The sequence below is a fragment of the Tenrec ecaudatus genome, chromosome 16 (genome assembly GCF_050624435.1).
Source record: "Tenrec ecaudatus isolate mTenEca1 chromosome 16, mTenEca1.hap1, whole genome shotgun sequence".
Taxonomy (NCBI): Eukaryota; Metazoa; Chordata; class Mammalia; order Afrosoricida; family Tenrecidae; genus Tenrec; species Tenrec ecaudatus.
The window spans coordinates 88,510,800-88,571,747 of NC_134545.1; the positions used below are offsets into that span (position 1 = coordinate 88,510,800).

Genomic DNA, 60,948 nt, shown 5'->3' on the forward strand with positions numbered 1-60,948 from the left:
AAATGAATGGTGGGTTTCCTCTGTGAGTTACGTGACATACGAGCCAGGAGATTATGACAGACTGAGACCTGTCAAATAGGCAACATCTCCCAGCTGTGCTAATGATTTCCTGAAAAAAGCCACCAGTTGTGATTTGTAATTGTGGTAACAGGTTTGTGGAAAAGTGATGCACATTAACACTAAGATCGCATTAAAAAAAAAAACCTGCAAGAGGTGTCAGTTTCTGAAAGATTCAGAGGGGGAGATGCAAGCGCACTAGATGGGAGTAAAGACCTAGAAAGTTCCCTTTTTACAGAGGAAACCTGAACTTTTCTTTTGGGAGAAACCTTCCCTGTCTACTCCTACCTATGGGTGTATCCAGGTGGCAGGCGTTTCCTCACCTCTCCTAAGGGTTACTCTAAGAACACTTATCTGAGGAATTAGATTCTCAAAGAATTTTGACAGAAATGCTTCATTTTGACATTTCTACTTACATTTCCTTACTTTTTAGTCTTTCTAGTTCTAGAAATTACCTGATTACTACTAGAAGGTAGCTAGCAGTAAGGGTAGGCTTTTCTGGTGGCACCGAAAGTTAGGTGTTTGACGATTAGTCCAATGGTGGGCACCGGTACTCTGCACACATGAAGTTGTCATGAGTCAGAATCGACGAGAGAGCAACGGGCGCCAACAGCGAAGCTCGGAGTGCGGTGAAAATGGAATTTCACCAGAGGAAGAGCTCTGAGAGGTCTTACAGTCGCTTGGACGAGGAAAACGACTACAAAGAAACCTTGCTTTTTCCTGGGTCACTCAGAATGATCTCTGAGGTCACTTCTGTTAAAGTAAACATTCACACATTAAGTCACAACATCCAGGCAGGTAAGGACATGCCCAAGATCACAGAGGTCGTTAGTGACAGGAGAATTTCTTTTGAAGTCATCCCGTTCTATATACCACTGTGTCTGACTTGGGTCTTAGAAAACAGAAACGGAATCCGTGCAGTGCATCAGGTAGGGATGGAAGGAACACTGCAAAGGCTTCCATCAGCCCCAAAGGATCGACTTCCTGCCGATGGCAGGCTGAGTTACTCCTACTTCTGTAGTCAGTGTCTGAATAAAATATATTCAATAATGACCGTTACAGTACTAAAAGATCAAAAGATACTATGGTGTTTAGATGTTTAAACTGGAATTTTAATACCACTGCAAAAGAAGAATGTCTATATGTTCCCCCCCTTAATTTCTCAAGCTTTGAATATGTTACGCTTTTTCATTATACTTCCAAGTAGATATGATTCATTTTAGCAGAAGTGGCTAGACATGAGGAGAGGCTGGGTGTGTGTGTGTGTGTGGGTGTGTGTATGTGTGTGTGAATAGCAATTCTGGGTGATGCAGAAGGAGAGATGAATTAGAAGAGAAGATATTTTTAGATCCCTCTTTCTGAAAGACAAATAAAGAGGAAGACATTCAAATCAGGCAATTCTTTTATTTTTCTTTGCTTTTGAAAGAGGGGGAAAATGATCACCATTTGATCAGAATTTTCCAAATGACACACGATTCTATTTCGGAGAATGATTGTCGTAATTGTACGTTACTTTCTTAAAATACCTGAGAAATGTTCCTTTAAAGAAAAAAAAGTAACTCCACAAAGATAGAAAATTGTATTTATATCAAGCAGTTCTTGTACATCGACAGAATTTGCTACTTCCATGTAACTTACACAGTTGGCATGAAAAAACTGAGCAGTAGCCTTACTGTCTAAGTTAGAAAGAAGGGAGGTGAAACGGACCAGTGTGTCATTTGCTTTCACCAGATATAAAGTTCATTCACTCATATTTTCATTCACAAAAATTTGTAGTCTAGCAAGACATTAGATATAAGAATGAGCAAGATATAGTCCCTGGCCTCAAAGTTCTCTTAGTCAAGAGCAGTGGTTCTCAACCTTCCTCAGGCCACGACATTTTCTTACAGTTCCTCATGTTGTGGTGACCCCCCCCAACCATACAATTATTTTTGTGGTTACTTCTTAACTGTAATTTTGCTACTGTTATGAATTGGGCGACCCCTGTGAAAGGGTCATTTGACCCCCAAAGGAGTCGAGACCCACAGGTAGAGAACTGCTGGTCCAGAGACATGTTTCCCAAAGAAGGGCACTAGAATGATCCAGGGGCTGCTACAGCAGATACCTATACTTTATCTTCAAACCTAAGACCAGTGGTGAGGATGTCACAGGAGTGGGCAGTGTTTTTTTCTGTCTGTCGTCCATAGGGTCACTGTGCGTGACACCTAACAACAATAACAACAACACTCTGTCCTGGATTGTGAGTCACGGTTCCACAGGTTTTAATTCCCAGGGGAATGCTAAGGAATTATTTTCCTGGAGAGGGGCCGGTAGGTCAATACATTTGGAAACCTATGGGAGAAAGGCCTTCAAACACGGACTCATATACACAACATGCTCACACAAATACAGCAACACACATTCCTTCACACATATCTGCATACAGAAGCACACATGCAGACACACTTGCCCACACTCCACACACACCAGTGCACTCATACGCAATCATATGTGCTCACATCATTTCCACATATAAACACACCTATGCATAGACAACCCAAATACAGATGCATAAACACATACATCCTTCGGGAACCAACCAAGTAGAGGAAATCGAGTACATTTTCAAGTTGAGAAGGGAAGAAGAAAATGACAGCAGGAAGAACCATTCTGTGAGTCAGAGATTACAGATGCTCAGTGAGGCCGAGCAGGCCATGGAGTTGTTAAACGCAGAGAGCTAACATTTATGATCTGGATTCAAGTTCAAATCTGCCATTCCATTGTTGGGGCAATGACTTAATTCTGTCTCAATTTTCCCTTTGAAATGAGGATTATCACAGCCTCTCTCTGAGAGTTGATGCAAGTTAAAAATGAGATAAAATGTGCATAACACGTGACCCGGTGCCTGGGGAAGCACTTTCGACACAGTAAACTTTTAGTTTTTAATGTTATCTGCATTATAAGCGATGAAGGATATATACCAGGTAAACTGGGGAGATAGAAGCTCCTCTACACTCTATCTAGTTTGCTTGTCATAAACCGTTAGGAAAACAGTGTGTTAAATAAGTTTTTTACAGGATCACTGGTTAAACTTTCATCCAGGAAAGCCAAACTGCAATGTACAAACATCTAGATGCCATGGTTACTGAATCGATCTAAACAGCATCCCACCTAGCATTAGGAAATCATTTCTGTTGCCATTAATTTCATGGTGAAACTAGTAAGCCATTATTAACACCGTGATCATTTTACCAAAGTATGCAAGGCTTAATTAGCTCATTTATGGGTATTAATGTCATTTCATGTTATTCATTGCATGATGAGGCAATTCATAAAAAAGAAATAGAATTGGCTTCTGGTGGCTGTGTTGGGGAAGCATTGTATTGCTAACCACAGGGCAGTGGTTCTAACCTACCAGCTGTCCCATGGGAAAAAGATAGGACTATCTGGTCCTGTAGAGATGGACAGACTTAGAAACCCTATCTAGGATTGATGAGAATTGGAACGGTTCCATGGCAGTGGGTGAGAATATACATGTGAAAGTTGTTACCTCATTAACAATCAGCATTGTAAATAATAGGTTTTTTTTACTATCATCGTAGCAAAGATTAAAAAGATGAGTAATACTTTGGTGATATCCATTTTTCAAGTTAATTGTTAAATGTCTTCATTGAAACCATTTGATGTCTTTACTTAAATCATCAAAATCAAAGACAGTTACTAAGATTAATAACAATTTTTTTGTTGTGAATTGGGTGAAGGTTTGCATTGTGGATCAATTTTCCACTCAACAAGTCATACATATTTTGTTTCGTATCATTGGTTGCACTTCCCATAATGAAGCATCACTTATTCCACCTCTTCCCTGTGTTTTCCTGTTTTCATTCCTCCATCTTTTCTAACCCTTCTGAACTTTGTCCTTGGGTAAATGCTGTGCTTTTGATTTTAAATAGTTTTTTATTTGGGGTCTACTCATATTGGAAGCAGCTGGACCCTTTGGAGGGAATTACTTGCTTTTAAGTGCCAAACCAAGAACCCTGGTGGCCTAGTGGATTATGTGGTAGGCTATCAACCCAAGGTCAGTAGTTTGAACCTACCAGCTGCTCTGTGGCAGAAAAAGAAGGCTTCCTATTCCCGTAAAGATTTCGTCTCAGAATCCAACAAGGGTCATTCTACTGTGTCCTACAGGATCTCTATGAGACAGAATTGACTTGATGGCAATGAGTTTGCTTTCTTTTTGTTTGTTTAACTCCCAAACCAAGGATTCCTGGTGGTGTAGTGGGTTATACTTTGGGTTTCCAACTTGCTAATTGCAAGATCAGCAGTTCAAAACTACTTGTAGAGATCTAGTCTCAGAAACCTCAAGAGCAGTTCTAATCTGTCCTTTTTGTTTGTTGTGAATGAGAATTGACTTGATAGCAGGGAGTTTTTGAGTTTTCGAGTAACTGTCAAACCATTGTGAATCTTGGCCCAACCAAGTAGACACAAACCCTTAAATGACATACAGGTGATATTATTTGAATATTTTAAAAGCATGTACAGAAAAAATCTAGTAAGGTATGCAAATAGAGCTATCTTTTTAAAAGGCAGGTTTCTTGAGGTATAATTTACATACTGTAAATTTCACCCTTTGTTAAGTACACAATGCAATGCTTTTCAGTAAAGGTCTAGTTAGATAGCCATCACCATAGTCCAGTCTTAGAACCTTTTCATTGCCTTGCAACGTTCTATCATCCTCATAGGCTTAATTTTTAATAGTGGTTAAGGAAATGCATGGAAATAGGAAAGGGCCAGAAAGGAGAGAATTGTAGGCAGATTTCTAATTTATTATTCCTGCATTGCTTGAATTATTTATAACATGGTCATACTATCGTTTAGCTGAAAAACAGTAAGGATTATTTTCCTATTTTGTAAAGAACAAAAAAGGAAGAAGAAATATACGTTTTGACTCAAGGCTACTTCTGGTAATTTATCCAGGATTTCAAACTGTTAGTATTTGGGTTAGACACTGGCTGCGAATTTGCATTTTTTACCCTAGACACACAGAATCAGAATTTACAATTCAATAATATCCCCAAGTGAGTCTTATATATCCCAGGTGATTGTATACATAAGGAAAATGTAGATTCTGATGCAGTACATCTGGGGTGGAAATACAAATACTCAGCAGGGGTCAAACTGAAACAAACCAGTTCAAGCCTCAACTGTATCCTAAGAAAATGCCTATGTGGGAAAGGATTTGTGTCCACATAAAGAGCAAAAGCATTTATCAGTATCTTATTTAAAACAAAGAAAAAGTGCATATTATATGTCTTATGATGGGAGAGGATTATTCATAAAACTGAAATATAACATTTTTATATGCAGTGTTCATATTTAGTCTCACTTTTATATATCTTATTAATTAAAAATAAGAGATTAATTATGGTGTATACATTAGTCAAAATGTGCAAAATTGTACACTTGAAATGTGTACTGCTATGGCATCGCAATCCCCTCGTCTACATGGGAAAGCCGGGCAATGAATAGGAACACAGCAGAGAATTATGGTGCTGGTGGATAACACTGAAAGACCAGAGACTGCCAGAAGAACAAACAAACCTATCTTATGGGACATCCAGCTAGAATTTTCCTTAGAGCAATCAAGGATGGGGAGACTTTGTCTCACCTACTTTAGGCATATTATCAGGAGTCATCCCTGGAGCAGAACTTATGCTTAGTAGAAGGTTAGTGAAAAAGAGGAAGGGCCTCAATGAGTTGGATTGACACTAGATGGATCAACACTAGATGGATCGACACAGTGGCTGCAACAATGGGCTTAGACATATCAGTTTCTAGGATGTCACAGGCCGGGGCAGTGTTTAGTTCTGTTGCTCAGAGGGTCTCTGTGAGTTGGAACCACCACCACCAATGTTATATTAATCACATCTCAAGAAATCTGTCAAAATTAGAGCTTAGTTATCAAACTCTCTTATTGGAAAAGGGATTCTATTACTTTACCACATTTCAGGGCTGGAGCAGGGCATAAAAGTTCAGAGGAATAGGTGGGCAATATCTAAATAGCAATATTACCCCTGTCTTTGTCATTCACTGCCATCGAGTCAATAGCAGAGATTGACACTACTTACTAGAGCAGAAAGCCCGTTGGTCTCCTGCGGAGCTGCTGACAGTTTTGAACTACGTATCATGAGGATCTCATCCCAACGTGTCCCCACTACACCACCAGGGATCCATTACCTGTGTCCCAGACACCTTCATTGAGGGACTGATTCATAGGACCTGCCTCCCTACTCTATGTCAGAGATGTTGCTAAGTATTTGGATACCATGGTGATTAAGGCACTGCTTTCTAGTGGTATCTGGCGGAGAGGCAGGTAGGTCAACTCCAGACAACACCAAGTGTCCCACGAAGCAGCCCTTGACCCCTTGGCTGCCCAAGCAGGGCAGAGCAGATCAGGAAGCAAGGCCCTTAACTGAGCAGTGCAGGTGGTCAAGATTGGTGGTACCCTGATGACAGTTGTGAAAGTGTCCAGAAGGGAGTATCGCTGTCATCACCAGTTGACTTAAACTAATTCTTAAGCCTCTAGAGTCTAGACCCACCTTACCTCCACACTTTACAACAACGCTGCGAACCAAGGTCGAGCCTTTCCGGACTCAGGGACCCAGCAAATAACTCACATCCATTCCCTTATTTACTCCTGGCCACACTCTGTAGGGAGGGGCTCTTTCTTCACTTCCCAAATGAGGAAGTTGAGACCGAGAGGTTGCCTGCCTATGCTTTGGCTTTAAATTTGTTGCTCCCGGCCAACATGTATATTCTCCCTCCCCCCACTGCCCCCCCCTCCATTCCACTGTCCTCAGGGGCCTTCTGGGAGCAGGAAAAGTTCCCTTTCAGACCCCAACCAGGCCAGCTCAGCTTTCACTCTTTAATCTCAGATTTTTCCAGATGCACCCTCGAGTCAATCATTGCTGGCACAACCAACGGCGTCACGTCCACCGGGCACAGCCACCCACACAGTGACGAGGACTTGAGATTTGCAGGGCCAACGCGCCGCAAGCCCAAGGTAACAGCATTCGCAGAGTCGCTGGCGTGTGGGCTGAGCGCGCGTGCGCGGGGCCAGAGGGGACGCCCCCGCGCGGGTGCGCGCGCCGCGCGCGTCGCCGGCGTCGGTGACGCGCGCTCCAGACCGAGACCGTGTGGGCTGGGAGGGAGCGAGGCGGCGGCGGCGGCTCAGAGCCTCGGCGACGCGCGGGCCTCGCGCTGCGGGAGCAGACGGCCGCGGAGGGGCACCCTGAGCTCGCGGCCCGCGGCGGAGAGCGCGGCCTCCCGGCTGCCCATCGCGAAGGCCGCCGTCCGCTCCCCTCGCCTGGAGCGGCCGCCGCCCCTGGAGACTCGCCGTGACGCGGGCCTAAGCCGCGGCGGCCGCGGGCGACCGGACCGCTCGGACCCCCGTCGGGTCGGGTCGGGCCGGGCCGGGCGGCTCCGCGCGGGGGCCGCCCCCCAGGGCAGGCCGGCCCGGCGCCCCCCCGCGCGCGCGCCCGGACCGGGCGGGCGGGGCGGCGCTCGCTGCGCCCCCTCCCCGCGGGCCCGAGCCCGCTCGCCGCCCCGCCTTCCCCGGGGCCGGCGCGAGGCGAGCGGGGCGGCCGGCGTCCCCGCGGGGCCCGAGGGAGCGGAAACTTCGCCCAGGCTTGCGGTGGGTGCCGGGCCCCGAAGTGCCGGGAACGCGGCGGGGAGCAAAGATGTCCTTCTTCAATTTCCGGAAGATCTTCAAGTTGGGCAGCGAGAAGAAGAAGAAGCAGTACGAGCACGTGAAGAGGGACCTGAACCCCGAGGAGTTTTGGGAAATCATAGGCGAGCTGGGTGACGGCGCCTTTGGGAAGGTGTACAAGGTAGGCGCGAGGGAAGGGGAAGCGGCGCGCCCGCGCCCGCGCCCCGCCGCCTTCCTGCGCCCGCCGCTCCTAAAGCCCTTGGCGGAGGCGCCTGCCGGGAGTCGCCGGGAGAGCCTGCCGCATGCAGTGTCAGGCTGGACAAAATGGGGGTTGCATGCCCGCTCCGGAGGGGCCGCTCGAGGCAGGCGGGGAGCCGGCCCCCGCTGTCAGACTTGCTGGGGAAGGAGGGTGTTCTGGACTCCCAGAGGGACCTGGGGTGGCTCCCAAAGCTGCACCTTCTGAAACGCGGTCACCTTTCTTTCCCAGGGGTTTCGGATGGTCCCGGCCCGTTCGCAGGGGTCTGGCTGCGGGAACGAACTCAGTGCCTCGTCCCTGAAGGGTGTTTTTGGGGGGCAGCTTCTAGCTGGTCCGTCTCTCCAGCCCAGACTGCCCGGCTGGCTCCCTTTTGGGCTGAAAGCTCCAAGTAAATGATCGCTGCTGGCACGCTCGTCTTGAGTCGGTTGCCTGACAACATACTGTAAAACGGAAAGGAATTTCTGATCCGACATTTCCAGCAGAAAACCTTCACCGGGTCCTCGTTCCTAAATATAGTTTTAGTGAGTTTGGTTTGTAAGTCAGCACCGGTGCCTACGAAATGAAACGCACATATTCAGTGATGGTTATTGTAGTAAGAGGTTTGGGGTTTCTACCTTGAAGGGCATTCATGTCAAACTGTTGAATGCCCTCCCCCCCCCAGCATAGGAGCCCCGGTGGTGGTGTAGGAGGAGGAGAGTGTGCGCCCGCATGTGCGTGCACGCTTCAAGTGCTCACCTAAAGGTCAGCAGTTCGAACCCAGTCGCTGCTCCGTGGGAGAAGATGAGGCTTTGCACTAACATAAACATTTACAGTCCACTGGGTGGATCTCTGTCATGTAGTGTCACTGTGAGTCAGAATCAACCCGATGGATGGCAGTGAATTGAGTTGGAGTGTATGAATGATGTCATCGGAATATTTTCTTCCTGAAGGGTGAGATTTTAAAAAATGAGACAGTGTAGGGGGAAGGACCCAGAGGCGTTGCCTAGGAGTGAGAAACATAAATAAATACTTGGTGTTTGTACAGAACTTTGCAGTTTTTCAAGCACTTTGATGTCATGGGGCTGCCCTCAAAATCCTGTGATGTAGGCAGGTCACATTTCACAGATGAGGACATTGCCACCCAGTCAGAGCTGGAACTTGTTACGTGCGCGCGAGTGTGTGTGTGTGTGTGTGTGTGTGTGTGTGTGTGTGTGTGTGTGTGTGTGTAATGTGTCTGGGTAGAAATAATAGCATTTCTCTTACTTCCTAAGCACTATTACGCTTTTGTTTGCCCTTGCCCTGCCTCAAATGCCTCTTCTCACACCCCAGTCCTTCTCCTTCTTCAAAGCTCTGCTTAGCTGTCATTTCTGACTTATCCAAGTGAAACAGTTCACTCTTGGGTACTTTGAAAACACCTTTTTTCATGTGGTTGTGACACTTTCACATATGCTTAATGTGTTTCTGATTTGAGAGTATGATCAGGGGCCAACAGTGACGCATGGTTGGTCACATCACTTGCTGGAGAACATAGTACATTTCTGCGTATTTGTGGAAATGTAGGACTGCGTGGTACCGATACTGTTACATGTAGCCCTTGCGTGCTGTGAAAGTTGGGACCCTGAGCCTTTGTGTGTGTGTGAGAGTGGATAGGAACTCACTTCAAGTGTAAGCGGATGATCACTCCGGGGAACCATGCCCAGCGTGCAAGTCCTGGCTGTCGCAAATCAGAAGCACCTCAGTGGCACAGTGAGTTAAGCATTGGTCAGATGTTTGAACTCACTCGCTGTCCTGCGGGTGACTAATGGGGCTGTCTGTACCGGTAAAGATTCAATCTTGAAAACCCTTTGGCACAATTTGCGCTGTCCTACAAGGTCTCCATGAATTGGAGTCAGTTCCACAGCAGTGGGTTTGCTTTTGGTCACAAACCAGCTTTGTGGACAAAACCCATCACGTCTGTAGACCTCTGTTTTCATAGCTGTAAAATCGTAGATTTCCCTAAATGGTCAGTTAGATTGCTTCACCATTAGTAATCCGAGTGTGCACTTAGCTAAACCCGTGGCTGTTGGGTCTGTTCTGACTCATGAGGACCCTGCAGCACAAGAGTGGGCCCATAGGGTTCAAAGGTTGTATAGTTTTACAGAAGCCGTGCACTACAGCTAGTAAAGACAAAAATAAATCCCAAGGCATCTACAATCTTGTAATTAAAAGGAGATAGGCAATCATGGGTCTTTTCATAGTGTAATTGTGTTTTATGAACTAGAAACAATAACACTGGGTCTGCAGTTTGGATACATTTATTTTAAAATTATCTATTTATTTATTTTGCCTCTCACTAGCAGTACACGTGACCTTGGGCAAAAATACTGGCTCCTCCGTTGTGTGAAGATTTTAAAAAGGGCCTTCAAAACCACTGCCATTGAATTCATTCTGATTCATTTAATAAATCATATAAGGTTATGGGAAAGGGCTCATTAAATGATAAACATGACGGTAATTGTATTTAGCGCTCATGGAAACACGCTGGGGGAAGGGAAGCATCAAAAAAGGGCGACGATGGTAAACTTTGTTGTTCGCCCAGGTGCCATGGCCACACAGATGCTCTGGAGTTTTATTCTGGGGACTCTTCCTAAACGTGTAAGGTCTCTTCCCGTAGTGAGCCAGGGATTGAAAATAAGAAACTCCAAGTAGTTCAACTGGAGACTTTAGCATTGTGTCAAGGTCAGTTTCTGTGGACGGGAGATGCCAGACTGCTGGGCCGTGCGATTTGAAGAGCATGAATTCTTTGTCTGCATCCCTTCTCTCTGACCCCTTGCTCCCAGTGGCCAGGAGAAGAGGTGGTTGCTTTTTTTTTTTTTTAAAGACCATTTAAATTTATTTGTGACCTGGTTCATTTCTTTTTCATAGTAGTTTTTGTTTTTTAAGATTCCGGAGAAAGTTCATGAAGGTCCCTCTGTATGGGGTGGGGGTGTTAGCTATCCAAGGTTAATATTCCGTGGAAGGCCTTTCCAGCTTGATTCCAACTCTCATTTACTTAGGGAATTTGTAACTGTTACAAAGGTTAAGTTATACATAGGTCCTTTTTGTGTATGTTTACTTTATTTGAAAGGTTTTCTGGACTTATTGTAGTTTTTCCACTTAGTACATTGTAACAAAGTTGCTTTCGCCTCTGTTGTAGATTTGTTTTCTCATTTGAATGTAGTATTCCTTGGCGTATAAATAGAAACACGGGAGATATCTCACACAATTGTTTGTCTTTGGATTTCGTAGGCTTTTAACAGGGAAGAGCAAAAACAAACAAAAAGAAGACATGAAATTATGCATGGGTTGTATTTTTAGAAAGCTATTTTGTTGAGTAAGCTAATTGAAGCTGAACTGGCCATGTGCTAGATGAAAGTGAGTCTTTTTTTCCCAACCAAATGGGTGCAACAACTTTTGTTTGTTTAATAGTGCGATATAGAATCTTTGTTTTGAGAAGTATGTAGACCATATCTACATTTAACAGATAATAAACAGAGCACCCCAGACGTCCTTCCTGCTGCCCTAGCTCTGAGTCCAATCCCTTTCTCCCCTGTAGGAGTCACTTTCCTGTCTTTTTTTTCTCTGCTTCTCTTTCTAGCTTACCTCTAAGGTGATTATCCCTGAACATGGAACATTTAGTTTTGTGGTCATAGGAACTTTATATGAAGGGGCTCAGATTGAGTGTGCTCTTGTGCGTTTTCCCTCTTTCAAAATCAGCATTGTTTGTGAGGTTCATCTTGATCACCCATTGCTCTCGTTGTGTAGTATCGCATTAGTACATATGAGTCTCTATCACTAGTTATTTACCATTGTTAATTGTTCACAGAAAAGTCAATTGTTCCCAGAATTTGCCACTACACACAGCAGGTGCACATGTGCATGAGTGTCTGTATAGGCTTAATCCAGGAGTGCACTTGTTGGGCTGTGGGTATGCGGGAGAACTGTGGCAGCCAGCTTGTGAACAGTGTGCGTACAGTCTTGGAATCCCTACAGGGGCAGGTGCACTCAGCCCTTTGGTCCTCTGTTAGTTGGAATTGGCAGGAAGGCATTGGGTTTGGTTTTGGTGGATTATGCCTATATGTAGTTTTTCTAGGTGGTGTCAAACTAATTATACCCATTTATGCTCCCACCGTTGGTGTATGAGCCTTCTTTTTTCTTTGCTCTGTATCTTTCTAACAGTTGGTATTAGAATTACTCATTTTAATTTAAATATTTTAATTATTTAAATTGTGTCTTTTTTGCTTTCAAGTCTGTTGTCCATTTTTCTGTTGGCTGCCTTTTTCATGCTTGTTTGTGGTGTGTATGTATACACATTCTGGACGTCAATCATTTTCTGGTTATGGCTACTGCAAATATATCCTCTCTGTGGCTTATTTCCTTATGATGTCATTTGAACCAAATATTGTGATGAAAATACATACAACAAAACATGTGCTATCAACAATTTCCATATGTATACCGCAGTGACACGGATTTCTTTCTGCAGGTGTATAGCCAGCCATTTTTGCTATTCTTTTCCAACCCATTTACTGCTTCCATCATAAACTCGAGCAAAAACTCCCTTCCCCCTCCACCCTACCCCTGGAAACCACTAATAATCCTTGGTTGCCATAGATTTGTGTGCTTCAGATAAGTGAAGTCACACAGTAGTTGCACTTTTGTGACTGACGTTTCACTCCGCCAGAGGAGCCCTCGGGTTCTCTGTTGTGGTGTGTCCCAGGCCTTCATTTCCCTCTAGGGCTGGCTGGTGTTGCTTTGTGTGTGTATACTTCCTTTTGTTGTGGGCATTTGGGTCTTCCCTACTTTTGACTACTGTGAGTAATGTTGCTGCAAGGAACGTTAGTGTACAGGTTTCTGTTTGCGTTTCTGCCTTCTCTGCTTGCTGAGTATGTACCTAGGATTGGGATTGCTAGGTCATGTACTCTGTAGTTCTGTGTTCTACTTTTTCGAGGAACCTGGCAAAGTGTTTTCTAACTTATCTGTACCATTTTATATTCGCACCAGCAGCGGCTGAGGGTTCTAGTTTCTCCACGTTGTCTACAACATTAACCTGTTATTCTTTTTAATTTAAAATTTTTTTGCCATTCGAATAAAAGATGAAGTGGTATCCCATGGTTGTTTTGATTTGAGTCTCAATATGAGTCTGAATCAACTTGATGACAGTGAGTTTTTGAAATGGCTAAGGTGGTGGTAAGTCAGAATTGACTTCAGTGGCAGTGAGTTTGTTTTGGTAATGGCAAGTGAGGACCGCTGGTGATGCAGTGGTTAAACCACCCAGCTGTTGAATAAAAGGTCTGTGGTTTAAACTCACCACTGCTCCCTGAGAGAAGATGTGGCAGTCGGCTTCCATGAAGATGTACAGCCTCGGAAACTCCTTTACAGGCAGTTCTAGTCTATCATACAGGTCAGTAAGACTCCATCGCAGTAGACTTGGTTTGGAATTGCTAGTGAAGTTGAGTGTCTATCTTTTCATGGGCTTCTTGGCCCTTTGAATATTCTTTTTGGTGAAATTTCTTTTTTTAATAGGAGTTGAAAGCTCCACCTTTTGCCCACCAAGCAACTGGTGGCTTTGAACTGCTGGCTTTGCAGATTATAGTCCAACACATAACCACTATTCCACTAGGGCTTCTCTTTAAAAAAAGTCAATAAATCACTTTATTGGGGACTCTTACAGCTCTTATAACAATCCATTCATCAATTGTATCAAGCACATTTGTACATATGTTGTTATCATCGTTTCCAAAATTCTTTCTACTTGAGCCCTTGGTATCAGCTCCTCTCTGTTCCCCTCCCTCCCATCCACGTGACCCCTCAATAATTTATCAATTATTTTTATACTTCACACCATCTGCTGTCTCCCTTCACCCATGTTTCTTTTGATCATCCTCCTGGGGCGGGGGTGGGGTAGGTAAATACATCTATCATTACCATTGGTCTTACCTTGGTGAAATTTCTATTCAAGTATTTTGCTCATTTTTTGATTGGGTTGTTTGCCTTTATGTTAAGTTGAAGACTTTTTAAAAGTGTTTTGGGTTTTGAGAATGATGAGGGTAATGAATGTACAAATGTGCTTTATACAACTGATGTATGTATAGATTGTGATAAGAGTTGTATGAGCCCCCAATGAAGTGATTTAAAAATATTCCGGTTTGGTGGTTTTGGAAAAATTTCTCCAAATATGTACGAGGGGGTACCTCCCCCCCAAACTGGAATTTTTTTCCAAAATTATGTATTTAATTTTTTTGTATTTAAATGTTTTTACAAAACAACCTTATCACCTTCAAAGTCCTCTCCCTTACGCTTAATACAGCTGTCAAATCTGCAATTCTATTCTTGGAAACATTTCAAACTCATTTTCCTGGATGCTTGACACCACCTCCCTCGTTTTTTTGTTCACCTTTTCTATGTTGTCAAATAGCTGTCCTTTCATGTCCCTCTTCATTGTCAGAAACAAAAAGAAGTTGTCTGGAGAGAGGTCAGGTGAGTAAGGTGTATGGGACAAGAGAGGCATGCTGTTTTTTGCCCAAAACTGGAACACGGATGACTGCATAAGCAGGTACATTGTCGTGGTGATAAAAGCAGTCAGTCACCCATCTGCCACAAATTAGGCATTTTTTGGTTGCACACTGTTAAGCAATTATTTCAGAACCTCTAAATAGAAAGCTTGATTAACAGTCTGACCTGGCTGAATGAACCAAATGCACTATCCCACTCACATCAATTGGGCGAGGTGCAGATGGTGACTTCCACTGGCCTGATTGATGTCTGTTTTCAGGTCATAAGAATAGCACCGTGTCTCATTGCCAGTTATGACCTTGGGAAAAAAGTCTGGGTCACTTCGTAGCTGTCCTTTCGAAACATGGCCTGGGCATGTTTACAGTCGACACTCTTTATCCTGGTCAGCCAGAACTGGAGGCACAAGTCTCAGCCATCCTTCTCATTCACAAATCTTCCCCTAAAATTCACTGTTCAATGGTCTCTTCAGTCTTTGAGTCTTTGAACACAAGTGTATGAATTTTATCGACATTTTCGTCCTTTGGGGAAGTGGATGGACATCCAGAAGGTTTGGCATCAATCAACATTTTACCTTTTTTGAAATGAGAAAACCACTCATACACTTGAGTTTTTCCCGTAAGTGCTGTCCTTGTAAGCTGTGTTCAACATCACAACCGTTTCTAAGGCATTTTTCCTGAGCAGGAAACAAAATTTCACAGTTGAACGCTGTTCTCTGAAATTGGCTATTACAAAAAAATGAGACTGGAGTGGAACTGCATTTACAAAAAATTCAGAGAACCTTCCCAAGCAATGCCACTGGGTGCACTAATTCAGAGAGAGTTCCTGGATGCTTGCCTAGTAGGGGTTGGGGAGTGTATACTATGAAAGCTTACCCAGCAGAGCTTTTTATTTTTTGGTGGGGAGGTACTCCCTTGTAGGTTGTCTTGTTTTTCTTACAAATGGAAGCTCTTAAATTTCATGTAGTCTATAATTTGTCAATCTTTTCTTTTACTGTTAATTCTTTTTGTGTTATATTTGACTTTCTTTTCTCACCTAACATGTAATTGCTTTATGGTTTTGACTTTTAGCATTTAGATACAATCTATTTAGAAAAGTTTTTTGTGTATGATATGAGGGTGGGGTCCGTTTTCTTCACATACGGATATTCATTGTCCTTGCACCATTCACTGTGTAAAAAAAAATCCTTCTTGCTCTGTTATATAGCATTGTTTTTGCAATCTGTATTCTCTTCATTGATCTGTTTGTCTATTCCTGTACTAGCATTCTATGTAAATGAGGAAATCACTAAAATAAATCCTTGTTAGTCTCCCCTGTTTCTCTTCAGCAGTTTCTTATGTATTCCTGGACCCTAGCTCTTTCCATATACATTTATGGTTATGCTTGGTTGATTTCCACAGAAACAAATAACTCTTTGTATATCTTTATGATATCATTGGATTTATATCTCAACATTGGAAAAATTAACATCTCGATAAGGTTGAGTCTTCCCATCTATTTAGGCCTTTTAAGAGTATTTCTAGTAAAATGTTATAGTCTGTCTTGGGAACAATTTTTTTCTAATATAATTTCTCCTTGTTTTGGCTGTGTACAAAATCCAGTGGTTTTCTGAGAAAGGATTCTTTAGGCATACATTGTTTTGAGACCTTGCATGTCTTGATTGTAATGCCATACTTGATATATGGTTTTATTTTAAAATTGTATTTCAAAAGTAAGTTTCTAGTGATGAGGATTGCACAACATGATTTCTATAAATGATAGCACTAAATTGTACATATAAAATGTTGAATTGGCAAATGTGCTTTTTATATTTATAATTAACACGTTTTTCTGGGTTTTATATTAGTTTTTTAAGAAGTGCTGAGACTGTACTGTTTTTGGCATTAACTTTGACTGCTGTGTAATGCCATTCTGTTTTCTGATCCTTTGTGATCATTTTTTTCTCTTAATTTGGGATCTTTTTAGCCTCTGACCATAATGATGTATTTTAATGTAGATCTCTACCTCCATTTTCTTGGGCTCTTGGTTGTTTTTTTCAATCCAGAGATGCATGTCCTTCAGCTCAATGACATATTTTTGGTCTTGTTTTATTTATTTGATTCTCCCCACTGATATTTCCTGCCATGGTCTCAGGGCTCTTGAATACTTACTATCTTAATTAACCTCTCAGCAGCATTTCCCTTAAAAAAACTCATTGTCAACTCTACATCTTTGGGTACTGCACACTTAACTTTCCTTCCATCTCTGGGTCCTCTCCTCAGTCTCCTTTGCTGGCTCCCCTTTCTCGTTCAGGCTGGTAACTATTGGGATTCCCAGGAGCTTGTGTAGAGGTACTCTCCTCTTCTCCCTACGAGAGCCTAACTTCCCATTGTGTCAGTTAGTCTCAACATGCACATCTATCCCTTTGCCATCAGACTTCCTTTTGCACTCCAGGCTCACTCTGTTAGAGTACTCACTGTATTTTTTTGGTAGATGGCTACCCTCGCCTTTACCTATTAGAGAGGCATTGGTGACATTGTGAGTTAGGCATTGGGTGACTGAGCGCAAGATCAGTGGTTCAAACCCACCAGTGGATTTGCAGGAAAAAGCTGAGGCTGTTTGCTTCCATAAAGATGTACCATCTCAGGAAACCTATATAGGGAATGCTCCCAGCCAAATGACAACCAGAATGCCATAGAACCCCCAAATCCAAAATCACGGCTGCAATACTAGTTATTTTGAATGCTTAGAAATTAAAATACTTGAATACCTTCTTATTATGACTCATAATAATCCAGTAGGGCAGAGTAGAACTGCTTCAGGGGTTTGATTATCCCTTTCAATGTTTGCTTTGTGTTCACCTCTTTTGTGAACAAAATTTTATGGAACCAGAAAGCCTCATTTTTCTTCTGTAGAGCTGTTGGTGGGTTTACACTGCTGACCCTGAGGTTAGCAACTGTCTTCTGGGAGGCAGAATTGCCTCTGGTTGAGAACCACTGCTTGCGTACAATGTTTTTATTTTTTTGAGTACAATGTTTATGATCTTCTATGTTGTTCTTTTGCCCATTAAAAAAGAAAGTTTTTACTTTTGTTATTTATTTTGTTATTATTTTACTTTTGTTTTTTATGATCTTGAACTCTAAGCCCATTGCCCACAATCTGGATTATTTTTCATTTACTTAATTCTATTTTATAATGCTTAGACTTAAAAAAAATCAAAATAAATGATCAGGAAACAAGACTGAACATAGTGAGGGGGTTCTAGGTACTTATGGCAGATTGAACAAAGACCAATGTTTGATTATACCAAACCTCAGTATTATATTATCTTCAAAGAGTTTTGATATTTTCTCATATAATTTCTGCTTTTTTCGTGTTAACGTTTTCTCTTGATGATTTATCTTTTTGGTTATTTTGAATGAGGTGTTTTACCCTTCATATTTTGCAAGTATCACTTGAATATCGGAAAGCTATTATTTTTAGTTTTCCAGTTTCTCAACCTTACTGTTTCCCTTTTCCCCATCTCCTTAGGAACATTTTCAGCCCTAGAGATTGAAAGAATCATATATTCAATATTCATTTATCAACTCTCAAGTTTCTTACAGTTGGTAATCTTTTGCTGCATTTGATTCAATGTGTGTTTATCTTTGAGGATGTCCTTCTATCTCCTTTATGTTTTTCCTTCTATTCTCTTGAAACTTTCTCTTTCAGCTATTTTTATTCTTTGCTTCTTTTACTTGTCTAATTATTTTGATTAACTTTTTTGGAACAATTTAAAAATAATCAGTCATTGGAAATGCTTGAGGTTTTAGTTAATTTATTGTCAACTTGTAGCAGTGTAAAAGTCTTTTAAGCTTTTTCCTTCTTGGTTATTTGTTTTAAGTCTTTGAGTTATTATCTATAGACTTTCAGATAAGTGAAGTATGACTATATTCCCATTTCATTTCTTTATAAATCTGTGGTGTTTGCACAAATCTTTCATCATTTTAAGAACAGAATCAGTTCATTCTTTTGTCACAGTTTAGTTTCTATGCCAACATGCAGTTCAGTTTGAACATAAGATGCTATTGCAGAGCAGGAGTTCTGGCGGAGCTGTTGAGGAAGCACTGGGCTGTTAGGTTGGTGGTTCAAACCCACCAGCTGCTCTGTGGGAGAAAGTTCAGGCCATCTGCTCTGTAAAGGTTTACGGTGTTGGAAACTGTTATCGGCTGTTAGGAGTTGGAATTGACTGGATGCCGGTGCGAACATTGCACAGAGGGTACTATGAATTGGAATCAACTTGAGGTTAGTGGGATTCCAGTATAAAATATTCACCTTGAGTATAAAAAATATGTCATTTCTTGGTACTAAAATGAGAGCTCAGATTGATTTGTAGTGGAAGATAATTGAATTTCAATGAATATATTCCTCTGTTTCTAAAGATGAATCATTTTCAGAAAATGGTTTTGAAGTGGATCGTCTCATCTCAGCAATGTGGGATGCTTTACATCCCTGTGTTGCTTAGCAGCTGCCTGGTGGGTTATCGGTACAGATGTATCCACTGAATGTACATATGGAGAATAAAACCAGATTATTTTGGGTCTCTTATTTCATAAGGTCCTTAACTTTTCCATTTTATTAGTTTACCAGTCCACACTGTAAATTACTGCTGTAATATTTGTTATTTTGAACGTTTAGAAACGAAAATAGTTGAATATCTTTTTGTTATTTGTATCACGACTCAAAAAGTATAAACAAAGTTTATACATTTCTTCATATGTTGTCTTTTCCTGATCCCAGTTTTAAATATATCTGAAATCAGAAAATCTTGTTTTATTTGAGCTTAAGCAGCTGGAACATTTGATTTCCGATTGATGTTTTGTGTGTGGGCTATATAAGGTTTATTTTATGTCTGTAAATGTATGTTTGGGCATTTTTATTTTTGTACTTAAAAAGTATGCATTTAAGTGTTTCACTTTGATACTTTTATTTTTTAGGCTCAGAATAAAGAGACCAATGTTTTAGCTGCTGCGAAAGTGATTGACACCAAGTCAGAAGAAGAACTTGAAGACTACATGGTTGAAATTGATATATTAGCATCTTGTGATCATCCAAATATTGTCAAGCTGTTAGATGCCTTCTATTATGAGAACAATCTCTGGGTAAGCATTTATTGTTGATCTATGAGAGGAGTTTGATAAGTTGTGAACATCTATTTTACATATAATCTCTTCTGTTAGTTTCTAATGTTATATGGATGAGAGCTAACCTGCTGGTAGGAAGGCCCTTAACAGCATAATTATGCCTAACTTCAGTAGCTATTCAGATCTACTGTCCAGATTGTACCCAGTTGCATCATGGTTGATTGACATGTGACCCTAATGAAGGAACTTTCTTAAGGATATTACATTTCCTAAAATATGAAATTAGGTGACTTTTTCTTGTTTGTAATTTAAGTTTAAGCATTTTATTTTACGTTTTCTAAAGTTAACTTTCCTAGAAATAGTTTATAAGTTTGTACACTAAACTTTAAAAAATACCTAATAAACAGTAATATAATTGCTAGAAATGTTATTATCCTATGGATAAATAAACAGGCTCATAAAAGATTAAGTGACCTTAGTGGTGTTAACAAACCCAGGTACAGGGGAACAAGATGTGATTCAAATCAGTGGGGAGGAGGGGGTAGGAGGCCTGGTAGCGTGAGACCAAGGCGAATGTAGCCGAGAGGATTTCCTGAAACCCTAATGAAGGCTGAACATGATAGTGGGACAAGAGGAAAGTAAAAGGAAATAGAGGAAAGAGCTAGGAGGTAAAGGGCATTTATACAGGTCTAAATAAAGGCATGTACATATGTAATTATAACTATATATGAGGATGTGGAAATAGATCTATGTGCATATATAAGGTGACCAGATTTTAACATTGGTAATGCAGGACACCAGTTGGACACCATTGATAAAACTCATGTCCTGGGGAAATAGCCACACGGCAGCCGAAGACCATATACCCTAGCTTGTTGTGCATTCTTTCCAAAAATCGGGACTTTTAAAAAATACTGTGGGACGCTGGAAAAATTGTTAAAAATCGGGACGTCTGGTCACCTTAGTATAGATTTAGTATTAAGTAGCAGATGGACATTGGGCCTCCACTCAAGTACTCCCTCAATGCAAGAATACTTTGTTCTATTAAACTGGCATTCCATGATGTTCACCTTCCTGACACAATCGCTGAAGACAAAGCGGGTGCATAAGCAAGTGTGGTGAAGAAAACTAACGGTGCCCGGCTATCAAAAGATATATCTTCTGGGTCTTAAAAGCTTGAAGGTAAACAAGCAGCCATCTAGCTCAGAAGCAACAAAGCCCACGTGGAAGAAGCACACCAGCCTGTGTGATCACGAGGTGTCAAAGAGATCAAGTATCAGGCATCATCAGAACAAAAAAATCATATCATTGTGAATGAGGGGGAGTGCGGACTGGGGACCCAAAGCCCATCTGTAGGCAACTGAACATCCCCTTACAGAAGTGTCGCCAGGAGGAGACGAGCCAGTCAGGGTGCAGTGTAGCAATGATGAAACATACAACTTTCCTCTAGTTCCTAAATGCTTAACCCCCCCTCCTTCCTCTCCCACTATCATGACCCCAATTCTGCCTTACAAATCTGGCTAGACCAGAAGATGGACACTGGTACAGACAGGAACTGGAAACACAGGGAATCCAGGGCGGATGATCCCTTCAAGAATAGTGGTGAGAGTGGTGATACAGGGAGCGTGGGGTGGAAAGGGGGAACCGATTACAGGGATCTACATATAACCTCCTCCCTGGGGGAAGGACAGCAGAAAAGTGGGTGAAGGGAGACATCAGACAGTGCATGATATGACAAAATAATAATTTATAAATTATCAAGGGCTTATGAGGGGAGGGGGAGGGGGAGGGGGAAGAAGGGGAAAATGAGCAGCTGATTCCTGGGGCTTAAGTAGAAAGCAGATGTTTTGAGAATGATGAGGTCAATGGATGTACAAATGTGCTTTACACAATTGATGTATGTATGGATTGTGACGAGTTGTATGAGCCCCTAATAAAATGATTGGAAAAAAAAAAGGTGGAGAAAGCAGAAGATGAGATCAAGGAAAACACAGACAAAACGTTAGAAGAATTTGGGAAAGCACTACAAGAAAAAACTAACCAAATAAATGAAAAATCATACAAAATACAGCAAATAGAAACCCAGAAGATTAATACTAAGATTTCAGAAATAGATAATATACTTGTAGGGCCAAGGAAGAAAATGGAATCATTGGAAGATGGAATCTGTGAGTAAAGAAAAATCAATCAATACTAATACGCTACAGGAGCAACCGGAAAAAAAAATAACAGCAATAGAAGGAAAACCTAAGAATGATGTGGGATACTATCATGAGGAATAACTTACCGGTGATTAAAATTACAGAACAGGAAGACCCAAAAAAAGCACTGAGAAAATTATTGGAAGAAAACTTCCCTAATATTATAAAAAATGGGAAAATTTGCCTTCAAGAAAGTTGATGCCAAGAGCTTAAGTGGAGAGCAAATGTTTTGAGAATGATGAGGGCAACGAATGTACAAATGTGCTTTTCAAAATTGATGTATGCATGGATTGTTATAAGAGTTGTGTGAGGCCCCAATAAAATGATTTAAAAAAAGAAAAGATTGTCACTTATCTAAGCTGCCAACTGGCAGAGCTAAGATCCATAAAGTAACCCTCTTCGTACTGCCTACTGTACTTTGTTTCTTCCAGGAGAGACGCTAAGACCATATTTTCAAAAGCGCACTTCCTTGAATTAGAACTGATGCTGAACAGGTCACTACCTAGTTACTATATTGATAAGTAATATTTTGGTGCCTGTTTGCACCAATATTTTCCCAAAATGAAGAACATATATATAGCTGTAGTGACTGCTTAGTGATCTAACTATTCAACTTATTTTTATAATCATGTAATGAGTTAATAATTTTTAATTCATAACCATCTATAAAAAATAATTTATGCAAAAATGGAAAAAGAACCAGAAGCTTCACGATTTGTAAATATGGTTGCTTAAAAAAATAGTCTGTAGCAGTATGGTGCCTTCTCGTATAGCTATCCAGGGCTTACATAGAATACGTCTAGAGATGATTATGAAATGGACAATTTAATAAATAAGATTGTGTGTGATTTAAACGTAAGCAGTTTTAGGTCTTTGAAAAATAAAAATTTGGAAAACCCTGAGTGACATTCTAGCAGCAGAAATGGCCATTAATCAAAGAGTCACAGCATAAATATAAAATTACAACTGTGATAAAGGCTAAGAATGAGACATTCACAGTGCTAGTATGTCTTGTATGAGGTTTGGGGAGGCATCTGTCAGGAAGTGTAAATAGAGTTGGATCTGAATCATTTGTATATTGTATGTATTTTCTATTTTTCTGTAACTAAAGTCTGTATGTGTATGTTTAGGACTTAATCCTATTTCAGAGTTAAGTGTATTTGATTACTGAAATCCCAATGAGTACCTTATAAATGATTGGTGACGAATGGTTATATAATACTGTACTGAGTGAAAAATCTGTACTGGGTAATTTTCAAGAAGCAGGGGGAATACTGTAAGTGATCTTTTGATTTAATTCACATACTTGCATTCTGTGTTTTATTGAACCTCTGTCAATCATATTCAGCATAAGATTGTTTCCACAGTCTAGCTTATTTGAAAGCTATTCCTTTATCTCGTTTGTTAAATCAGAAGGAAAACAATACTCAAACTCACTGTAGTTTCAGACACATGCTCTTTTGTTTGCTTGCAGATCCTCATTGAATTTTGTGCCGGGGGAGCAGTGGACGCTGTGATGCTTGGTAAATACTCCTTTTATTTCAAATATCGGTAACAAAAATATTAAGATTTAAGACATTTATTACAAATCTTAATGAAGTTCAGTAAATTGAACCAATTTGTATTTTTATATTCTCATGCAGTTGTAATAAGATTCTAGAATGAAATATTGACTCTCGTGATAGGAAAGTAAACTTTGTAGATACATAGTTCTTTAAAATAAATCCACATATTGTGATTACATACAAATGCAGATCTATTTAATTTTTTCTTCTAGAACTTGAGAGACCGTTAACTGAGTCACAGATACAAGTAGTTTGCAAACAGACTTTAGAGGCATTAAACTACCTACATGATAATAAAATCATCCACAGAGATCTGAAGGCGGGCAACATTCTTTTTACTTTAGATGGAGATATTAAATTGGGTAAGTATTCACTTGAATAAAACTTTTGAATTTATGCTCTGTTCCTCCATCCATATATATGTGATTTACTCTTGTAGGGTTAATATCCAAATAGATAAAACATAGAGAATTCCTTCATGCTAAACATTTAGAACACTATTGGATAAATACTTAACTCATTCACTCCCAAGATTTCTAAGTACAGATACCTAATATATAAAAGTGACCAAACAAGGCCACTGCCATCGAGTCCATAACTCAGTGACCCTGTGTGTGCATGGTTTCTGAGCCTGTTCATCTTTCCAGGAGTGACTGGTGAATTTGAACTGCCGACCTGTGGGTAGTAATCGAATGCCTAACCTACACCACCACCACCACCACCACCCCATACCCTAATGTAAACCAAGAAACCAAACTCATTGCCATCGAGTCAAGGCTGAGTCATCGTGACCCTATATAGGAAAGGGCAGAATTGTCCCTGTCAATTTCCAAGGTAGTAACTCCAGTAGAGAGAGACTCCTTTTGCCCCCAGGGAGTGCCTTCTGCTTTTAACTGCATACCTCATGGTTGGCAACCCGGTGTGTAACCACCAGGGCGCCTTACCTAATGTAAAGGCACTTTAAAAAGAAAGTAAGAAAGGATGTCTTATTTTCAAAACGGCTTTTTAAAAAGACTGGTTGCAATTTTTTCCCATAAAATTTTTGACTGTTGCCTTAATTAAAAATATAATACTTTTTAGATTATAAACTGCTGATTCAGTTGTACCAAATTTTATTTGTCATCTCTCAAACTCATGTCCAATGTGCGCTCCCAGTTTTATTCTCTGTACAGAGCTGGTTTCGCAGCTGCTGTTGAGTTTATCCCACCTCATGATGACCTCGTGTGTCAGAGTGCCATGTGCTTCATAGGGTTTTCTGCGTGCATTTTCGGGATGTAGCTTGCCTGGCCATTCTTCTGCACTTCTGTTGAAAGCCAAGCGTGTTCACTGTTTGCACACCCAGGGACTCCCTAGAAATGAAAATCTGACTAAACTAACAATGTAACATTAGGTCTGAAGAGGCACTAAAGTAAGCTTAAGGACGGGATTCTTTACTTTGTGTTTCTCACTGAGGGAATAAATGATGATGGCTTCATGAGAATTTGATGTAGGCTTGTGATTGGGAATAATTTTATACATACACATTCAAATGGAAGCTATAATAACCCCCTTTAAGAACACATAAGATATGAATATTGAAACCCCACAAATTTGTATATTTTAGATAGATAATAAAAGACAAAACATTCAGAAGCCATGCTGATACCAGTGGTTACGGCCGTTTTATTTCACTTTGTCGTAATCTCAGATATTAGCTGTTATGTGATGCGAGATAAAATTTGATGTACATTTTCATTGTGAGATAAACATGTTCAAAGAAAACTACACCAACAGTTACGTAGTTTAGCAAATTATTTTAAGGCAAATACTTTTGTAACTTTCAAATGATTTTCTCCTTCTATTTTTTTCTTCATTTAATCATCTCATTTATGAGTTTTCAAACTGACATGTATTACTCTTTCATATCTTATATGACTTTAAAAAATTTTATAGGTAAATTTAAAATAGTATCTTAAAGTTTTGATTCACTTTTTTGAGCATGTTTCTCAGATATTTTTCAATGTAAATATTAAAATTTTCTTTGAAAACAGGAGTATGCTTTTGTGTAAAACAGCATATACTCTTTAAAAATAATGAAGATTTTGGAATACTAAAATTATTTTGAGTTAACATTAAAGTGTTGCAATACTGGTTTATTAGATCATAAATACTTATGAGAACCTTCCACCTATGCGATGCCCTGTTAGGAGTATATAGATGTATATGACCCTCTTACCTTCAGGAATGGTCACGATGAGGTGGAATGGACTCGATGGCTTTCCACTATGAGCTGATTTGAAGTCTCCTCATATTTATTCACACACACACAAATAAATTTTATTGTGTTTTAAGAGCACTGGTGATGACACAAATGGTTAAAACTCTCAGCTGCAAACTGAAAGGTCATTGGTTCGAGTCCACCAGAATCACCTTGGGTGAAAAGACTTGGCTATTTGTGTCCATAAAGAAGACAACCTCAGAAGCCCTCTGGAGCTCTTCTACTTGGTCACATGGGCTTGCTCAGAGTGGGAATACGCCGGGTAGCACAAAACTGTTGCACTTCATGTTGCTATCAATGGTTATCTGAACTCCAAGTTGAAAAGGTGGAGTTAGCTGTTGATGTGTTGCTGTTTTCTCCAATTTAAAACGGAGAACAAATGGCTCCCCTCATCCTTTTTTTCTTTTTCTTTGTAATACAATTTTATGGGGATTTAGCAAGACACATGGTCAGCCAAAGAAGGTTACTGTGGTATGATTTCTCTTTTCCATTCCACAGGAAGAAAAACTGTTTATGCCTGTTGATTGAATAGAAATGTGGAGTTCCAGTTGTCGTTTCTTTTGAAGTGGATAGACTATTTTACATCTTAAATTTACCACTCTCTTTCAGGAAGGAGAATTTGTGGTGCAAAAAAATATTTTTTTGTTGTTGCAAAAAAGATGTATTTGAGCAGTGGGGCATTGATAAGACACTGGCCAAGATGAGGGTGGTAGAGAAATGATTTGTTTTGCCCCAGTCACCTAACGTTATCTTGTTAAAGTCTGAAATACTCTGCCTTACTCCCTGCCCCTATGTGGAATACAGTGAACTGGACATAAGAGCTGTCAATAATGTTTTGTATGATTATTTATTTCAAGCGGATTTTGGAGTATCAGCTAAAAACACAAGGACAATTCAAAGGAGAGATTCCTTCATCGGTACACCCTATTGGTATGTATCCTGAGTTATTATGACTCACTCAACTTGTCCACCTAATTAAAGATGCTCATATCGTTTATGTGATTTGCAGTCTCTGATCTTCAGTTCATATCTTAGCTTTTATTTTGTTCTCTTCATAGGATGGCTCCTGAAGTAGTCATGTGTGAAACATCGAAGGACAGACCCTATGATTACAAAGCTGACGTTTGGTCTCTGGGTGTCACTTTGATAGAAATGGCTGAGATAGAACCACCTCATCATGAATTAAATCCAATGCGAGTGCTGCTAAAAATAGCAAAATCTGAGCCCCCTACATTAGCACAGCCGTCAAGATGGTAACATAATCTATACAAAGCTTTTTAAGCAACAAAACTTGTTTTATGATTCCAAATTTCTAAGGATACTTAAATTTAGGTCCAATGGACAGACTATTTGAATTATAAAATGCATTTTGGTATGATTTCAAGACTTACATACCATACAATCATCTCTTATAATGAATTTTTTGTATATTTTTGAAATGGATGATTTGAGTTTTGCATATCAAGAGATATCTTCTGTACTCTAAGAAAGAATTATGTGGTTGTCCTATATTTGTAGAATTTAATACTTAAGGAGATTGTGATTCATTATACTTGTGAATATATAGCTGTCGCTTAATGACATAACTGTCTGCCTAACTTGTATGTGAAACATGCATTTACAGATGAACAAAATAAGATGTTAATATTCCCATTACTTCACTTTCATGTGCTGAATTAATAGTATTAATGTAATTAGTGTACCAAGTATAATTTATTCAGGAGTTTTGTTTGTTTTTAATTATGAGAAAGTAAAATGGAATGTCATTGTTTAAAATTTTATTTTGAAGGTCTTCCAATTTTAAGGACTTTCTAAAGAAATGCCTGGAGAAGAATGTTGATGCCAGGTGGAATACATCTCAGTTATTGCAGGTAAGAGGACACAGCAGATCCTACCGAGACTGTACTTTTAGTTTCATTCAGTGTGCTTTGTTGCTATTTGAGTTTCTCTGTGGAAAACACGAATGTGTTGTAGTTAATACTTGCCTTGTAAGCATCAGTGCTGCATTACTGAAAATCACTCAGCTTCTAAGTCATTCCTTCTGTGGGCTTTCAATTCAATTTACTTGTATTCTTTCCCTGTTATTTCCATCTTGTTTTTCCAATCACTGACATTGAAGGCAGGTGCTTAGTTGTATTTTTTACATGGCTTTCAGTGAGGCTAAGTGTTTAGTGGAACATTGTTGATTTTAACAAATGGCAGTTGTTACCGTGACTTGATAAATCTAATCATGTTTCATAGCAGGATCTGTTTATAGTATTTGGGATTAAACTTTGTGAAAAAAAATAATATTTGGACAAATAGAATGACATCTCTTGGGGCAGTTACTGCTAGATTGAGTTAAAATGTAACTCTTGTATCTTTGTGTTAGGTTGATCAGCTTTTCTAGGGGAAAGAGGCAGGAAAAAATGTTGTGCTTTCTGCAGCAAGTGTATCCCTGGAACACACTTTATCCTCGTCCTTTCATTACTCCCTCCCAATTCGAAGGCCTTGGCGTGTATGGAAGTCGTTAAATTTGAGAATGCAGACATGAATAAAGTAGCTTCTCCCTCTAACAACTTATGACCATGTCAGATAAGCAGGTGTTTGTGGATACTTTTAGGAGAGCTCTAAAGTTTTCTGGTAATTCATTTGTTAAGCCATTGGCAGCACTTACACAGATTGTTGTTACAAGAACTCTGAATGTGCTGACTTGACACAATCTAAGTGTGGTGCCATTGTGCTCGTTCCCATGTGTACAACAATGAAACACTGCCCGGTCCCACAGTCATCCCTGTGTTTGAGCCCATTGACCACAGCCATTGTCAGTCCATCTCCTTGAGGATCTTCTCTTTTGCCGACCTTCTACCCAGCATGATGTCCTTCGTTAGGGACTGATTCCTCTGGACAGTATGTCCAAAGTGGGTGTCACCCTCCTTTCTAAGGAGCACCCGGCTGTACTTCCTTCACTGTCTCGGCAGTCCTTAACACGAGAGGGTGTTTTTGCCAGTGCCAGGCTCAAATGCAGCTTCAGGTCTCCTCATTCCTTGTCTAGCTTTTGCTGCCTTTGAGGCAGTTGAGAACATCATGGCATGGGTCCGTTTTACCTTTGTCCTCAAAGTGACATTTTTGCTTTTTATCACATTAGGGAAGTCTTTTGCAGTAGATTTTCTCAATTCAGTGAATTGTTTGATTTCTGGACTGTTGTTTTGATGGACAGTGATTCTGGAGCCATGTCAGTCTTTTCTCCATTTATTATGTTGCTTATTGGTCTAGTTGTGAGGGTCTTTGTTTTTGGTGAGATGTAATCTGTATTAAAGACTGGAGTGTTTGATGTTTAGGAAGTGTTCTGAGCCCTTTTGGCCTTCCGGAAGCAAGGCTGTGTCATCTGCACTCTGCAGGTTAGTGATGAGTCTTCCCTTCATTCTTGGTACTGCATTCTTCATCTTTTCTCAGAGACAGATTGTGTGGTAAAAGGAGACAACCCTGATACAACTTTTCCTCATTTCAAACCACACAGTATCCTCTTCCTCTGTTTAAGCAACTGCCTCTTAGCCTGTGTACAGATTGTGCGTGAGCACAGTTAAGTACTTCAGAGTCCTATTCTTCGTAAAGCTATTTATAATTTGTTATGGTCTGTACTGTAGGTTCCGAAGTATGTTTGGCCTACTGCCCCCTCTTCAGAAAGAAAACAAAACAAAGCCCATGTGTCCCTCTGGCAATGAACAACTCTTTACTACAGCCCATAATCAATATGAAGTGCAGGTCTCATCTTTTCCAGCCACTCTGGCTTGTTCCAGCACCCCCCCCCCCAGGGGATGGTATTACCCATTTTCATAAACACTGCCCCTCTGGCTTGTTCCAGCACCCCTCCAGGGGATGGCATTGCTCATTTTCATAAATACTGCTCTGCACAGTCAAATGCCTTTGCATGGTAGACACAAATAAGCATCTTTTTGGTCTTCTCTGCTTTTAGCTGAGATCTGTCTGACATCAGCAAAGTTGCCTATTGTTGTATGACCTCTTTTAAATTTTGACTTGATTTTTTAGCCTTTACTTGTCAGTGTACTACAGATTATCTTCAGCAAAGTTTTATTTGTTTATCATGTAAATAATATTACTCGATAATTTATGCATTCTTTTGGATCCCTTCCGTAGGAGTGGGTACAGAGGTAGATCACTTCCAGTCAGTTGACCAGGTAGTTGTCCCCTAAATTTCCCGACATGGACAAGTAGGCATTCCCAGTGATGCATTAGTTTGTTGAAACATTTCAGTTGGTATTCTGCCCGTTACTTAAACCTTCTTTTGGTTGATGTTTTCAGTGCAGCTTGGACTTCTCCTTAAGTACCATTGGTTTCGGACTATATACTGCCTCCTCAAATCGTTGAATAATGGCAATTTCTTTTACTACAGTGACTCTGTATTCCTTCCATCTTCTTCCGATGCTTCCTTTGTTCAATATTTTTACTGTAGAATTCTTCAATATTTCAACTTGAGGCTTGATTTTTTTCCCTCATTTTCCTCAGTTTGAGGAATGCTGACCATGTTCTTCTCCCTTTTGGATTTCTAACTCTAGGTCCTCGCACATTTCATTTATTATTATAACCGTGTTTTGTCTTCTGGAGCTGCCCTTAGAAATCTCCTGTTTCGCTCTTCTTTATTTTTTTCAGTCACTTGAGCTTCTTTATGTTTGAGATCAAGTTCCAGAGTCTCTTCTGACCTCTTTGGTCATTTCTTTCTGTCTTATCTTTTTAATGACCTCGTGGGTTAACCATGCACGCTCTTTTCTGTCATCTTGCATCTCACCTGGTCGTAGATCCTTAGTCAACGCATCAGCTCTGTTACTTGGATGGTCTCTCAATCCCTGTGGGACAGATTCAAAGCCATATTTTGTCTCTTGCAGACTTGTTTTAATTCTCTTCAGCTTCAGCTTCCATTTGCATGTGAGAAATTGATGGTTTGTTTTGAAGTCAGCCCCTGCCCAGCCCATGCGCTGACTGATGATGTTGAGTTTTCCTATTGTCTCTTTCCATAGACGTAGTGGATCAATCCCCTGTGTATTCCATCTGCATACTCACTTTCATTTGTGTTGTTAAAAAAAAAGTATTTCCCTTAGTTTTGCTTATTTCTATTACCAATAGCATATTTTTCAAGTAATGATTCTTTTTCCAATTTTTGTATTTCAATCATCAGTATCTTGATTGAAAGTTTGATCAAGTTTAGACTGCACCAGTGGGTAAAAATCTTCACTTTCTTCATCTTTGGCATTAGTGATTGGTGTGTCAGTGTAACTAGTAGACATAATAACTGGCTTTCATCAAAAGTGTATGGATATTATCCTATCACTGACAGTGTGGTACGCTAGGGTAGATGTGGAATGTTCTCTTTCTATTATCCTATCACTGACAGTGTGGTACGCTAGGGTAGATGTGGAATGTGCTCTATTATCCTATCACTGACAGTGTGGTACGTTAGGATAGATCTGGAATGTTCTCTTTCTATAATCCTATCACTGACAGTGTGGTACGTTAGGGTAGATGTGGAATGTGCTCTTTGACAGTGGAGATGAGGAGATACGGGAGCGCTGGTGGCATAAGGACTATGCGCTGGGCTGCTAAACTGGGTGTCAAGGTCAGCAGTTTGAAATGGCTAGTTATTCCCTAGGAGACAGAACTGTCCACTCCCGTGAAGAGTGACAGCCTCGGAAACCCACCTGAGGCCCCCTTCCCTACAGAGCCATTGTAAGTCGGGATTGACTCAAAGGCCGTGCGTTTGTTTGTATTTGGTATAATGAGACTGACCCTCTTCAGTTTATTCCCAGCAGAGTAGATCATAAGACTGTCTCACTGATAAAATGACCAATACCAGTGTGTTTCAGCTCACTGATGCCTTAGAGATCTTATCTCCAAGCATTCCATTGCATTTTTGAAAATTTACAATTGTGTTAGATTCGTACTTCAATATATTCCATGTTCAGATTATTTTTTCCCTCATTTTAGAAAATTAATCACTTTATTGGGAGCTCTTACAAATATAATAATCCATAATTCATATAGATCAAGCATAATAATTGCTACCACTGTGAGTTTCAAAACATTTTCTTTCTTATAGAACTCTTTGATAGCAGCTCCCCTTTATCACCTTCCTTCCCACCTTCCTCCTTAGGAAGCCTTATTGTTGTTATTATCACTTTTGCTTTACCTTACACCATCCAAATATATCCTTCATACTATTCTGTTATTTGTTCCCCTCGAGTGGGGCTATACAGTCGTCATTGCTGTCAGCTCTCCCTTCCCCCCTTCCCGTACCCTCAGGGAATTATTACTCCTAAAATAAGGGTTACCTATCTTGTTATACAAGGTTAATGAGGTAAAACAAAAACCATAACAGTAGGGGGAGGAACTATTAAAGAACTAGGGAATTGCTATGTGTTTCTTCAGTGTTACACCACACCCGGGATTTACCATCATTGCCTTGTGGCCCTTCTGTGAGGGGCTGTCCAATTATCTTACAGGTGGACTTTGGGTCTCCACTTGGTCCACACTCCTTCATGTCAATTTGATTGCTTGATTTTGCCTGTTCTGATTATTATGGATGTTTGCCATGGTTTCTTCCCATTTTAAATAACTTACCCACTTGCAGGCTCATCTTCTGGCACTAAATTAGGCAGTGTTTTCCTGCTAGTCATGAAGTTTCCATTGGCTAATGTCTTTAGAAGTTGATAGGTCTTTCTACTGAACCTGTGTTAGTCTGGAAGCTCTGTTGAAACCTGCCCACTAGAGGTGACCCTGTTGGTATTTGAAATATCACTATCGTAGCTTCCAGCATCACAGCAACATGCAAGCCTCCAGAGTATGACAAATTGACAGACATGAGTGGATTTTCAAGCGGAGATTATGATATTTTCAAACATATGTAAAAGTCTATGTACCATTGTCCAGCTTGGACAAATGGTACAATATTGATGTATTTGCATCAGATTCTTAACAGAAAAAGAAAGGATAGTTGCAGGCAGCCCCTTTCTTCACTCAGTCCCTTCTTTTATCTTTCCAGAGAAACATGATCTGAAATTGTGTTTTTCCTACTCAGGAGTTTACATTTGTACCACATTGAAAACCAAACCCATTGCCTTCAACTCAGTTCCAACCCATAGCGACCCTAGAGGACAGAGTAGAACTGCCCCATGGGTTTTTAACACTAAGAATATGTATTTTATGTCTTTGAAACTCACTCATGTGTGCTCTTTCTAATGATCAACAGCATCCCTTTGTGACTGTCAATTCCAACAAACCAATCCGAGAACTGATTGCAGAAGCCAAGGCTGAAGTAACAGAGGAAGTTGAAGATGGCAAAGAAGAAGATGATGAAGAGGAAACAGAAAATTCTCTGGTCAGTATTTAGAGAGGAAATATCGTTTAGGTAATTTTTAGAGTTGCTGAGAAGATTGGTTAAATGCAAGTTCTGTCAAGTATACTGTATTTTTAATATAATATACCATTTAATTTAAAAGTTTCTTTAAACATAAATTGTATGCGGTATGTAAAATTAAAATTAGTATTGATACTAATTAATGGGAACTTTTACAAAGGAGCAGTTTTCAAAATATATTATGTTTATATTTATATGTGCTGGCAGAAATGTGCATTTTAGTTATGAAATGGTTTGGAGTTCAGAATTATCAATCAGCATGCTTATGACTATTTTTATAGACATTATCTATTCGAATAATTTAGAATGGATGAATGGCCTTCTTGAGCATTTTCTTGCTATTAATTGCTAATTAGAACCTGCTCTTCTCCAATTGGAGTTTCCCATCTAATGCTGTTGCGTTGATTCCAAGCTGCTAGGACAGAGTGATTGTAACTAAGGCTTAATTAAGGTGTGGCTATTAAGGTGTGAATGGCAAGGTTGCTCCTTCTTACCATTTTTATCTTATTTATTATATGAAGATTTTTCAGTTCTTTATTTTTCTAGCTTCAACTTTTATGAATAAAGAGATTACATCCTGATTTTACATATATATAGATAAAATAATTGGTTTGGTTATCTTGAGATCATGATTTCACAATATATGTTATGTATGTGTATGTCTAGTTACCACTTGATGACTCGTGATCATTTTTCACTTCTTAAAATCTTCTTTAGCCAATACCTGCGAGTAAGCGCGCCTCTTCTGACCTGAGCATTGCCAGCTCTGAAGAAGATAAACTTTCACAAAATGCTTGCATTTTGGAATCTGTCTCAGAAAAAACAGAACGAAATGTTTCTGATGAGAAATTTAGTATCAAAGTAATTGATGAAAAACCCACCACTGATCAACCTGAGAAAGCAGTAGCGGACACTCGTGAACATGTGAATGACACCCATCCAGAAGGTCCGACTGTACTCCCCGGCAGAACAGCGCTAATCGAGGAGAATGGCAGAGAGGAAAAGAGGCCCAGGCTTGACACCGAAGGCCAAGAACCTGTGGGTGTCAGTCCAGCCAGTGGAGACAAAGAGGAGAACGCAATGCCTTTAGAAACAGATATTGAACACAATCTGGAACCCGAGAAAGAGATAAGTCAAGAAAAGCCATCAACATTTGATAATAGTCTTATGAAACCTGAGGAAATTAAAGATACCACCATTCAGACAATGGATGTAGTTTCTCAAGAGGCTGGTGAAAAAGAAGCAGATAACCAAACAGTTGACAATGAAGCTAAACTCACAAAAGAAGATATGGAAGAGAAACTGGGCAAAGATGACAAAACTCACCAAGAAGATGTGATTGATGATATAAGCATTGTCGTGCCAACCAATGAGGTGGTCGATGTTGCTCAGGAGACAGTTGACAAACAAACTGAGGATGCCCAGATAAGTGGTGGGAATGAAGTGGTTGAAGTGGATGAGAAACTAGTGAAGTTTCCCCAAAGCTCTGCTGCTGAGGAGGTGCCTTTGGGAGAAACAGTTGAAACTCATAAGGTAGATGAAAAATCATTAGAAGGTCAAAGCAAGGACCAATTAGCCAACAGTTCAAAGACTGTATTGGAGACCAATAAGGAGCCAGGGGCAAGTGAAGTTGTGGAGATTACAGAGCCAGGAAGCACTGAAGAGACAGAGGTCAACAGTGCAGTGATTCAGAATGATCTGGAGGCGAGAGGAAGTGAAACTGGGGATGCTGAGAATGCCGCCCCTCAGATAGACACGAAGCAAAAAGAAATTCTTGGTGAAGTGCCAATTAAATCAGAACCGCAAGTTACCGCAGCTTCACAGCCCAACGAACCCCAGCCAGTTCCAGTACCCAGCATTAATATCAATTCTGAAGATGCAGACCATAAAGGAGAAGTGGAGGCCTTGCCCCAAACAGAAACCACGATGCCACCAGAAGCTGAGAACCAGAAGGAAAACGACACCGACTCGGGCACGGGCTCCGCTGCTGACAACAGCAGCGTTGACTTGAATTTGTCCATCTCCAGTTTCCTCAGCAAAACTAAAGACAGTGGGTCCATGTCTTTACAAGTAAGTGTCCCTGTTGGGGTGAGTTTTGCTTTGACATTTTGGAGTCTATGTGAACCGATGTCTTGAAAATGTAACAGGATTAAATCAATGCGGCATTAAAGCCTGATGTGAAAAGTCTTTAGGCCTGTAGAGCCGATGACGTACCAAGAACCGAGGAAAGAAATTCTCGATGAAATCTTTTAACTTTTCTGGTAGGACTTTGGTGCTTAGCTCTACTCGAAAGGTTAGCAGTTTGAGTCTACTTTGAGGTACCTCAAAAGAAAGGCATGGTGATATAGTTCTGAAAAAGTAACTATAGAAAACTTTCTGGGGTCAGTTGTACTCTAGCACACGTCCATTCAAAGGGGCTGGATGGCAACGCTGCTGGCACCTATTTTTGCTTACCTGACCTAGAGCTCACCTCTCAGTGGTGGGTTGAAAAGCCACCTGGTGTCGTAGAACTGAATGTGGAGGTTGTAGGAAATTTGGACAGGCAACGGCAAAAAACTATTTAATTCAAAATCAAATGTGCAACGAATCTGAGGGGTTTCTAGCAGCACTTGCCCATGTTGCATATTTCTTGGGTGAAAAGGGGGAAAAATATAAGAGGCCCTGAATAGATGAACATACACAACTGCCCTTGATTGGCTGACTTGAGTTCTTTTACTGTACTTAAAAGGGGGCTTCCAAAAGTTTTGGGGGAAGTAGAATGAAAAGGTAATGGATATTTTCCCTAAGCTTTTTGAAGCCCTCTTATTTTTGGAGGCAGAAAGACGAGGCTTTCTACTCCTGTGAAGCGTTACAGTCTCTGAAATCCACAGGGACAGTTCTAACTTGTCCAAAAGGTTCACTGGGAGTCAGTCAACTAGAGGGCTGTGAGTGGGTTGGTTTTTTTTTAAACATTTGGAGACTATTTTGGTGAAAATCAGTTTTGTGTGAAAGAATTGAGTAATTGAAATAATGGATCTTTTGAAGAATTTGGGTAAGCATCTCTTGATTTACCACTTACTGAAATAAGTAAGTGCTTCAGTCAGAGCCATTGCTACGGCGTGAGCACCATTGTGGGAAAACACTTAGAATCAGAAACTAAAGCCCAGTCTTGAGAGCATAATTCTGAAAAGTCCTAAATGTGAATGTGTGTTAGCATTACCAATAAAAAGTCAACCTCGCTGCCATCGAGTGGATTCCAGCCCACAGTGGCCTTGCAAGGCAGAATAGAACTGCCCGTGGGTTTCTGAGGGGCCAGTCTTCACTGGGGCAGACGGCGGCCTCTTTCTCTTTGCTCGTGGCAGTCCTACACTAAGCAAGTCCTACCGAGGCTCCAGGAGTTGCCAGGGGGTAAAGAGGTTGGCCCAGAGAAGTGAAATATTTTAGCACTTAGTGTGGAGGGCTTTGGTGTTTTTTGGACCCCAGGACTGCTGATCCTGGTGCTGGTTAAATAGGTAATCGATTCACAGTCCTGGAAGTGTTTCCCAGTTACCTAGGGATCCTGTCAAAATCCGGATTTCCAGACATCTACAGACTTAACTGATTTAGAGCCTCTTCTGGGTGAGCCCCAGGAATTCACTTAGATATTTCGTTAGGATTCAGAAGCTGAACAGCATAGGGACTTGAGAGGCTCACAAATACCAACTAGACATTTGTGTGATTTGTTTATTAACACTTCCTAATTATCTTGTGGTACAGTAAAAGTTGTGTGTGTCCATCATCAAATGAACCAATGTCTCATTTCAGTTTGAACAGGCTTTGTGCGCGTGCACTTGTAGAAGCAAATGAGAGGTAAGGGTTAGAATAACGTAATTGGTTCCACAGGTGAATTGCTAGTCAAGTCAGTTCCAACCTAGTGACCCACGTGACAGGGTAGAAGTGCTTCCTAGGGTTCGCTTGGCTGTGGTCTTTATGGAAGCTCCTCAACGGACACCCGGGTCTTTCTCCCTTGGAGCTGCTGGGTTCAGAGCAGTGTTTCCCTGGCAAGGGTGGGAAGGGTAGGGTGCGGTGGGGCGTGTGAGCACGCTGGAACAATACCAGGGCTACAAAAGCAGGTGTGTTTCCTCCTGGCTCTGGGCTGCAGCGCAAAGGGTTTTAACTGATGATGGGGCTACGAGTCATTTCTTCTGTGAAAGTGGGGTGGTAGGCCACATCACTGTAGGAGTAATTTAAGATTGAGGCCATCGTCCTGTAGATTAACTGCCAGATGCTTACCCATTGTGCCATCAGGGCTGCTTTATATTTGTATCTTACATAGGTCGTGTTCATAGTTTAATGGCCGTTCCGTTTTTAAAAGATGTGTGCGTTTTCTGTCCCCAGTGTTCCGTATAAAGACTAACTAAAATTAAATCCCACTCAGGAAACAAGAAGACAAAAGAAAACACTGAAGAAAACCCGCAAATTTGTCGTCGATGGCGTAGAAGTGAGTGTAACAACATCAAAGATTGTTACAGACAGTGATTCCAAAACTGAGGAACTGCGGTTTCTTAGGTGAGTGGAGAAACCACAGAATTAAAACTGTGCTAAACTCTGAAGTCTGAGGACTGGTGAAACCAGGGTAAGTTTCTGGCTAATTCTACATTGTTCTCTGACTTTTCCATTTGAAAAACGATGGTTTTTTAAAGTATTCCTTCAAAGGTAACATTCGCTATTTTTCTTCATCGTTACCATCGCACCCTAACAGACGGCAGGAACTCCGGGAGCTAAGACTCCTTCAAAAGGAAGAGCAGAGAGCGCAGCAGCAGCTCAACAGTAAACTGCACCAGCAACGAGAGCAAATTTTCCGGCGCTTTGAGCAAGAAATGATGGTAACGTGTCGTATATTTCTGTGAATTTTGTTTTAAATACAAAGCAACCCCTAGCAGGCTCTAGAAGTCGTTCTGTGATTCTTTGGACTCTGGTTTCGTGTTATATTTCTGACCTTTATCTCTTTGGTGCGGCCTTCTTTTGAAAATCTTGTCTTCTTCCTTTTTTTAATAGATCATTCTATTAGGGGCGCTCACACCTCTTATAACAATCCCCGCATCCATTGTGTCAAGCACGTTTGTACATTTGTTGCCATCATCATTTTCAAAACATTTTCTTTCTACTTGAGCCCTTGGTATCAGCTCTTCTTTTTTCCCCTCCCATCCTCGTGAACCCTTGATAAATTATAAATTTTTCTTGTTTTCATATCTTACATTTTTGTTGTTCATCCCCTCAGGGCGGGGGGTGTGCGTACATCAATCATTGCGATCGGTTCCCCCTTACTTTCCCTTCTCCCCTCTAACGTCTTGTTTTCTTCTGGTCTTTTTCACTTGAAAGAATCTTTTGCTTAATGAAAGTTAGAAAGAAAGATCATTACAGTATTTATGTCTGACTTGAAATTCTGAGTGGTGCTAGCCCTGTGTAGTGCCATTGTTGATTATATTTGTTGGAGCATGACACGGCTCCTAAGAAAGTAATTTATGTTTGTTCTCATTAAGCAGTCTTAAAATAGTTACAGTCTGTTTTCCAAAACCTTATCAACATTGTACTTCCTTTTTGTCCTCAAACATTTTCCAAAATGCTTTGATGTTTAATCTTTTTGAAGAAAAAGAAATTGCCCTTTATGAATATTTTACTATACCTATTTCAGTGCTATTATGTAAGCGGAACTCTTTTGAACATGAAGATTTGTGATTTTCAAAACTTATTTTTTGTGGCGTGGGATCTTTGTTTAAGAATTTTAATGAATTTACTTGAAAATGAAAAAACCTCAAATTTCAGACTCATAGTGACCCTATAGGACATGGCAGGAACTGCTTTCTTGTTTCTAAGACACTAACTCTATGGGGAATAGAAAGCCCCTTCTTTGTCCTGAGAAGTGGCCAGTGATTTTGAACTGCTGACCTTCCTGTTAGCAGCCCAGTGCGTCCCCACTGTACCACAAGAACACCTAGAATCAACATTCTTACTAGATTAATACGGATATTTTTCTTACTCTTTTTTTAAAAACATTTTATTAGGGGCTCATACAACTCTTATCACAATCCATACATATACATATATCAATTGTATAAAGCACATCTGTACATTCTTTGCCCTAATCATTTTCTTTTAAAATTTTTTTTAATTTTAACAATTTATTAGGGGCTCATACAATTCTTATCACAGTTCATTTTCTTATTTTTCTTACTCTTAATACTTCATTGCAATCAGTTATTTTTCTGTATTGCCTAAAATGTTTGAGCATTTTATACTGGTATAAAAGAAAGAATTCATTCCATGTTAGGAATAAAGTAACTGCACCTTTCTTGGGAGAATTTCATAACATATTTTAGTGCATCTTGGCCTGAATAGTGAGGCATTAAATTTGATGACTAGTATTGTAAAAGTTTTATCACACCATTAAATCTGAATCCTAGTTAATAATTTTAAACAAATATCTGCAATGTAGCAAATTAATATGTGAGTTGATTTTGAGCTACATTGTTTTACAGAGTAAAAAGAGACAGTATGACCAAGAAATTGAGAATCTAGAGAAACAGCAGAAACAGACAATTGAACGGCTAGAGCAAGAACACACAAATCGCTTGCGAGATGAAGCCAAACGCATTAAAGGAGAACAGGAGAAAGAGCTGTCCAAATTTCAGAATATGTTAAAGAACCGAAAGAAAGAGGTAAGCGTGACTGGGTTTAATGACTGCAGCTGTCCTCATGTTCACGTAGGGATATTTCAGTCAGTCTCTTTGGTCTTCCCAGCTGGGATATGGGGTAGTAGCAAGGCCAGGCGTTACTTTTGTTTTAGGACCAAGAGGTGTAAGGGGCTTGCTCAGGCTCACAGAGTAGCAGTAAGCGCCCAGCTAACCTTGAACCAAATCTTCAACGTGAGCCAGTCCATTGCTCTTCATTCTATTATTTATCCTTTATTAATTGAGCACTTACGCCTTTTATAGAAGTGTTTTTAAAAAGAAACTATGTTGGGTTTGAAGGTAGCAGTACAAATTCAGTTTATTATTTATTTGTCATCTTTTAATTCATACTTGTAATAATTTTTTTTCTTTTGATTGGCTTATTATCTCTAGTGTAGTACAGAATAGATCATTCTGTACTAAATAATTTTTATAATACATAAGACCCGAGGGACAAGAGTTATTATCAAATCTACTAAGGGTGGAACAAAAAAAACAATACAAAAGAAACCTCAACTGAGCTAAATAAATGCTTTTTCACTTTTCTTATACATCTGAAATACCCAGATTTGTTGACCTTTTAAATTATGAAGAAAATTTAACACCATAAGGATGAATTTTAAGGATTTATCCAAACTAACAAATGATAGTGCACTTTGTAGTTTTTTATGCAGAGAAGAAAAAAAAAGGTATGTAGTTTTATTTGATGTGGCTACCACTTCTAAAAATTAGTGTTTTGTTACTAAATGTTTTATATAGAAATGATACCTATACTATGATGTACAGCTTTATTGGGGCTGCATGTTAATTTTGTTACCATCATGGGTAGTTTTTATTAAGAGGTTATTATTTATTATAGATTAGATGAAAATTTTGGGGTATGTCACTGATTTAATCGTAAACAAGGTTCTCGTTATTGTTTCTGCTTTGGGGTAGAGATCATTTGTGCACATTTTAAATAATACTTTTGTTTTTGTTTTTTTCTCATCACTAAACTTCTTGCATTTGGGGAGTTTCTTCCTTTTCATGGTGATTTGGTGATTGGGTCCCATGAGGGCTCGCTGGTGGGAAATTTAAGTGATGTTAAATCAAAAGCAGGCTCTCGGGGACCAGCAGCAGCTTGTGGTGATTTGGAATCTGGTTTCTTCTGGTGCTCCTACTTGTAAACACATGATTGTTTTTCATGGTTATACTATTACAGACCTGTGTGTCAGAGTACACATCCAGGATTTTTAGATGATTGACAGCTCTAAAATGTACTCTTATCAACTATTTCATCCGGCATCATCAAGGCACAGCTTACTAAACTCACTCTAAGTGCTTCTGTTGCCAAGTTAAAATTTGACAGTTAAACTTGTTTCATTTGCCAGCAAAGGAAAATAGTATTGAACACAAAATCATGTGTCTTCATTTTTATTGCACTACTTTATAAGGAAAAAACACAACCCCAAAACTAGTATCCATTTATTTCCTCTCAAGACTTGTTTTCCTTTTTTTGGTCTCACTAAGTAGGTTTCATTTGAGTTATTGTCTGGTATTATCAAGACATTAATGAATTTTACACTTTTATAAATACCAATAACTCTCTTTATGTACAGTTTCTCAGACTGTCAATAGATAGTTTATCATTCAGTGATCTTTCAAAGTTAGCCGAGTTTGTCATCATTGCTGCCAGTAATTCACTGACTGTCTTGGGACCTTTAATAGAGAAAATGGTACATAAGGGTAATTAAACAGCTAATTAACTTTTGTGTAGTGTAAAGCCTCTTTCCACACTGAGATTAAGCATGCTCTATCCTTTCATTCTTTCTAACCAGATTAACATCTCTGCTAATGCATGTTGAAAGACCTCTTTAACTGCTTTAATATTTGACTTGTAGCTTGTCTGCTCACATAAATGCTTGCTGTGGAGAAAGTATTATTTCCCCACTTCCTGCATGCTTATACACTGTAGGTTATAAATGAAGTGGAGAAAGCACCCAAAGAGCTGAGAAAAGAGCTCATGAAGCGCAGGAAAGAGGAGCTTGCACAAAGCCAGCATGCTCAGGTAACAGCAGCCAGCTTACTGCTACTACAATCAGAGAGCAGCAGCCTCTTAGCTCAGTGAACCAGGGTGGAGAGGGCCAGTCTTAACTGCAATTAATATCTGATGTTGCTGTCTTTCCATTCCAAGGAGCCCAGGAGGTTCTTTATGTAGTACTAAATTTGTGCTAATGGTGAGTTATGGTGCTAATAGGAAAATAAGTGGAATACTGACTCCAGATGAAATAAACATGCTAATAAACACTCTTCTCTGATCTCACGGGAGCTTATATTTTTAAATAGTGATGCTACTGCTTGATAGAAGACTTTTAGGGCAGAAAAATAGAGGGTGAGTATATAAGCATGGTGCCTATGAAAAAATACCGATGAAAAGGCCATTATTTCTATCAGCTCAAAGTTAGAAGAAAAATGGTAAAATGTAGCCTTATGTGGTAGATGCCGTTTTTGTACTTCTAAACCTGATGATACATAAAAAACCCTAAAGCCAGGTTCTCAAATAGGAAATGGTTTTTATTTTGATTCAGAAGTGTAAATAATATAGCAGCTAGAAGAATAGGCTGTGTAGAGTTAAACAAACAATGCTAGGTCATGACACAGCTGACGAGCATGGGTGAATTATTTCTAAAACTACACATAATTAGTAATTTTAACAAAATATTCTAGAACTGTTTCACAGGTTTTTGCAAACATGTTGAAAAGGGTGACTCTTTTAAGTAAATTTTCAGTCAACCTGGAACCAGAGAGTAAAGACTTAAGCTCTGTTTTTAATTAGTATGTCAATGAATGGATCATAGTTGCTTTGAATTGTCTTTATGACATAGTTTTATATAGTTTAAAACCAGTTTCCTAGGCTTTGGGGATTTTATAGACCCAATTAACAAAAACCATTGGCAACCACGTCAAATGGGAGAATATTTTTAACACTGAGAAAAATAAGGAAAATATAACTCAAATTTAAATTCAAATAAAACTTAGTTGACTTGCGTGAAGTCAGATTTTCTTTATTCTGCCAATAACCAATAACAATTTTTATCTTGACTCAGCATGAGAAGTGCTAATTTAATAGCAAACACAACATATGCTATGTTTTAATCACGTTTGTAAACGCTTCATATGTATAATCTCCTATAACAAACATATGAAGTGGTTCCTCTTACTGTATTACCCCCAGTTTACTGATGAGGGCAGCATAAAGGTTGAGTGACTCTGACAAGGTCACTCTTTTGGTCCGTGGTAGAGCCAGAGTTGCATGCAGGCAAGTTGAGCTCCCCAGGTCTTCGGTTAGGCCACACTGCTGACTGCCTCTCCTCAGAGTTAAACCAACTTCTCCAGACCTGCTCTAGCGTCCTCTGAGCTTGACGCAGGGCTTGGTGACATGTCTTGGTAACAGGTGATGAAGAAAGGAGTCCTTGCTGGCCACCCACCTACTTTTGGGCCATGTGGGTTTTAAACCAGATAATGAAACTTGAGTTTTAACTTTTAAAGAAATAGAGTTTTTCTTTTTTAACTCCAAAAGGTTACTCTTTCAAACGCTACACTTGAATTTGAGAATCTCGTTTTGAATGGGTTAATGATTTTATATTTTAATAAGACTTTGTTGGTGGTTTTCATGTAATTTGGGGTCAAACCTGTGTTTTCCAACTAAATTTCTCTCTGTAAATTTAATAAGGAACTTAATTTCAAAAATATGTCTGGTTGCTGCTTTTGATGAAGGTGCCACAACTGGATAGCTATAGAGTAATTTAAAACTTTTCTTTTGAAAATTCATAAATAACAGCTGTGTAATCTTGGAGTTAGAATATGTCTAGTCATCTAGTCCAGTGTGTTTTCACACTGTACTCCTGGAAGCTTTTGAGTTTGGGGAAAATGTAAGGGTCGCTCCTCCTACTTCAACTACAGCATCAGCCCTTGCATGTTTTCAGAATGGGGACTTTGTTGTTGCTGTTGAGTTTCAGAGGAGGTTCCACTGGTCGCAAACTAGTGTGGAAGCCCTTCCTTGTTCGGATGAGAAGGAGGCCTTGCTCTTAAGGGATTTCTTCCAGGCCACAGCACGCTCAACATTTGTGTAATTGTTCTTTCTACTTATAAAAATCATCAGATATATTCTCACGTGGGAGGTGCATTGTATTCTGTTCCACAGGGTGTTGCTCAGGTCATGATTCAGTCTTTTCAGTTGTCATCTTGCGCAGTCTTCAACGCCCCCCAAATTCAGGATGTAAGTCCCTTGTGCCCTGGGAGGATGCCTTCTACTGCTTTTTAAACCTGCCTTTCTTCAACTCACATGTGCCTCTTCCTTGTTGCCTCCATTTGCCCAAAACTGGGGAGTGGATAGATGATGGTGCCGGAGAGGGCAGAAATGGTCATGCGCTGACGCTAATTTTATAGTGCCGTGGCCTCCAAACAGTTGCCACGTCACCAGCTCGTCCAGGGATGGAGCATATCCCTTTTACAGAGGAAGAGATTAAGGCACAGAAGACTTAAGTGACCTGTCTAAAACCATGCGGAGGTTAGTGGTGGAGGTGGAACTAGAACACTTCAGTGTTCTCTTGTCTGCTCTGCCACAGAATTTTGATTTGTGATTTTCATCTTTTTCAAGAAAAGTAAACTATCTCCTCAGTGGTGTTTTATAAGTTCTGCACATGTGAGAAATTGAATGCTGTGATTAGATTTTAATCTTGGTGTGAAGTGACATTTGATTGCATACATGTTTATGTAGATGTCTTAATTATGGATATGGTCAGAGAAGCCATACTGAGCATGCTGATTTTCATTCCATTTAACTCTGGTTCGCATTTATTCAAATTCCCAATTATGAATAGCGAGTTTCTATTTTCCTTACTGTCGTTTTAAATTAAGGCTGGAATTCCAGGCTGTATTCTTTCTCACAGTTGCCACAGGGAATTGACTAGCTCTTTTAACACTAATTTTTGTTTGTGATGTTTGGCATAGACAACTGGAGTAGATAGAATACAGCTTGATTTCAACCCCTCCTCTCCCTTCTCCTGAAAGTGTTTTTATTTTTTATTATTGGCAGCTGTTGGCCTCTTAATGTTTTCTAAAAGAGTAAGCAAAATACTGACATTTTTTGAGAGGGAGAAATTTACAAATTACGATTACTTTTCTGATCATAACCATTTTTAGTTTTTTCTTTTACTCTTAAATGATCAAATTCTGTACAAATAGCTCTGCTTTTGGTTTTTAAGTAATATTTTTAATGTTGATAGTTATTAATATAAAGTTAATATTAAATTCCTTATACTTGTACATATAAAGGACACTCATTTTAAAATGTGTGTGCCTATTTGAAAAATGACTCTTGGTCTTTGTAGTTTGGGTTCCTTTGTTTTGTGTCTTTAATTTTTTCCCCTTTGTGGTCAGATTCTTCTGTTGCCTTTTCGTTTTTATTTTTAAGGAGAGATAATTGCTCAATCTCTTTGGAATGTAAGCTCTTTTATTTTCATTACTCCTACGGGTAATTTCTAATTACACATTCCAGTGTGAACATATTGTACTTGAGTTTTGATGCTGAAAAAATTGATGGGAACTCAGTACTAGCAAACTTTTTTTTACATTATTAAAATATATTAACTAGTATGAAAAATCAGGTAAATTTTAGATTTTATATGAAATTTAAGTCATTTTTGGTGACTAACTACATAAGTCAGTCAGACTCGCTCTAACTGCTCCAGACCATAGCTCTACACAGTGTTAGGAAGAACTTCCACAGGCCACCCACCTGGCCGCCGACCAGTTGATCCTTATTTTATTGCCCGAGTAGCGTCCTGCTGGCACTACCTGCTTCTGTGGGAGACTTAGCTGCTCTGTTGCCTGTGCACTAGCTGTTCCAGAACACAAGTCCTTGGTTATTCTCCTCACCTATTGTGAGACATGGTCTCTTGACCCTTGATTCTCAGTTTCTGAACTTAAACAAGCTTGATACTAAGGGAGGCACCGCTGTGTGAGGTCTGACAGACAAAAGAAGTGCTTGGGCCAATACTGTAGGTACTCCTGGAAGGAAAACAGGATACCAGCTTCAGTAACCCCTGTACTCAAGTACAGTGCCCATTGTGTGCTAAAACCTCATAAAGGGTTTCTGTGAACTAAACTCTTCCTCTCTTACGAGGAGCCCAGGTGGCGTAGTGAGCTATGTGTTGGGCTGCTGTCCTCAAGGTCAGTGGTTCGAAACCACCAGCTGCTTTGTGGGAGGAAGATGAGGCTTTCTACTCTGAGAGTTACAGTCTCAGAAACCCCCTAGGGGCAGTTCCGCCTGCCCTTAACACGAGGACCTGGGGGTATCTGAGTTGGAATCAACTCAGTGGCAGTGAGTTGGGGGTGAGTTTTGTCTCCCCAGTCTTACTTTAGACATAGGTGTAGCAAGGTGGCTAGAATTGCACTCACTCATGGAGCGACTCTGGTTTGCGTCTACCTTTTAAATTTTCATATGATGTTGTTATTCATTTTAGCTTATACTTTTGCCCTTGATTCCATTAATCCTCAGTGTAAGATGTATGTTTCTGCTGATTAAGTTGGACCCAGATCCTGTTTACATAGATTTTTTTTTGTTTAATCCTGAATACAATGGTAAAATATTGAACAAAATTTGATATCTCTGTTAATTTATTAAACTAGTCTACAAGTAGAAATTTTGTAGCAACCTTAGAGAAATAATTATAATTAAAAACACTGTATGGAAAAAAGACAATATAGAGACACTTGAAAGAGTATTTTTATTATAATGACTTAAACGATAGACCTAGAGGCATTGTAGCTTTTAAAATAAAACCCAGAAGCCCTCACTCAAATTCAGATCCATCGATCTGATCAATCGCTCAATTGAATTTAAATAGTCATGGGATTTCTTTGGCTGTGGTAAATATACGTGACTCATCAAGTTGGTAATCTTATTTTATCAAGGTTATTTGCCGGTCTTTTCTTTTACAACTTCTTATACTTTTATTATTTATGCTAAACTACTACTCACTTGCAGGGGAGGCAATTTTGTGAAGCCAGATCCTTCAGCAGGGTGCAAGCAACCTATTCTGACCTCCAAAAACCCTGTACCAGGTCAGACTAGAGGTCACAGAGTTGGTTGTGACTCCTGGCCATGCCATGGGTCCAGGTAGAACTGTGTACAGTTTCCAGGGCAGTGACCTGTCTTCCCCGGCACCTCAGGGTCAGTTTGAACTCTTTAACCTTTAGTCCATCGCTCACCCGTTTGCATCAGGTCGCGACTCCAGAAACCCTATAGCGAGGCAGACCTCTTGAGCAGACGAGTCTCACTCCCTGGCAAAGACTTAACAGATAGTGGTCCAGACCATAGTGGACGCTGCCCAAGTCTGAAGAATAGGTCTGAAATGGATCTTGGGGTTTCTCTTCTCTTGGATGTGTCAGCAGGGTGAGGGTGGGGGTGCTGTTTCAACCCTAAATTTCCAGATCCAAATCAATCTGAATATCTCTTAAGCTAATCACAAACCTGTGTAACTACCAAGAGATGAAGGGAGTTCCAAATTGTAATTGGCTAAATATACATTTCTTTTATTTGGGTGTTTTTTCTTCTGTAAATATATGATCTGGCAGAAATATCACAAGTCAGTGTTTAACTTTTCCTTTTCTTACAAAGTAAGTTGAAGGAAATTATTTTAAATATAATATTGGCCTTTGGGCAAATAATGTGCAAATTCTTGTGGAATGGACGAGTGTTTCCCACACGAAACGTGCTAGTAGAATTCTGGGATTCTAAGGCAATTTGTGGCTAGAGTTGTAAGGTGTGACTTGCGTGTCTTTCCCCGGCTCACAGTTCTCTAGTCGCGCGGTTCTTTCTCACAAGTCTTCAAGTCATTGTTCTCCCTGTAGATACCGTCTGTCCAGAGAGGAAGCTTCCTTCCTCCGGGGCTATGACCATGATGTTTCTTCCGAATTCTTTGGTCTGAGAACAATAGCAAGTTTGAAATTGTGATACCTCTGTCACTTTTTAGCTGCTTAAAAAGTAAAAGTTACTTTTGCCCTTTTTCCCTAAAAGGCATTTGTGGTTTGTTCTAGTTTCTACCAAACCATAGTGGAATAAGTAGCTAGTGTTTGAAGCTATGCGCGTGTTATTTCCCCAGAGAGGCCCGTGGGATGGGGTTTTAGTTATAAGTGGAATAAAGATTTCTTTTGTGTATGTCATTTCTAGTAGTATGTTTAGAATATTAAGCATGATCAGTCTTTAGTTTTCTGGGCTTACTTTTAACTGATACATTTATGTTGTCTAGCTACTATATAATTTGATGATTTCTAAAACCCGTAAATTTTACAAACTTGGCTTGATAATCTTGCTAGTTCCTAGTATGTACAGTCGTACAGATACAGGGTTGTTTATGCATACTGCTAACTTATGCTTACTTTATCTAATAGGAACAAGAGTTTGTTCAGAAGCAACAACAAGAATTGGATGGCTCTTTGAAAAAGATCATCCAACAACAGAAGGCGGAGTTAGCCAATATTGAAAGAGAGTGCTTGAATAACAAGCAACAGCTCATGAGAGGTAGGTGAAGCATGTGCACATATATAAAATGGTAGCTAAAAAATACTGCCAAGATGTAACTTGGATTTTAGTTAAATATTTTCTTTGCCACAGTTGTGGTGAGTAGAATAAAGAAAGTGGTGGAAAATAAGAGAAAAAGGCTGAAGAAATAGAGTTGCTTTGTGCAAAATATAGAATGATTTCATGACAGTTGAAATCAACAAAAATATGTAATCCTTAAAACATCTTTTCCAGAGGAGGCTAGAAATGCACTTGAATGACTTTGTGTACTTTATCATGCCTGGTAATTGTTGGCATACTTAATGTTACAGTATAAAATGAGACCTTCAGCACTCACTTCCCCTAACAACTTTGCTTGGCTTATTTTCTTTCTCATTAAGATGTTACATGGAATGGTGTTGGAGATGGGCATTCATTGCTTATAGGAAGTTAGGACAGAATGAAAAGTAATAATATCTACTCAAATCCTTGCATCGATCAAATTTCATATATGGCTTAGAATGTCAGTGCATGTATAAATTAGTATACGTAGGATTCTGTTCTTTAAATATCAAGATAAAGACCCAAAATGAATTCGTGAAATGCAAAGTGACGGTCTGAAAATCGTGTTCTCTTTCTAGCACGAGAAGCTGCAATTTGGGAGCTTGAAGAAAGACACTTGCAAGAAAAACACCAGATGCTTAAACAGCAGCTTAAAGATCAGTATTTCATGCAAAGACATCAACTGCTTAAGCGCCATGAGAAGGTTAGTGGAAGGAAATTTGTTTGTTTTCTTGTCATTTTAAAGATTGCAAAATAGTTTGTTTCTTAGAGAACCTTAAATTTCCTTCATGTTTTCTTCTACTATGATGTTTTTCTGACAAAGATGAGAGCAATACATTGTATTGGGATCTTTCTCTCCATTATAAGGAAGATCATCAATTACAGTGCTTAAAGGCCTCTTCCAGTGTGATTGATCTTCATCTTGTTTCTCAAAGGGAGCTAGTTTGGTTCCACTTACAGCTCAAGTATCGTATTTAATTTAAAAAGTAACCAATTTAAGACTTTTAACACCAGTAACATTTTTCTCATAATTTCCTTTTTGCATTGATATTTAATTGTCACTACAAAAAGAGGGGTAATTTTGGGAAACAAAAAATTACGCGTCTGAGTATGCTTGTTTGTACTGAGTATTAAATTTTATCTACCTTACTGAACTGTGTAAAACTTCCTCAGGAAACAGAACAGATGCAGCGTTACAATCAACGACTTATTGAGGAATTGAAAAATAGACAGACTCAAGAAAGAGCAAGACTGCCCAAGATTCAGCGCAGTGAAGCCAAGACTCGAATGGCCATGTTTAAGAAAAGTTTGAGAATCAACTCAACAGCCACGCCTGATCAGGACCGTGAGAAAATTAAACAGGTAAAGAAAGAAGTAAACTCCTCTCTTCTCTTCCAGACCTTAAAATGTCAAGTGGTTTTAGGAGTACCGCATACTTTTGTGTTGTGAATCATCAGAGCGCCCTCGGCCTTGTTGATGTGCTAGGGCTAGATGGATGGCAGCCACCAATGGCAAAGCCATTCTCAGTGCCTCGACCAGAACCTGGTTAAGGCCAGCCCCTGGAACGAGATGGCTCGGACAGACTTGTCAGGAGTCCCATGAGTTCATCCTGGTGCTTGTCAGTCCCAGGCCCCACACACACATACGAAGCCGTGCAGCATCTAGATTTTAATCACATGTTCTCCCTGAAGCCATGCATGGTGTAGACGCCAGCTTTGCATAGCAGCACATTATAATGGACAGCTGTAGTTTCTTGTACTGCAAGTTTTGTTCAGTTTCTTAATTTCATGTTTGGAATATGAACAAATAATTTATCTTTTGGTTTTTAAAAAAATTGTATAGTTTGCAGCTCAAGAAGAGAAGAGGCAGAAAAATGAGAGAATGGCTCAGCATCAAAAGCATGAAAATCAAATGCGGGATCTCCAGCTGCAGTGTGAAGCCAATGTTCGAGAGCTGCATCAGCTGCAGGTGAGCTAGATCAGATGCCCTGGGGCGGACCCACAGGCGGGCTGGCAGCCCGGCAGCCCAGTGCCATTGGCAACCAGGCAGCTGCCCATTATTTGTGAAAATGCTGGGACATAAGGCCAATATTCCTGTGTAGACCCCAGGGAAGACCAGTTGTCGTATCAGAGGCACTCGCTCCGACTATGTACCCATGGCTAATGTAAACAGGCAGCCAAACTATAGTCTGAGAAATCGAGTCTGCCAAAAGCAGGAGTGCGTGATTTTTCTAGCATATTTTGCTAAAGAGGATAAGAGTTTTCAAAATAAAGGAGGCAATTTTGCTTTCAGATTCTGAATTACAGTATTTCTTTAGAGTGATAGCTCATGTTCTCTCAGGGTTTTGAAAATAAGATGAACTAATATATGAGGAGGCTTCAAAACTTTGTGGAAAGTGGAATTTTTGATAACATTTTTAAAGCCCCTTCATGACATTTTGAAGGCCACTTAAGAGGGGACCCTTTGAATCCTCCTGGGGCTTCTTGTCTCCTTAGTACTTGGCCTAAAATGTTTCAGATTTCAAAAGTTATAAAATTAGTGACTGTGAAGACATTATGGGTACTTATATTCTCATTTACTAACTGATTCCACATTTTGGTTCTAATGGATAAAATGCACGCAACTGTCTTCTTTTTGTTTGTTTATTTTTTTCCAAACCCTTGTGTCGAGGGCTGACTTTCAATAGATCGCAGCGAGGGAGCTGCTCTGTCACGTAGGAAACCCAGACCCAGAAGCCATTAAGCCCTAGGCTCCTCCCTGGTCCTGACATGTGATGAGACACACGCGGGGCGCTGGCTATCTGAGGCCTGCCGAGGTTCCGCTGCGCTGCCGCATTCTTCCTGGGCGGGATGCAAGCGGTCTTCTAAAAGTCTTAGTCTTATGAACACACTGCCTTAAGGCACAAAAGGACTCTTTAGTTTTTTTTTAATCATTTTATTGGGGGCTCTTACAACTCTTGTTATAATCCATCCGTCAATTATATCCAACAGTCGTACATATATTCCATCATTCTCTCCTAGATATTTACTTTCCATTGAGCCCTTGGGATCAGCCCCACTTTTCATTTTCCCTCCCTCTCCCGCCCCCAACCCTTGCGGCCCCTTGATAGATTGTAGATTGTTAATTATTTTCAAATCTCACACCCACAGCTGTCTCCCTTCCCTCTGGTTTCTGTTGTTCTTCCCCCTAGATGGGGGGTGTGGTTATGTGCCTTCATTACAATCGGTGCTCCCCCTCCCTCCCTCCCTCTCCCCCCTTCCCCCTACTCTTTTGTTATCTCTATTCCCATTCCCGTTCCTGGTTTCCATGTGTTGTGAGTTTTATCTCTTGCCTGTACCTAGGTACATGCTCCAGTCTGGTCTAGATTGGGAAGCGGCACTGGGGTCATGATAGCAGGGGGTGGGGTGGGGTGGGGGTGGGGGATAGGGGGTGGTGGGAGGTGGTGGTGGTGGTGGTGGTGAGGAGGCTTCAAGGGATCGGAGGTATATTGCGTGACCCATTAGTGCTCTACGATACCCTAATTGACTCATCCCCTCCCTGCGACCCCTCTGTGACAAAAGGACTCCATTGTAAGTAAGTTGTTTTTAAATAGTAAGTGATAGATGTCAATTCTGAACTTACAAAAGTGAAGTTATGACTCATTTAATAATTCCTGCTCTTTGGATTTCAGAAGGTAACTTGAATCTCAGTAATAGCTTAATGAGCAATTTTTACTTTGGAAGATCATTTTAATTGTTCAGAGTTGCTCAGTTGATCTGAAATTTTTTTTAATTCGAATTTTCTTTTCAGAATGAAAAATGCCACCTCTTAGTTGAGCACGAGACCCAGAAACTAAAGGAGTCAGATGAGGAGCACAGCCAAGACTTAAAGGGCTGGAGAGAGAGATTGAGACCTCGGAAGAAGGTGATGTGAACAGCTTGCACTGTGACTTTACGCTGCCATTCATCCATCTCTTCACCCATGGGCTCCCCCACTGGCGCCTTGCCACATAGGCGTCAGGTGCAGGAGATAGAGGGATGAGAAGACCAAGTCCCCCAAAGGCTCAGAATCGCATGACAAGCAATGGCAAACCGTTAGATCTTTGCTTCCAAGGAGAACGGCTTAAGATTCAGGGGGAGGAGCACACTGTACGAGCCGAGGAGGAGTGCTTGCATGTGCCTGGGACGCTCAGGAAAGCTGGGGAGCAACGGCCGTGCTAGCCCCGCGAGGCTTGAAGGATGAACAGGGCTTGCTGGGTAGACAGGTGGGTTGGGTGGGGTGGAGGGTCTTTGACGGAGAGGGAAGAGCCCGAGTGGAAATGAAGGTGATGCGCTGAGAATTGCCAGTAGTTCCCTAGAGTTGTGTGTGTCTGACTAGGTATTAGTGCTGAGAATTTAGTCTGGAGTGGCTTAGTCAGATTTCCATGACCCTGGCATGCCAATTGGATTTACTCACTCAAAAACTCCCTGCCATCCAGTTGATGCCAACTTCCTGACCCTTTACGACAGGGTAGAACTGCCCCTGTGAGTTTCATCCATCCATCTCCCTCGTTTGCCCTTGACTCCCTTACTGGGCACCCTGTTGTTCGGATCCTTTTGTTAACCCTCAGATGAAGCCTTTTTTCTTTTGGGTTTCTGCCCTCGTGTTCCTGTCAAGTATTCCTTTCTTCTAGTCGGCTAATTGGTAGCAGTCAAAGGAATGTGCATTGAGCCCCTACCAAGTGCTAAGGGTTTGTAAAGGAAATGCAATGAATAAATATGTTGACAGCGTATCTTAGGGATTTCATTCATTAAAAAAATTGGGGGAGGAGGAATAAAGGGGAGCTTCAAAAGTTTCAGGAAAAAATCCATTAACTTGTAATTCCATTTTTCCATGGACTCTTTGAAGTCATACATTCGTGTGGTTCAGACTAGAAAAAGCGTAAAGGGATAAACTGTGAACGAACTCCCTCTCTTGAATTTTTCTCTTAGCTCCTTGCGTCTTAGCTTTCACCCTGAGCCCCAACTCGACATGCCAGCAGTAGCCACTACTGAGCTGGTCACCAGCAAGCCCTGTGGCCGTCCTGCATAGACCTGAGCGGGCAGTGGCTCAGGGTCGGAGGCATCGTTGTTAAAGTGTGCTTCTTCAGCATCTCGTTTGTCTGGCTTTGGTACATAGCGCTGCTCGTTTGTGCTCCTGTCCCTTTTCGCTCTCTCTCTAGGCACTGGCCACGCAGACGCTCCCCAGCTGTCTGCCTCAACCCTGCTTCTCTGGTGGACTTGAAGCTGGTCCTCAAGCCTTTAGCTGTTGTGTGTTTAGGGACAGTCCCAAAGCTTGTTTAGTAAGGATCGTGTGGAGCACAAATTCTAGAGTCATTAGACAGTTCTGGTTTCTGATCTCATTGTTCCCAGTCAGTGATTAATTTTGTCCCTTAGCAGTCTGAGCCCAGTTTTCCCCATTTGTAGAAGGAGGATGGCGCTGCCTACCTAACCGAGGCCTAGAGAATTTACGAAGCGATGCTTATTGCAGCCCTTAGCCATCGTCTGGAGTGGTTGAGTTGTTGCAGCTGTGTTGTTATCTTTTTCATTATCGTCACTTCCGGCACTAGGATCACATTTTCCAACTGTATATTCCATTCCCTAGCACTTCATTTCGGCCTTACTGTGCAGATAGCTCATCAAAGCTTCCTTTTCTGATTACTATCTGTAACCACCTAAAACTATCTCCTTGGCGTCTATTTCTCTTCACCATAGGCATCTCAGCAGGCACATTTGTTGCTTGCTTGCCTTCCTTCTGTTCTCTCTTGTTCGCTGGTGTGCAGCCAGCTTGTGGCACAGGTCCTGGCACGCCATAGAGCGTTGGTGTGTCAATGCGTGCTTGGTTAGTGGTGACTGAGAGTGAAAACTCAGTGGCGATGGCGCCAACTTCCACACTTTCCTTCATCGCCTCACCCCACCATTGTCCCTGTTCTCTTAGTGGATATTGAGGCTAGAAACTAGAACGATTTCTTACTTCTACCACACCTTTCATTCAGTCACATGCCAACTAAATTGGACTCTGCAGAAGATTTTGCTTTCTTCTCAATTTCCCGTTGCTTTCTTCCTGTTCACTAAGATCCTCATAGACCTCTGGTCTCTAGTACCCTCCCCGGCCAGCTCCTCTCGGGCTAGTTACTACCAAAGTACTTCTGCGCAGGAGCATCTTGGTAATGGCTGCCGAAGCTCCGTTTCCATCAGGAGAAAACAAAGGAGGCGTCACTCAGTCGCTCTGGCTCCATCAGACCTTTTCTCTTTGCTGTCGGTGCTACCGCCTAGGGGACAGTCACCGCTGCAGATCCCAGCCCTGCGGTCACCTGCCCTGCGCCCCTGGCCACAGCTGTTCCTTGGCCTGCCTTCCGCATCCTGCTTGGAGAGTCCTTACTCCCTGCTGCCCTTGAAGGGAGGGCTTGCTTTTCACCTCGGCGGACTCTCTCCGTCCCTTCATCTCCTCTCATCCTCTGTTTGCACCTCGACGACTGCACTCAGCCTTAAGTCACTTGTCCAGAAAGTCCCTGGAAAGGCAGATGTATATTTTAAGCACTAGTATCTGTTTCGCATTATTGGGATGTAAAGAAAGTCTGGTTTAGGTCTTACCTTCAAACAACTTCGAGTCTGCTGTGGGACGAAACGGCTTGCAGGTCAACAGCCAATGAAGAGTGTCCAGTGCGACGTCGTCAGGGCTGCCCCGGGGAGCGCGCAGTTAGCAGGGCCTCACGTAGCAGCCCTTGGAGCCTAGTGGGAGTGCCCCCGTCTTTTACAACAGAAACGTGGGACAGTGTTTTGGTTCAGAAATGTTAAATAATTGCCTCCCAACTCTCCATTCATAAAGGAGCCCTGGAGGCTATTTAAAAAAAATTACTATCAGTTCAAACACCACCATTTGCTCTGAAGAAGATGTGGCAGGCAGTCTCCTACGCCGAGAGTACAGCCTTGGAAACCAAGTGGGATCCTGGCAGTTCTGTGCATAGGGCCGCTCTGAGTTAAGTAAATTTGGTGGCAGAGCATCTTTTAGTTGTGTTTGCATGGCTGAGTGGAGGCTGGAGGCCGGGGCCGTGCTACCTGTGCTCTTCGCTGGGGAGCAGTCCTGTCTTCCTCGGGGTTTCATAAGATAATGTTGGGGGTGAGTAAATTTTTCACGACTCGGTTATACCAGCATATAACATTTTTTTCCCCTTCCTTTTTAAGACACTGGAAGAAGAGTTTGCCAGGAAATTGCAGGAACAGGAAGTGTTCTTCAAGATGACCGGGGAATCTGAATGCCTTAACCCTTCTACACAGAGCCGGATTTCCAAATTCTACCCTATCCCCAGCGTGCATTCCACTGGGTCGTAACAATGGGAAGTGTCTGTGATTGGGTTTGCCCTTTTAAAAGGTGTGATTCTCTTCTCTTCATCTTCTGCCGCAGTCTTATGTCAGATAGCTCATGGAGACAATCACCTGCCTCACCTTCTGGGTGTTTTTCATTTGTTTGTTTGTTTGTTTGTTTTAAAGCAGAGATGAAGGGAAAGGAACTAAGACAGATGCTGGGCCATGTTGGCAGTGTGGCATCTTGCAGTAATTCCCTAAGGTGATTCTGTATAGTAACCTGGACCCTTGACACTGTTCGATAGACACTGTTACTTGAGAAACTGTCCGAGAAGTAATGCTTAAGGTTGTTGGAAACAAACCAAACAGCCAAAAAACAATAAAACCACAACTGTTACATCACTTAGTATCAATAAAAGATCTTTTTACCTGACCTGCTGTCTCAAAGATGCCTAAATTCTGTAGCAGAAACTGCTGCTGAGAGTTGGACTCTGTTTCTATCGTGACTGAGCTCCGAGTCGCTCGAAACATGCTATTCGTTCAACAACTAAAGATACTTTATCTCTAAGCATAGAGGCAGACACGTAAAGAGAAAACTTGTCTTATTAATTTGTCTAAAACGATTACCTGTTTAATCACGCACTGATATTAAAGGTGCTAGTTTTGCTAATAGAATTTTTGTGCCCACTGGTAAATTTCCGTCAAGGTTAAGGAGGATTTTCTTTTCGAATTCAACAACACAATACCCCTACCATTAAAACATGTCTGGTTATTTTAAAATATCTTGCTTATTGTTTCATAGAAAGTTATACCCAAAAATATACATTGTACAAAGTTTGGAAATACGAACAAGAGCAAAGAAGGGTGACTTTTGGATGTCCAAATGGGAAATGTAGAACTCACAAATTAAAAGTGATGTAGCTTTAGCTGTCTCGGTGTATGTCATAAATCATCTTCTGACTGGGTTAAATGACTCCCCACCTTAATACATTTTGTTTATTGAGAACTTTTTCAGGGTTCTGCAGGCTCTGGATCATATTTATAAATGTATGTTATGAAATTAATCTAAAAAGTTTGCTGAGAATACTTTTTAAGCTCTGTATTTAAATGAAATATTTAGACAGGTGTTCGAAATGGCTTTTTCTTATTTCAAAATGAGGTCACTTATACTTTGTTCCGAGTTTAGAAACCTTTATCATGATGTTGCCACTATGTGTAACGATTGATGAAATGTACACTCTTCTGCCTTCCTGAGGCTTAGAATCTCAAGCATGTGTCTGGTCACAGTATTAGCACCAAGCATACTTGCGTGTGTGTGAATGATGCCCACTGCCTTGCCTTTGCTAGCTGTCTTCACTTAAGCGCTAGGTAGTACCACATTGCACACATTTTAGTTCTTAGTTACGTTACATTGGAGGCCAATGAAAAATTGAAATGTAACTGGGAACGCTGATCCGTTCATATTGAAATGTCGATGTTGAGAGCACTTTCTTACCATTCGTTTTAAAACTGGATGCTGGAGCTTATTTTGCCAGTGGTTTAGAGTATTTGAAAAGTCATGTGTGGTTTTAATTTTGTAATTGCTTTTGATAAGCTTAATTCACTTGGACAACTTTTGTAGCTGGCCTTGATTGCTGGCCGTTTTTATTTTCAACACACACACACACACACACACACAGATCTTCGTGTTGTTGTGAAGTCTTACACAGCTCATGGACATGCTGCTGTACTCAAAACCCGTCCAATGCTTGCTTCTCCAGTGCTGGGTTGACAATTGTGTTGAAAGCCTTTTAAAAAATAGATGCTTTTTAAAGTAACATCCAGGATGAAGATGGAAAGTGTTTCTGTTGTCACAGTAACATTGATGGCATCATGCTGCCTGGTGCAGTTCATGATTTCATGTGGGGGAGGGGAGGTTGTCATTGCCACTTTCTCCCTGGAAAATGTCAGTTCCATCGGCTTTTTTAAAAGGAGTATTTTGGGCTGTGGCCATATTTTTTCAGAACCGTTTCCGTGAGCTCTTCCGTGATAAATCATTTGACCGGAAGATTTCGTCCTTTCTGTTTTTCTCAACTTGACATCGTGATTGTTGAGTACAGTAGCCAGGCCCAGAGGGGTAAGTTTCATCCATGGCTCATCTCCCCTCAAACTGCCTGTTGAATTCAGTGTTCACCCACAAGTTCTCTTTCAAGTATGACATATGTATTCATGTGCGTGGGGGCCTCTACGATGCCACACACATAAAGGCGAAACACTTACTCGCTGTCATACTTTCCAAAACGTGTTTTCTTACCAAATAATGCTGTTTGTCCCCCTTCCTGCCCACCTCTTGCTCCGCTCTCTTGTGAGGTAGGTCAGTGACCGGTCTTGGCGTAAGTGGGCACCAGGGAGAGGGGCACAGACTTCACTGACATCTAAGAGAGCAGGCAAGTCCCGCCTCGATGCGGTGGCGTTTGTGGCTGTATGGCAGCAGGTGCAAGGAGAGTCAGTCCTACAAGGCAGTCTCCATCTGAGCACCTGATGCCTCAGTCTCCCTTCTCCTCTCCAGCCCCTCGGACCAGCTTGCCTTTCCTAGTGCTCTCAGCCCAGAGCTGGCTGTGAGGCTGGATCAGCTGCTACTCTCCCAGAGTCAGGATCAGGCTGCTGCTGACCCTTTCCTATAGGGGAGCCACAGGGTGGGGAAGGCAGAACCGTAGAATGCCTATCTTTGTTGGAAACAGTCTGCCCGCCCTGTGACAGGATACAGCAAATTGTAATAAACTAACCCAGAACCAGAGCTACCTCGAAGTAGTGTTTCCTCAAGCACAAAGCTCTCAGGCACAAGAGACCCGCTTTAGGGGAGGGCCTCTGATTTCTTGAGCATCCTGTTTCAGAAGGTCCTGTCTTTTGTACTTATAATGACTGCCCCACCTCCCCATTCCACACTGTGCTTACATGACAAAGACTCCTCTGAGAAGCCAAATTCTGCCCAGTTATCCCCCCCCCCCCCCAGATTGTCGATTCAAGAGTAACCTAGAACTGAGGTGGGAGAGAGGCGTGGTTTCCAGCTCTAATGGTCTTTTGGTTAATGATTGTCTTCCAGAAAAGTGATGATCTAAGTAGAATGGCATGGCGTTTTAAACGCTTTTCTTTGTTTAAGTGGAAGGCACATCAAGTGCACCTTCTCTCTGCTCTCCCGTGGCTGTGGCTGCGTGTGTTTGATACAGCTTTAAAGTTCCTGCTCCTCAGCGTGGGGCAGAGTGCTCTCCCTGTCTTCAATGTTGGCTGCAGCTTTTTGACCCTGCCAGACTTGCAGTGTAATGACTTGCCACAAGCTGAATTTTCAGAAAGAATTGATTCAGATCCTGCCTCCTGTCTGTCTGGGAACAAACATGTCTTTTCAGTCATGAGATTGACAAATAAAGCTATTTCTTCATGCATTTTGGGAAGCTGTCTTTTCTTGTTAATCTTTGAAATACATGGTTCTGCATGAGTGCTGCCCCATGGGGTTTCAAGGCGGGGGCCTGTTGGAAGCTGGGCAACCAGCGTGTCTTCCGGGGCCCCAAGGACCAGCCCTTGAGCCAGTGGTGACCCTTCTGGACGTACCAAGTACATACACATGTGCACACATGTAATTTCTACTGGTAACTGGACTTGGGCCGAGATCCCCTTTTTGGAAGGTGCTGAACGTATTTCCATCAACCTACGGATATGCATGTTCTTATTTCCTGGTGTATGTGTTTTTTTTTTCTCTTAGGATGCATTGTTTTTCCTCACTAAGCACATCACAAACCTTTTGACCCCACTTCTGCCAACAGTTAACCTCTGTCACGGAGCTACATCAGACTCAGTGGACGCTAGGCAGCATCATTTGGCAAAGTGCCCAGCTCTGCTCGGAGGAAGGCATGGCGTGGCATTTTCTGATCTGAGCATGATGCAGGCTCTTGAGCTCACCCATGGCCTTTATTTTTAATGGAATAAAAGTGGTGAGGACAGATCTGCTCACATCCTCTTTCTGGGTCTGTCCAGGGAAGGTAGCAGGTTGGCTCCTGCCCTGTTTGTGCCTAGGACAGTGGTCCTCAACCTTCCTGATGCTGTGACCCTTGAATCTAGTTCCTCATGTGGCAGTGACCCCTCAACCATAACATTATTTTTGTTGCTCCTCCATCACTGTCATTTTGCTACTGTTATGAATCGGGCGACTCCTGGAAAGGGTCATTCAATCCCCAAAGGGCTCACAGGTTGAGAGCTGCTGGCATAGGCCATAGACCCAGATGAAGGCTATTTGATGCGCTGGTAAGGTAAGCCTAGTGGCTAGAGGAGAAGCCGCGAATCCTGTGAAGAATCTTTATTGAAGCAGAGAGAGGAGTCCCTGAGCTGCTCAACACAGAAATACATTGGTTCCAACTTTGGGTAGAACGGATGGATTTTATTTGGGAAAACGTTATCAAAAAGCATGGTGCATTCAGTTACATACAAGAGGAAGCTTTCAACAGACGGTAAGCCAAAGTTGTTCATTTGCAGTATAAAAGTTTTTTGAAATTCTTCAGGATTTATGAACTCATTAGAAATGCCCGCGTGGTTTCAGAACTCAGCTGCTCTCAGGCTACTGGAGCATGTGAGGTGTGTGGCGTGTGAGTTTTCCTTCCCATGGTAGTGTATGAGAAAACGCAGGAATTCAGTCAGCCTTTTAGAAGAACAGAGTAGCACTGGATCCCATTTGGCCACATCTTGAACTGCTGAACCAATTGTAACAAATCGAAACATTGATCAAGTAGAGCCGCTTGGGCAGAGTGGCTGATAGTGCTATGTGTTTTTTGCCTAGCTGTGGGCCATGTCCTCATAACAGGAGGTTTGATAGTCCATTTACCATGCCCCTATAATTCTCATTGCTCTTTCTGAGGAAGCCCCTACAGCAGTTTCACGTCCTGTGACCGCCCTGCACATGTATATTTCCACATGCTGAGGGGAGGCCCTTCAAGTGCTTGGCAGCGTATCCCGATCAAGTTCTGCCTGGCAAGCTCTCTGGTAAATAACAGGAGCAGGTCCTGAACAGAACAGTGTTTGCCTTCTTGTGTTTAAACGAGCGAGAGTTGGCGTTTGGGCACAATTAACCCCACTATCTAACAGGCTTAAGAAAGCCTGTGGAGAAATGGAATTAAGAGAGAATGGAATTTTTCCATGAACCTTTTGAAGGCATGTTTGTATGTGTGGGGCGGGGGGGGGGGGCAGATGTTAGCTTTTTCTTGGTCAGGTATATCATGAAACACTAAAAAATACCCCAAAATCTTTAACAGGAACTTTTACGCTTGAGATGACTTTTCCTTT

At 41.0% G+C, this 60,948-nt stretch overlaps 1 protein-coding gene across 1 annotated transcript; it reads left to right on the plus strand.

The window, feature by feature from the left end:
• The first annotated feature begins 7,621 nt into the window (after positions 1–7,621).
• Positions 7,622–58,631, plus strand: SLK (STE20 like kinase). The gene is made up of 18 exons (XM_075534554.1): positions 7,622–7,925; positions 19,466–19,630; positions 23,288–23,336; positions 23,591–23,740; positions 26,493–26,565; positions 26,694–26,888; positions 27,425–27,506; positions 32,876–33,004; positions 33,761–35,113; positions 37,440–37,570; positions 37,764–37,887; positions 39,541–39,720; positions 48,169–48,298; positions 48,919–49,043; positions 49,514–49,702; positions 50,183–50,308; positions 52,130–52,243; positions 55,522–58,631. The coding sequence occupies exons 1-18, from the start codon at positions 7,776–7,778 to the stop codon at positions 55,666–55,668; spliced, it is 3,612 nt and encodes a 1,203-aa protein (XP_075390669.1). The 5' UTR covers positions 7,622–7,775; the 3' UTR covers positions 55,669–58,631.
• Positions 58,632–60,948: the final 2,317 nt, after the last annotated feature.

Coding starts and splice junctions, on each gene's coding strand:
- SLK (XM_075534554.1), top strand. CDS start 7,776: ATGTCCTTCTTCAATTTCCGGAAGATCTTCAAGTTGGGCAGCGAGAAG. Junction 19,631..23,287: donor ATTATGAGAACAATCTCTGG/GTAAGCATTTAT, acceptor GTTTGCTTGCAG/ATCCTCATTGAATTTTGTGC. Junction 37,571..37,763: donor GAGGAACTGCGGTTTCTTAG/GTGAGTGGAGAA, acceptor GCACCCTAACAG/ACGGCAGGAACTCCGGGAGC.